General features: G+C 40.0%; 4 protein-coding genes and 2 non-coding genes across 6 annotated transcripts; 5 read left to right on the forward strand and 1 right to left on the reverse strand.

Moving 5' to 3' along the window:
- The first annotated feature begins 921 nt into the window (after window positions 1-921).
- On the forward strand, window positions 922-7,651 carry eif4a1a (eukaryotic translation initiation factor 4A1A). The gene is made up of 11 exons (XM_058625996.1): window positions 922-1,046; window positions 2,462-2,507; window positions 2,660-2,792; window positions 2,875-3,014; window positions 3,966-4,134; window positions 5,128-5,237; window positions 5,524-5,667; window positions 5,803-5,940; window positions 6,051-6,140; window positions 6,628-6,707; window positions 6,935-7,651. The coding sequence occupies exons 1-11, from the start codon at window positions 1,024-1,026 to the stop codon at window positions 7,077-7,079; spliced, it is 1,218 nt and encodes a 405-aa protein (XP_058481979.1). The 5' UTR covers window positions 922-1,023; the 3' UTR covers window positions 7,080-7,651.
- On the forward strand, window positions 3,217-3,357 carry LOC131457380 (small nucleolar RNA SNORD10). Its single transcript, XR_009240027.1, has one exon. It is a non-coding gene; the product is annotated as a small nucleolar RNA SNORD10 (small nucleolar RNA).
- On the forward strand, window positions 4,400-4,539 carry LOC131457378 (small nucleolar RNA SNORD10). The gene has a single exon (XR_009240025.1). It is a non-coding gene; the product is annotated as a small nucleolar RNA SNORD10 (small nucleolar RNA).
- A 17,856-nt stretch (window positions 7,652-25,507) lies between the features above and the next one.
- sox19b (SRY-box transcription factor 19b) lies at window positions 25,508-29,699 on the forward strand. The gene is made up of 2 exons (XM_058625999.1): window positions 25,508-26,495; window positions 29,438-29,699. Exons 1-2 carry the CDS (start codon window positions 25,846-25,848, stop codon window positions 29,697-29,699), a joined length of 912 nt encoding a protein of 303 aa, XP_058481982.1. The 5' UTR covers window positions 25,508-25,845.
- Window positions 29,700-55,491: 25,792 nt separating this feature from the next.
- Window positions 55,492-66,101, reverse strand: mpdu1b (mannose-P-dolichol utilization defect 1b). The gene is made up of 7 exons (XM_058626000.1): window positions 65,943-66,101; window positions 64,445-64,510; window positions 61,855-61,987; window positions 61,647-61,732; window positions 59,478-59,596; window positions 57,047-57,157; window positions 55,492-56,165 (listed from the first exon to the last, which is right to left on the reverse strand). Exons 1-7 carry the CDS (start codon window positions 66,067-66,069, stop codon window positions 56,034-56,036), a joined length of 774 nt encoding a protein of 257 aa, XP_058481983.1. The 5' UTR covers window positions 66,070-66,101; the 3' UTR covers window positions 55,492-56,033.
- Window positions 66,102-67,541: 1,440 nt separating this feature from the next.
- On the forward strand, window positions 67,542-71,587 carry mblac1 (metallo-beta-lactamase domain containing 1). Its single transcript, XM_058626001.1, has 2 exons — window positions 67,542-68,026; window positions 70,808-71,587. Exons 1-2 carry the CDS (start codon window positions 67,622-67,624, stop codon window positions 71,048-71,050), a joined length of 648 nt encoding a protein of 215 aa, XP_058481984.1. The 5' UTR covers window positions 67,542-67,621; the 3' UTR covers window positions 71,051-71,587.
- Window positions 71,588-72,089: the final 502 nt, after the last annotated feature.

Here is a 72,089-nt window from a genome sequence, read left to right on the forward strand (position 1 = left end):
TGGACACACGTGTTGTGTTTAAAGGAAGAGGTCGCAGGTCATGTTTTCATTATGATGGGTCGCATGTAATCGATCGCGGGGCCGCATGTGGCCCACAAGCCTCGAGTTTGACACCTCTGATACTGACTTTGGAAATATCCATTGGTAGAATTCCCCAGTAGGAATGACTGTGCTCTGGACAGGAGCACAGACACAATTCATAAGAACCTGCATGGAAAAGTTAGTAAAGGCATAATATGGTAACCCTTAATGTCTTATTTAACACCAAGGTTTTACCTGATGTGGAAGAGTCTTGTGATTAAATGTAGAATATTAAGTTCTTCTGGCAGTATTCATTCACAGACATAAAAGGAGTTTGTCAGTGAGTAGACACCAAGCACGAATAATTTAGTTAATAGAACTAATGTTTTGTTGTTATATGACAATAAACAAACCTTGAATCATTGTTTCTTCTTTAATGCTGATGCAAATGTATTTAACGATCCCAATGCCTGTCACTGAGTGGTGTGATAGTTGACTTCATTAGTGTATCAAATGTGACAGTACTTAACATTTTTGTTTTAATATGGTCTTTTATGAGATTTGTAGCTTGAGTCATGACTACATTATGACTCATTATTAAATCATTGCATATGTCACTTCCCATCTTCTGATTCGCTTATTGCGACATATTACAGGGATATGTTGTCTTTCTTTAAAACAGAGGCAGAAATAAGCCTTAAATAAGAAATAAGCTTTTGAACCACGGGGACAGAGGAGTTGAAAGTGCTAGACGTGAAAACTCTTAACCACGGCAATCCTACACGCTTCCTTTATGAAACGTAAACCCCACCCCCACCAATACTGCACTACGTATCACGCTACGACCCGCCTACCTTTAACGTGACGTTCCAGTGGACCAATGAAAAGTCTTTGTAGGCGGGCACATAGCTAAATGACGGCGGTGTGTTGCAATGAGAGAGTCTCTTTGTGTGTTGTCACCATATAAAAGACATTTCTGCCGCAGTTTCTGTCTTTGGAATAATGTCGGCTGAACGTGATCTTAGGTAAGGAAAAAATAACTAATATTCCAGTGAAAAGGCAGCACTTCACCGCGTTATTTACCTTGTTTACATTGGCAATCCGCTTCTTGATAACGGTTACTTCTGTTGATGAAGACTTTGAGTCTCCCAGCACATCCCGGCCTTAATGTGCCCGACTCACGCTCGGGCCTGCCATCAGCCTGCCTCGCGTTAAACACGCAGCAGTCATGTTTTAGTTGTTATTAGCCGTTGGTATATTAAACTGTTTTGGAAAAGTGTAACATACAAGCTTATTTAGAGTGGCATTTTTGGCCCTGAATGCGAAACAATGAAGTTAAGTATGAGGGCTGCCGGCGCCTTGGGCAGCACGTGAATGAGCTTGGACTAGGCCTCACCAGTGCCCTTTTCGGTCTTCTTCTCAACCGTTTGTCGTTTACCGTTTGAAAATGATGGCGAGTTTAAACCCTAAGTAATCGCGCTGTGACATAGCGACTGGCAGTTCATGGAGCTGCCCTTGTTGCGCCGTACAGCTTTGTTCCTCTTGCGCTGCGCTAGGCGCACATGGTCGCGGCGGTGGTGGTTAGCCTGCTCCCGTGACAATGCCGGCAGTGTAGGCCGCTCTGCGCTGCTGAAAGCGATTTCCCTGACGCTGCTGTTGGTTGTGTTCCGCCGCCAGAAAACAATGTGTGTTTTGTATGTTGTCCTTAATCGGTTTCGCTGAGTTGACAAGGCAAATAAATGGCCTCGTCAAGACGAACACGGCCTGCTGGTAGTGGTGTTAGCAGGCCGGCGCTAAAGCCACCCTCGTAGTCTTTGGTTCAAAGCCACCTTTTATAAGACGTCCCGTTATTAGCATTTAAAAGGGTACAACTGGACTGCGGTCGTGTTGGGTGTTGATTTCGTACATTTTGTCATTGTTTTCGGACGTTACACGCCGTGAAAGCCATCATTTTCGTGTGGTTTCCGACTTGCATAGCCTTGAGTGGAGAAACGACCATCTTGGATGGGACGACTGTAGTGGAAAGAAATGGCGGACTCCCGAAAAGGCGTTCACCATATTAAACGAGCGTCGGGAACATCATCACATGTCGGCATTTAAATGTCTTTGTTGTGTTGTTTAACACCGCCAAACATTACAGTAGAATAATAGTTTGGATTAAGAAAAATCGAAAAGTTGAGAAGAGGGCGGAGGATAGGATATAATAAAACTAATTTAAGAATATGGCAGGCGGGGAGTGTTCCTACTCTAGACTGTGGCAGTAGTACATGGGCACCATACGCCATTAAACCCGTTACAAGACTTTCAGAATTAGCCATTTAAAAGGCTGGTATTGCTATCGATATGAACGTTTATCGTTTGGACATCTGTCTACTTTTCGTGGTGTGATGAGTCAACTTGTAATAACTGACTGTTAACTTTCTTTGTTTGGTAATTTCAGAGATAATAATGGCCCAGAGGGCATGGAGCCAGATGGTATCATTGAGGTGAGTCTGTCGGTCTAAAGATGATACACCCACTCAGTTATATGATCTGGGAGCAGCAAGTGTTGATTGCTGCATGCGTCCTATTAAGACAGAATTGATATTTTGCAAAATGTTTACCTGAAACTCACCTGCTCTTTGCATCTCCTCTGCAGAGCAACTGGAATGAGATCGTGGACAGTTTTGATGACATGAACCTGTCGGAGTCTCTGCTCAGGGGAATTTATGCCTATGGTTTTGAGAAGCCTTCTGCCATCCAGCAGAGAGCCATTATCCCTTGTATCAAGGGTAAGTAAGCTGCTTCTCCACTGGATCTGTGAATGACTTTCTGCTGTGGCTAAACAACCCCCCCCCCCCCCTCTCTGCTCAGCTTACGATGTGATTGCCCAGGCACAGTCCGGCACTGGCAAGACTGCCACCTTTGCCATTTCCATCCTCCAGCAGATTGATGTGGAGACGAAAACCACTCAGGCTCTGGTCCTGGCTCCCACCAGGGAGCTGGCGCAGCAGGTAAGCGACCTGTATAGTTGCATTTGGGGATTGAATTATTTCATATCTGTGCAGTAATTGGCCATTAAGATGGTTTGTGCTTCTCCTGGTGCTGGGTTTGATTGAAAAAGGCTTGCTACATATGCTCATCCCTGGCATGTGCTTAGAGAGCCAACCAGACCAGTGTTAAACTCCTTACTAACAGAAGTGACAATCACCTGCTGTATGGTGATGAAAACCCATGCGTGTCATCTGACTATGTAAAATCCTGCTGTGTTGTTGCTCAGGTTGACGTTCTGCTGACCTGAGTCTTCTGCACAGCTGGAATTCATAGACATGATCACACTTGACTGTTTCTGAATCCAGCACATTGCACTTTTTGTAGTGGAGTTATCAGATCACTCAAGTCTTATTTGGCTTGAAGGAGTAGTTTCACACCACACGGACTAATGGCCTGTTTCCACCACCGTGACTCGGCACAGTCAGTTGCTTTTCCACTAACTTAAAAAAGGTACCCGATACCAGTACTTTGCTAATCTCCAACATTTACCAGGGAAATGTCTAAAATTTCAACATGTAACAGGAGTCTGTTGTGTTTAACGACAGCACTGCTGATTGCGGCTGGCGGGCTGCATCACAAACATGCTGCTTGCGGTGTATTTCATCCCAGTGACTGTCGGATGGAGTCTGCTCAAGTCATGGAAATACTGAACAAATATTTTAAAGTAACTGATTCTAATGATTCAGTTAAATTGAAACTGCGTTACTAGTCACTACACACACTCGTTTTGTGTGTGTCACTTGTAAAACGAAGTCACAGCGGAAAAGGGCCATAATGCAACTAACAAATGGTTCATGATGGTTAAAAATCATGAATTTACACCAACATAAAATTTTGCATTCAGGTACTGATGGGAGGAAAAAGCTACTTTAACCCTAACCCAAATAATATTTTCCCTTTTTTCGTTTAAGATCCAGAAGGTGATTCTGGCCCTTGGTGACTACATGGGAGCCAGTTGCCATGCCTGTATTGGAGGGACCAACGTCCGCACTGAAGTCGTGAAGCTCCAGAATGAAGCCCCTCACATAGTGGTGGGAACCCCCGGCCGTGTCTTTGACATGTTGAGTCGCAAAAACATCTGTAAGTCCTCATGTGAATTAATGGTTAACTGTGAAACTTCAGAACTAACTGTCACTGTAACTAAAAAATACAGCGAAGAGTGGCTTATGCGCTGGATTTGATACAATGTATAGTTTTTGTAGTCGAAGTGGACTGAGGGAAAAATGGATAAAGATTATTTCCTCACAATAAGACTGGGATGAAAGCAGTTTTTCAGTTCAAATTCTTCTTACTGCTGTGGCCCCAGCCAGTGTTAAACGCCTTACAGAGGGCACAATCACCTGCTGTATGATGATGAAACCCATGCGTGTCATATGAATCTGTAAACCCCTGCTGTGCTGTCACTCTGGTTGGCGTTCTGCTGACTACTGTGTACAGTGCAGCATGACTTCAGAGACATGATCATACCTCACTACTTCTGAATACAGCACCAATTTAGATATTATTACTACTACTAATAATTTGTACCTTATTAATACAAGTGGTGTTAAAATCACAGGAAAGTTGACTTAACTTCAGTTTATATTGCTCACTATATTGGCCAGCTGTGTAAAATACTGATTGTAGGGCTGCAATGATAGGTTGTACACTCTCCACCAGAGCAGTGGCTTGCTATGTGCTGCATCTCCTAGGTGCTGTTGCATGGTCATTGGGTTTTTATGTGGCTCTCTTGTGCACAGTCACTGACATGTGGTAGGAAACCTTACAAGAGCCCCCTCTGCTGGATCCACAGGGGTACTGCTTAAAATGGTCTTAGATTTCAGCCCACAATTGAAATATCTGGTTTCAGTGCAACAGCCCTAGTTCTGTGTTTATGTTGCCACTAATTTTTCAATATTAAACAGTATACTGGACAGGCCACAAATCATGATTTAACCTTGATATACATTACATTAGACTGACAAGTTTTTGTCATTTAAAGTAAGAAGGGTAGGTGTAATTGAACTTTAGCTTCAGCCCTACACACTTTTGGTTTACAGAATTTGAATTTTTGGAAACATGTTTCATTTTCAGCTGCTAAGACCATCAGAATGTTTGTCCTGGACGAGGCTGATGAGATGCTTAGTCGAGGGTTCAAGGACCAGATTTATGAGATTTTCCAGAAACTGCCCAGTACCACACAGGTAAGCCACTTGATGTCTTATTGATGAGCAAAATAGTTGTCGTAGTTTCCAAATATTTGCATGCTTTGCCTACACACGCATCATAATCCAGTTTAGCTGAATTTGCTGAATGCATATTAGGGATGGGTATTTCAAGAAAGTGCAAATAGTCAAATGTGTGGACTTTTTGTACTAAACAGTCACATTATTTGGTATTTGTGCTATTAGGTATATGTTAAATGTTGGTGTGAAGGAGCTGACTGAAATTTGGTTTTAATCAATACTCCTTAACTTTTTATGGCTTAAGGTTGTCCTCCTGTCGGCCACCATGCCAGTTGATGTTTTGGAGGTCACAAAGAAGTTCATGCGTGACCCCATTCGCATCCTGGTGAAGAAAGAGGAGTTGACCCTGGAGGGTATCCGCCAGTTCTATGTCAACGTGGAGAGGGAGGTATGAAGTGATGACATTATTGCAATATGGCACAATTTATGTTTAACTAGCCAAGATTAGTGTGCTAAAATAAATATACATTTAAGTGATTCTATAAGGGATCTGCTGTGGGCTAATATGGTTGTAATACTGTAGGACTGGAAGCTGGACACGCTGTGTGACCTGTATGAGACTCTGACCATCACACAAGCGGTCATCTTCATCAACACGAGGAGGAAAGTGGACTGGCTGACTGAGAAGATGTGTGCCAGAGACTTCACCGTGTCTGCTCTGGTAAGGGCCACCACATCAACGTGCTTAACCCATATGAAACATGTTCCTACTGAAGTGAATCCAAGTGACTTCATGTTTGTCCTTGTTCTTGTTCTCATCTCGTCTTTCAGCACGGTGATATGGACCAGAAGGAGAGAGACTTGATCATGAGAGAGTTCCGCTCTGGCTCTAGTCGAGTCCTCATCACCACTGACCTGCTGGTACGTCCGGTTACTGTTAAATTGTCAAAATAGATGGGCTAGGATCAACTAGTGATGAGGTTCATGTCTTAAGCTAAATCATACTGTGGTTTCCTTAGAGGACAGAAAATGTGTTGTAGTTCAGCGAGTGCTGGCCAAGGTTCCCTCTCCTCCCATCTGCAGTGTTGGTGAAGGACTGAATGTTCCATGGTAGAGAAGCTGGTCTGTCCTCCACTGTGACTCGGTTCACATCCTTGGCTCACAACTATATGGCAGTTCACACGTCCTATCCTGTTTTGAAATGAATTTGAGACATTTTATTATGGTTCAAAATGTCAACAAGTCCAATATGTACTACTACTAAATTTGCTAAATGTTTTAACTTAATACCCAACTTTTTTCAAAGCTCAAATTCTTAGCTTGTCTCCCTTGTAAAACTTGAAAATGACCTGTAGCAAAAACAATTGTAGTTTTCTTTTAGTAACACATTTGATATGTTCCTCCTCAGGCCAGAGGCATTGATGTGCAACAAGTGTCCCTTGTCATCAACTACGACCTGCCAACCAACAGGGAAAACTACATCCACAGGTAAAGAGTCCACTATAATCAAAACATCCTGACTGAGGGAGAGCATTAGGAAGATATCCTGCTTTTAAATGTTTTTCCGTAATTAAAACTAGACGGTTAAATCAAAGTATAAAATTACAAACATTAGATCCGTTGACCTCATCAGCTGCTGTTGGAGTTTCGGATATGCTTTGTGCACAAAACTAAAACGGATGTTTTATTTCTTTTTATTCTTCTGAAACTATCAGGATTGGGCGTGGTGGTCGTTTTGGCAGGAAGGGAGTAGCCATCAACATGATTACTGATGATGACAAGCGAATCCTAAGGGACATTGAATCGTTCTACAACACCACCATCGAGGAGATGCCCATGAATGTGGCCGATCTTATCTAGAAAAAAGTCGACAATGCCCTCTGTCCACCTCTCCCACCCTGCTTATTTTAGAAGTCTCAACCCCTTGTTTCTGATTCGATCTCGACCCGTAACGATTCTCCACATTCTTCAGGAGGGAAGACTGCAGCTTCCTACCATTTTGAAAATAGTTTTGGCTGACTTTGAAGGATGAAATATTGATCAGCTTCATCTGCGTTTCATTTTTCAAGTGTTGGACATATGGCACCCTAAATTCTTATCAAGCATTTATTTGAACATTTCCACATCAATGTCTTGGTTGAACAAGTTTGTAAGTGAGCACCCCAGGTGCACAACTTCAACTACTTTTCCTAAAGCTGAGTAAAAAAGGAGGGAGCTGAAGCTTTAGTGAAATGTGTGTGTGGTTTGCAGCTGCGGCTCACGATTGTTCAGACTGCGCTTCAAACACTTCTGCGTTTGACCGATCAGTATTTAAAAGAAACGTCAGTGTCCTTAAACAAGTTCATGGTCATTCATGTTAAAAACAGGTTCTGGGGGCGGGGTTTAGAGTACACAGGAGGGCATATTCAATAAAGACCTGTATAGTAAAAATCCTTCATGAATGAGTTGTTTACCGTTTTGATCCCTTTTCCCTGCTGTTTCTTTCTTATATTTTGTATTGCTATTGTACATAACTGCTTGACTTGTACAGTCACTCGTCCAGTAGCATTCAGTTGAAGACTGACCGGTGGCCACGAACATGACGGTGAGTTCTGTGGAGGTTCTGCCTTTGGACCCTGACAGCCTGGTTGGATTTTTTTTTCATCTCGATTCCTTTTCACATTGTTTAATTTTCTTTTCGAATCGGAAGTCTTGCCGTTTGGAAAAGGCGGAGGTCTGTTTTTTGTAACCAGCCTTGCCAAAATGTGGGGGAGATTGGATGTGTGACATGAAAGGACCAAACTTAAGTATACGGAGTTTTTTTTTGTTTTGTTTTTTTGGCCCCCTCTCCAGTTTCCCTCCTGCCCCTGAGCTCATTAAAAATGGGATTTGGTGTCTGCTTTAGATCATGTTTCAGGTTGTATGGTCAGTGCTATTTTTTAAAAATGAATTTATGGAGTTGTTAACCTTTTTGAGACAGAAACAGTGTATCAAGTTTTTTTTTACATTGGATTCTGTATAGTATTTATTTTAATGGTCTTAAAAAAAAAAAAGAAAATAAAGGTTTCTCCTTAACAGTGTAAAGTGGCCTGTGCATTGTTGAATAGCATGACAGCTGATAGGCTGGTGGACTGTCACATGAATGTACTGTGAGTCTGCTGGTGAAGCCACACTGCGGTCACTTCAACTAGAGCTTACGGGCAAATGATATTATTGTTGTCTGGTTTAAATAAATGATTACACAAGAACTATAATCTAGCCTAATTTTTGTAATGGCTTAAGCTTGGGAAGTTAACGCCAAACTTAATATCAATGTACAAAATAGCAACTGTATACTTGTTCTTGCAGCTACCAAAACCCTGTCAGGGTTCAGTTTTCACATCCTTGGGTTCTTATTCAGCCTTTTTTCTTATGAAATATACCGATTAAGTTGGGCAGTGTCAGAGCTTTAGAACCAGGCTACATTATAACAAGGCACCCTATAAGTTAAATGTGAATTTTGAAGATGGAAATTCACTAAGAAGATAAGTACCGTAAATGACAGGTTTAATCCTTGAGAATGAGCACAAGTAATACAGTTTGAAAAAAAGAACATTGTACATGCCTTGAAATGTAATAGTGTAACGTGTGTATTTCTGCATCATTAAATTGCACAGATATTGTCCACTGAGGGTTTTAAAGATTTGAAGACTCAACACGAGAGTCGCTGTTTAACGAATTCAGTTCAAGATGTAAATGAATAAAGTTGAAATGAAATACCAATTTCTTGAAAAAGGTTTTTAAAAAATTAAGAACTATTACATAGTCTTATTTTATTATGGTGTAGTTTTGTGCTCTTGCTGTCAAAAATATTCAGCATGTTAGTCGTTTGGGTTGTATTGTGTTTAAAAGTTGAGAAATATTGTGTCTGTAAAAGCAGGAGGTGATCATTGAAGGTTCTATTTCGATGTTCATGTTAATGGATGTTCTCACCCTTTTGGCCCAGCAGAGGGAGTTCTACAGCTCAGCCAGAATGAAACCCATGTTTTTAAGTTTGATTGGGATTTAAAGATGAGGTGGAATGGTTCTCCATCATATCACACATCCTTTCACTCGTCACCACAGCTGTACCTCTAACCATAACCATGTAACGCTTTACCTGTTCCTCAGAAATCAGGTTCTGCCTAAGGTTTTGCCTTATTAGGACAGGGTTTTAGTTTCCATGAGGACTACTGGTCCTGACAAGCTCAGTGTTTGTGCCAGAAAAAAGGTCCTGGGCCCTGTTGCACCAAACTAGGATAAGGGATTGAGCAGGGCAATGTTACTTATCCTCTGAATTTAGCCTCAAATCCATGGTGATTTATTCTTTACCGAACAACAGGATATGTTATGTATGATCCTGCTGCTAAATAAATGCTACTTTATATGATTTCATAAAGACCGACATTAAAACTTTTTATGTTAAGATTATTGCAGTGACGAGAGCAATAATATAAAATACTAACACCAGCACATCAAGCACCGTGTTTAACAAAGACATCACCATCACTTGATGCAGAACAAAGGTACCACAGCCCAGAGAACTGCTGCAGAGGGTTCAAGATGTCCTCCATCACTTCCACCTGGCGAGGGACACCGATGGTGTGCTGCTCTTCACACATCAGTGTTCCATGTTAAAGGTGTGGAGGATTCAGCACCTCCACATCGTGAGTGACCCTGTGGTGGATGATGGCACCTTGCAGCTTAACTACACCAAGGGCGAAGGAGCTGCTGTAGCTGTTTGGATCCCTGTGAGAGGCACCTCTCAGCAAGAGGGCTTCCACTTTCACAAAGCCCAGTTAGTGACAGGCAACCGGGTGTCCAGTGAGCTCGTCCAATGGACAGCACTCATGAAAGCTGCACCGTGAGGCTAAAAGCCTGTAGAAGCTGGTGGATGCAGACAATGCTGCATTGGTACAGACATGCACTGACCCCAGCATCCTCCTTCATCATACAGCATCTGGCAGCATATCTCCAGATACTGTATGTCAAACACCTGGCCACATTTCAAAATACCAGCTCCTCTCTCAACACAGGCACTGAGAAGGTTTTGGAGAAAGCATCTGTGGCATAGTTTGACCACAGTCAGTGTGTCCGTCACAACTCTCAACCCTCCCCCCAGGAGGAGTCACTGACCCGGGCCACAGTGGAGAGGATCGTGAAGGAGACTCTGGAAAAACAACAGCAGCAGCAAAAAGAACACCAGGAATCCTATCAATTTACAGTTCTTTTACAAGTGCAAACTTGTACTGGTACTGTCAGACTTACACATCTAAAAACTATTGTGTGCCATATACAGGCCCATCATACGTCAAACCTTAGCATAGTATCTCATTTGTATTATGAACTTTATCCTCATTTTTTCTTGATTACCGGTTTAACATTGTGTTAATTTATGTATGAAATATGCTACGGGAATAGATAAGTACGTTTATGATTGTTATTATTGTTATTATTAGATTCAGTTTAATCGTTGCCAATATCAGCATGTTAATGCAGTATTATCTAACATTTAATAACAGTAGTTGAAGGTCTATTATCAAAATAATATCATGAATGTTTTATTGTTTACACATCATTTTTAAAGCACTCTGATTACATTTCACTTTAAATGCTAAATGTAATCACTTTGACCTATAGGTGGGATTCAAACCTGCAACTTTGGAGCTTTGCTCCATATAATGAAATAATCCTCTACAGCTGTGACCGTATACCACTTGATCCATTATCCACTAGAGGGAGACGTTGTTGTGTCTTGTTGAGGCAGCTGCAGGATCACAGTGGGAAGAAAGTGTCTTGACAAAATATCAGTCAGGAATTCAAATACAAGTACACAGGTAAAACAATGCAATAAATGCAATAAATAATGAGCTTAGTTGTGAATTACAAACGTACTTCTGTGTGGATATATGAGGTACTGTCAGATAACATAAGTCCTATTAGTCCCCACAGTGGGGAAATATACAAAATAATCAGCATTGACTGCACTGTGAGTGGCCCCTAGTTTGAATTCTTCTTATCGGAATGAGTCTTTGAATTTTAAAAGCCATCAAATTTCAAGCACTGATTTTTTTTTTGCCTCTGATTGTAAAAAAATTCAACAGATGTAACAACAGACTTGCCTATGTCTTTTGATATGTTTGTGATTTTATCTTACACTTGTTCTAACACAGCCTTTACTGACAGGAGTTCAAATGTGTCATTTTGCTAAAATGATGTTTGAAATCAGATTGACTTCAGTGACACAAATTCACCACGAGAGGGCAGCAGTAGACCAGCAGCTCCTGTGTCCCTGTTAGCTAACCGTGCAGATTTTCTCTACTTTGGTGAGGGAGATTGAGTGGTTTACAAACTTAATTTTCCAGTTGGAAAATACATTTTACCTGTGAGATAAATGTGTGAACATATTCTAAAGATATAAATACACTTTAGCTGATGTCAAGTTTATTTGGTGAAATAGTTTGAATCTCCTTTTTTTGTGCCCTCCCTGGCAGCCATGTTTTCATTCAGACTGGTTCTCTGTGCCCGGGGGTGAGTATGTGTCAGTACCTCATGCACGCACACTTTAAATAACCTGGACTATCTTACTGTGTCAGTGTTTTGGTGTCCCTGGTGTTACTTTGTTGTATAGAAGATATGATCATTTCTGTCTAATCCTGTGGATTTGCTGTGGTTTAGATGTTGTCTGGGCATCAGGAGGAAAATCAACAATGTACATAAAGCAGTGGAAACCTCTCACATACCAATGACAAAGCTCCACACTCAGCTCACAGAGCGGGTTGTAGGGCTGGGAAACATGTAGCATGTGGGTTTGTACCTCCTATTTGGTTGAATTACACCAAAAGAGTCATTGTAAGAGTGAAAAGCAGACACATTCAACAGTTTGCTCATCCAGCCATCCATTTTCTACCACTGTGTTTGCTGTGCCAATCTCAGCTAACGTAGGGTGATAGGCGGGGTTCACCCTGGACAGTTCGTCCAGTCCATCACGGGGTCACATAGAGACAAGTAACCATTCACTCTCACACTCATCTCACCTACGGTCAATTTAGAGCATCCAATTGACCTCATCCCCCATATTGCATGTTTTTGGACTGTGAGAGGAAGCCGGAGAACCCTGAGAAAACCCACGCACTCACGGGGAGAACATGCAGATACAACACCAACCATGTGGCCACAGTTCGCTCATATTGTTGCAAAAAAAAATACAATAAAAAAAACACACACAATAAGGCCTTATCGACATGGAAACAGGACTTTCCCTGTCTTTAAAAAAAACAGCAAAAGTCTTCTTTTTGAATAAAGCTTTATTCAAACAAGCATACGTTACAATGTATACGATCACAGAGACAGAATGAAGACAGCCGGGGTGAAGAAGGAGGCGACGAAAAAACTGTGTGATGTCAGAACACTTTCCCGTTTAGAAGTTGGAAACACAAACGCATCTTGAGCTAGCCATTACCAGGCAGTCGACAACAACTCTCCACAGGGTTTTTCTGCTCACACAAACATAGCTGTGGTTGAAAATAGAACAATGTGTACAACAATTTATTGTCAAACAAATACAACAAAGTAGAAGTGCTCTTAAAGCTCTTAAAAGTAGCAGGCGGCAGCCATCTTGGAATCCCAAGACTACAAATAGAAGTCACCGCACGTGAATGCACGTTATTATGTTCCAAATTTGAATGGCAACCAAAAATGAAGAAGACAAAGAAGAAATTAACATGACAATAGCAGCTGGAGCTGATAAAAATCTGCATGCATATCATGCAGTCATTTCACCCTGCAGTGAATGCTGATTAAATGCCTGTAAAACCGCTGGTGAAAAACCTGTTTAAATGCAAATTTAAACAGGTTTTTCATCAAATGTGCAAATACAGTATGTATACAACCAAACCTGGACTATACGAGAATCTCTGTATTTGGCTGCGTTCTCTCGGATCATTCCTCACATTTGTGTTCCCTACACAGGAATGCACCCTGAAAAGATGGCTGCCACTTTAAAACAAACACTGCTACTGTGACCTTCACAGTGAATGAGTCGTACACACAGTACCTACATATATAAGCGCTGTTTGTTTGCATAAAATACCACATTGGTATTGTTTAACAATGACGAGCCCAAGATGCGTTTGTGTTCCCGACTTGTCAACTGGAACGCGGTGAACTCGGGGGTGAGTGATGTCACTCCCAGTTCCAGCTTCTGAGTTGTGATGATAATGTTCAAGGACGAATGTGGAAACTTTTCTCAGACCACTGGGGGTGTTTCATCGACAGCCACTGCTTTAAATGTTGCTGGGCCTACAGCATGATGTCATATGTTGTCCACTCACAAAGGCTGCTCTCTACCACAAAGCCCTGATTGGTTCCTTGTCTGCTCTGTTATCTGTCCTCCCTATAGCCACTCAATTTGGCTGAAAGGCCACCTGGTTCCAAACTTCCTCCATCTTTCAGCATGAGAAACACTCAGAGCTTCAGAACAGTTTGATATCATTTCCCTGAGATCTACAGACACGTCCTTGCTCTTCATGGCTCAGCGTTTATTAGGGCATTAAACTCAATTACACAACGGGTCAAAATTAAAAAAGTGTGTCCCAGTCGAGGGCCAGGACAAAGCAAGCTTATGGATTAAACAATGAAACATATCAGAGATCAAATTTGAAATGGAAGGTTGTGTCGTGTTGAGATACATTAGTGAACGCAATGGATGCTTTTTTCATAAAATGAACTGATTGATCCATGAAATAGCCTTACAACATAAATAAGGAGCCGAGCCCCCTCACAACCCCCCTCTGGCTCTGTGTTGTCAAAGTCCACGTCTCAGTTGTTTATTTCTTTTCCAGGTGCGGTAACTTCATGAGTGTGTCAATGGAGGAGCAGGAAAGAACACAGGTGTATGGTGGGCCAGATGTTTGACACATGTGGTTCCCACCTACAATAAAAGATGTGAATACTGCAGTTCTGGATTTTTCGACACATTTGCTGCAAATTCTCAGAATCCATTCCTACACACACACAAAAGCCACATCCCCGGCAGGTTAACCTCTCCTAACCTCCCCAGTGTCCCAATATGATTTCCATCAGCCTGAAAACGTGTTATGTCTCTGTGTGTGTTTTTTTTTTTTTTGTCTAGCTCTCAGCCTTGGTGGCCTGTCGTCCAAAGCCACTTTCTGTGGTGAGCATACCCCGTGTGCCCATCCCCCAACCGCCCAACACACAACCATACTCCCGATGGTCACTCCACCCCCCGTCGGGTGCTGGATAGTGGGGCTGAGCAATGGTGGGGTGCAAAGGGGGTGGGGATAATGCGAATGTGAGCCTCGTAAAGAGCCTGCCATGCTCTTTCTGTTGTGTGACGGATGGCTGGGAGGCTGAACAGGCCTGTTTTGCATGAGAAGAGAAGCCAGCAGAGGGAAGAATAGAGGCCTATTCAATGAGGCCTGTCACCCAAAACCACCCTCCTGCACTGAACCCTCACACCCCACCCCTTCATCATCCATCCCTTCATCCTTTTATCCCTCCTCCTCCTCCCTTGTACTCCCTCTCCATCTCAGTCTCCCTTTCTTCCCTCATTTTGTGGTTTTCATTTGTCTGTCTTCACTGCCTCTTTCTCACCCTATAATCTATTCCCCACCCCCACTCCGCTGCCCTCCTCGCTTATTCTTATTTCATCCCACTTAATTTCTGTTCATTCAGATTTTCCCTCCTTTCCATCAAGCTGTTTTTAACCTTGTCGAGTTCCATAACATGTGAAACCTCGCATTATTTCGTGGGCATGAATGAATGAATGAAATGCTATAACGGAATGTAAAGGTCAAAGTTCTTTAAGACGAATAGAAGTCATGTGACTTGATGCTCTGACATGCTGACTGAGTCTATATTTGAGTCAGCAGGAGTTATTACAGCATAATTAGCTTGAATGCACTTTCAATCATTTTTAGCTTCTGGGCGGAAGAAATAAAACCAACACACACAGATGTTCGGCCACAGAACTCGTTCATAAAGCTGTTGTAGCTGATATATTAACTTCTACTTATGTGTCTTTAGCGGTCATTGTTACCAACCAACCTTCACCACATTCATAGAGAAACAGACATGTCTCGGGGTTAGCCATTGTTAGTAATACCAGTTCACGACAACACTCTTCAAGGTATTAAAATAACATTTCCATGATACAATTCAGCCGTTTTCCATTACTTCATAGTATCTCCTCAACATGGGCGGGGTCGGCATAGCGCGGCTGCACGGAACTGCCGTGACACACAAAGTAGTGACGGGCAAAGCACGAAGTACTGCTTCATTAGAATCAGTTCATTCAATTAAAGGTTTGTTCACCAGCACCAGCTCAGTACTTCCTGCATGACTGGAGCACAGACTCCGTCCGACACAGTTGACTGAACTGAAATACGGCTGCGATTCAGCTCATGATCGCCAGCTTTTGGCAGTGCTGTCACTAAATACACCAGACTCCTCTATACAATATTAAGATTTGAGCGACATTAAGGCATGATTTTAAAGTCTTTTTAAACTGATCTCCCGATTGGCATCGTCAGGTACCAGGTGCTGTCGAGCTGAGCCGAGCCGAGTGCTGCTAGAAACGTATAATGGAAAAGTGCCATTTGAGTGTTGATTAGTAATAGTGACTGTGAAGCCTGGTCATTGTGCTGTCAGTTTTTCCAGGACTGCTCCCCTGCTCTCAGATGTCCTGACCTGTCCATGTGCAAATCTGTGTCAACAAACTGTAATGAGCTGCCGTGATGACTCAGTACATCAGCAGCACATCAGCAGCACAGCAGCAGCATCCACTGTGAAGAGTGCTGTTCTAAGCTCAGCTGTGAGTCACAGTCTGTGAGCGCCACAGAGACAATGATAATCACAGGCTACTGTGCTATTAGCCTCTTAAAAGTTTGCTCTCCTATTGAACAAACCATTTTGGACACGGACACCTGCTCTGACTGAGTAATGCTCCGTGCCACTAACATCGGAACGCAGAAGCTGGAACTGAGAGTGACCCGTAAGTTCACCGTGTTCCAGGTGGAACCAGGATGTGAGTTCAAATCCCACATCGGTGATATCGATATTGGATATTGATATCGTGCCATCCCTATGTATAACTGACAGAACTCGCATTCAGGCAATACACTGGTCATTAAGAAGTGATGGCGATGGGGGGGGTAGACCACAGTAGACGACACTAGAGCTGTACGATGATCTGCATTCAGGTGAGCATCTCTGCTCTGTATTAGAAGTAATCTGAGTGCATAATAACACACCTGAAAATGCTGCTGTGCTTCATTTCAGAAATATCACAAACAATAATGTAGAGAGTCCCATATAAACAACATCACGCAGTGTGTTTACTTTCACCTCCGTATCATCACCTGCCTCTGTCCGTCACTCACTCCCGATAGCACTGCCGTGTGAGTTAATGTACTTGATCATTGTAATGTGTTACTCTGCGGTCTACCACACAAATCCCTTCATAAGCGTCAACTAATTCAGAATTCAGCCGTCTGCATCATCTCCAGAACCCCATCCACACAACACATCACCTCTGTCCTAAAGCAACTTCAATGGCTCCCCATTCACTTCTGCATTGAGTTCAAAATTTACATTACATTACATTACATGTCATTTAGAAGACGCTTTTATCCAAAGCGACTTACAATAAGTGCATTTAAACATTTGGGTACAAATAAGAGCTAGAAGTAAGTAAGAGCTTCAAGTAAATCAAACTATGAAGTGCTAGTCATAAGTGCGATATATAGTTTTTTTTTTTTTTTTTTTTGTCGTCGTCGTTATCGTCTTAGTCGAGGTAGAGTCGGAAGAAATGTGTTTTTAGTCGGCAGCGGAAGATGTGGAGGCTTTCTGCTGTCCGGATGTCGATGGGGAGCTCGTTCCACCATTTGGGAGCGAGGACAGTGAACAGTCTCGAGTTCTGTAAATGCCTCTGCGATCCTCTCAGTGAGGGGGCAGCGAGCCGGTTTGCCGATGCAGAGCGAAGTGGGCGGGCTGGGGTGTAGGTTTTGATCATGTCCTGGATGTAGGCTGGACCGGATCCGTTTGTAGCATGGAACGCAAGCACTAGAGTCTTGAAGCGGAAATCCTTAGCATTAGCATTAAAAGCCCTCCATAACCTTGTGATGCTTTTCCACTACCCGGCTTGACATGGCATGTTTTTTTGTTTTTTTCATTAGTGATAGCACCTGTTAACTGGTGCTTTTTTTTAGTACCTGCTCTGATAAGGTTCCAAGCAAGCAAGGCACTGATTGGCAGAGTGTCGTCACTGGAAGAGTCATGAGCGGGACCTCTGACACAAGAATCATACTGAACAATGCCGAACTGTAGATCAGTTAAAAAGACATGCGCTAAAATCTCAATATTTAACAGATGAGTCTGGTGTATTTAGTGTCAGCTGTTGTGGTGTGCTGCATCACAACCCCTTCTGCTGTATTTCAGTCACTCATGCAGGAAGTACTGAACGTTTCAGGGAACATCTTTCTAATGATTCAGTACCCCGAAAAACCACTGCTTTACTTTAAGTCACTAGTCACTAGTTTGTGTGTGTCGCATACAAAACAAAGTCACGGCAGTTTCATGCAGCCGTGCTATGATGACTCCGCCCACGTTGAGGAGGTACTATAGTAATGGAAAACCATACCAAACCATGTATAGTCGGGCTGTGCCGAGGTGAGCCGTGCTGGAGCTGTATATTGGTATAAGTGCCTGAGCTCCTTCTAATATACACACCTTCACGTACACTCCTCAGCTTCCCTCCTCTCCACACCACACACCCACCATAGGATCTACATCCTTCAGCCGTTCTGCCCCCCGCCTCTGGAATGCACTCCTACAAGACATCCGTACCATAACATCCTGCCCACATTCAAATGACATCTCAAACCTCACCTGTTCAGAGTAGCCTGTTAATTGTATGTGTTTTATTGTCTGATCTTGTCTGCTATATCTTAGCTTAGCTGCGTGTGATTTTATTTGTATTAAAGTGAGCTTTAATAAAATGTATTATTATTATTATTATTATTATATTTGTCAACAAGATGAAACTGACATTGACAGGATGTGTTAATGAAGCTTTTTCTACACAGCTGATTGGACAAATGAAGTGCATCTATTCCAAATGTCTTTGTTTTAGTTTGTAGTCTAGTCAGCAGGGGGCTGGTCCAGCTTCAGGAGAGGGTGAGTTACATGAGCTTAATATTATATCCAAATATTACATCATGATATCACAATTACAATATTTGTGATGTCATTGTGTAGTTTACAGAATTATCTGTGTTGATATATCGTCCTCCATAAAAATGTATTTATAAAATTAATCAATGATGAAAAAAACCCATCTACTGTATTTCGTCACCATAGCTTATATAACTTGATATTAAAAAACACTCTTTTAATTTTTTGAATATTGTATCCTTTTTTCCTGCATGTTGTTAAAAATGTATGCCAGTGTTGTGGATGTTTGAGTCATAAGGAGGTTTCACAGGTTGGTGCAGGATACTCAGTATCAGTCTGATACTGGTCAAAATCACACAATCTGAGAAAAAAAAAAAAAGCAGCAGCATTTTAGCCAAATCACGTTGTGGGTGATTTGTTTCTTCTTTATGGGAGTATTTGTTACACACACAAGCACAGGAAGAGGCTGCAGCCCCCCCTAGTGGTGGCTGGAGACCCTGTATCTTTCACTTGTCAATAATCAATTAAACTTTATTAGTAAGAAATGAATTATATATAAATATAATTGTATATGAGTTGAGTTAGAATGTTTTAATGTAGATTCTAACAAATTATATTCAGGACATGTTGGCAGAGAAACTGGTTTACTGTAAAGTAACCTAGACAGAAGAGGGTCGGCGACACACAGCAAGCAGCAGAGAAGATAGATCTGGTACTGATACGAACAACAACACTGTGGTTGATGCACTGACTGCAGCATCTACAACAGGTAACGCTGAAGCGAGTATTAGTAGCAGCAACTTGGTTTAATGCATGCCCATGACGACATTCTGGATAGACTGGATTGATCAGCCCGTCAGGAGTTTCATAAACAACACACCTAAGCGCACTTTAAGCCAAGGTAAGGTGTGATTATAATTATTAAAGGTAACACTTTCTAATTGTTTATTTACTGAAGCAGGGCCACATAGAGACAAACAACCATTCACTCTACGGTCAATTTAAAGCGTCTAACTGACCTAATCCACATATTGCATGTTTTAGGACTGTGGGAGGAAGCCAGAGAAAACACACACACACACACACACACACACACACGCAGGGAGAACATGCAGATTCCATGCAGAAAGACCCTTGTTCTAACTGGGGCTTGAACCTGGGTCTTCTTGTTGCAAAGGCAAGAGTGCACCACCACTACACCAACCGTGTGGCCGTTGTTGGCTTATTATACTAATAATATTTGTTCAAAGTCTATTGTTGTGTGCTTCATGTGTGGCCTATCACCACCAGCCTTGTCGTGGTCAGTTGTTGGGACGATGCTGTTACATGTCAGCCAGCAGGCGAGGAGACGCTCAGTTCCAAACAGTGGAGTCAGTGGCAGCATGCACACAGGACAGAGCTCTGTCAGTAATGTTCTCGAGAGAGTTGACGGTTAACGTGTGGTAATGAGTGACTGCAGAACTATAAAGGCTGAGCTGATGAGTGGATTGGAATGAGGTGTGCTCCCGCCGCAGGTGAGCTGATTGCATGCTGGAGGGAGGCGTGGCATGACAGATGAGGCTGACGTCCAGGTTTCAGTTCATGTGTCATGTATCTGGAAGGCAGACACAATATCTATCAGTCGCTTTTAACATACGCTAACATAAATATGTTCATGGTTACGCAATTGGAGAATTCTCAGTGATGGCAGGAGACATAGTTTTAATACAGTATTAAAGTTAAAACTGTATTAAAACTATCTATCTATCTAATTATGTTTTAAAAATAGCTTGAAATGGCTAGCACAAATGTGTCATAGTTCAAAATGTCTAAACTAAAATTAAAAACTTAAAGCCGTGGGCCAGGCGAGGTCAAATAATATAGAGTTCAGAACAAAGCAAGTTAATGGATTAAATAAAGAAACAAATCAGACATTGTATTTAAAATTAAAGTTGTGTCATGTTAAAATTAGTGCTGTCAGTTAAATGCGTTATTAACAGCGTCAATTTTTTTTATCGCAAGATTAACGTTCTTTTTAGCCTAGCAAACTTTGTATTTTTTTCACGTGCTGTTGCAACAACTAGTAATGTTAGAAAAACTACAACACCACACCAGATCTAGACCGGTAAAAACAAAACAACAGACACGCAAGCCGGCCAGAGAGAAGTAGGCTAACATTACATTTTGAGTGGATGGCGAGCACTGTGCGCTTCTCCATCTCCAAGCGGGCTCTCTGTATCCAACGCAGCCTGGATCATTTCTCACCGCACTCCCCACATCCAAGTAATGATGTATGCAGTGTTACCAACCAAGCTGGCAGAGACCCTGAACCTAGGTACAGAGACCTCCGAAGACCGCTAGCTCCTTTAGCTCGGATTAGCTCGTTACGGCAACAACACATTAAACCACGGGACTTGAAGAGCGGCACTTTATTCACAGCACTGCACGGTGATACACAGCCTCTCTTATTATTGTGTGGCTCTCACAGTAAGAGGAATAACTCAAAATATGCAGGGTGACACAGATATTGAAGAATTATACACTAAATAGTCAAATCATTGGGAAGAAGCAAAAGTTAAAACATGCTGCCACAGCTTGCTGGCTTATCCCTGCGGTCAGTACGCACAACGCGTCAGTACGAGTGACAGCCAGACACTTAGCTTCACTCACTGTTGCACTGTGGGATGTGTTAAATCTGAGTGGCTATCAGGTCAAGCAAGTTGTCGTGGCAGACGTACTGAAATATAGAAAATGCCACTCGTCATCAATCTCCCTCATCGGCGACACCCACGAGTAATATTCCTCATCAATGGGGCGACTCACAGTCGGTGGTCTTACATTCCACCCCCGTGAAATCCACTTGCACATTCCAGATCAATATATAAAATAACCTCCTCAATGGGTGCCATGCTTGCTTCTAGTGGAAGTATTGTGTAAACGTCCATACCAACACAAGACATTTGTAGGGCAGTGGAGGAGATACCGTTTGGACTGGACGGATTTAAAACAGATGAAAATAGAGTATGAATGGGCTGATCCCCCCTCTGGTCCTGGCTCTGTGTTTTCACAGTCAAGTCATGTTTTCAAATATCTTTTGAGATGACTTGATAAGTGTGCCAATGGAGGGAGACTAGTATCCAACGCCACGCCACTGTCAGCCCAATGCCCTGGACTCTCCTCAGCAAGCTGTCGTGCGTAGACGGCACGAAGACTCGCTCGCGCGTAAAGTGATAATATAGGACCTCCACAAGAGGGCAACATTCCTCTGGCCAGATGAGAATCAGGTGAGAATGTTGTCACGCTCAGGAATGCCACACGTGCTCATGCTGCACTTTTCTGCCATGGCTGCAGGTGCACCAGATGTGGAGAGTCGAGACCCGGACTCTCCGGAGTCCAACACACTTCTCCTCCAAGGCCTATTTAGAGTGCTGAGATGTTACCATGTTAACAGTCGATCAGTTAAACGTGTTATTTCTTGAGTGGCCTATGTAAATGTATAAATGACTCATTCTTGACAAAAGACAAAAGAGCTGTGTGCGTGCGCACATTTGAATAATGTCAGTTGTGTAAACGGGTTCAGACTTTTAAAAAGCTGTCAATGGAAACGTACTTGTCGGGCCGAACTCTTAAGGCTCGATTGCAGCTCTGTTGCAGATCAAACTACATTTATAATCTTGAAATGGTTATCATCAACAATAATTTCCTAATTTCATCCAAAAGCACCACAAGTGGTTAAAACTACAACATGCACTTCTGTAAAAAGGTAAATAAATACTTCAGGTGCAGAAATGTGAGGTCATATGTGTCTGTGGTTTACAGAAACATACAATACTGGGTTACAAACAAATCTATGTCAGGAAAACTTGTGATAGATTTACTTCATTTCTCCCCACACTACTGCCAACACATGAGTGTAAAATAGTGTGTGAGGGAGGTAAAAAAAATACTCCTTTCCATGAGAAGCCAGAGAGGAAGAAAGACTAATGAAGAAAAGCTCTGAGTGTGAGTTGTTTTTTGAAAGAGTGAAGCTGGAGAAGCAGAGAGGAGCAGGAGGAGGGAACAGGGCAAGGTTTGGAAGGGATTCCTCACTGGGTCGTCATGGAGATGGAAACGAAAGACTGGAGTCTCACAATTCCCAATTAGTCACAAACACATGCTGCCAACACACACCTGCAGCATGCACACACACACACACACACACACACACACGCACGCACGCACGCACACACACTCACACACACACAAAGTTGTTTTTATATTTTACTTAACCATCATAACATAATAAGTGTCTAACCCTAACCTTAACCCTAACACACACACACTTATCTTATTTCAAACTAACCCTACACCTACATTTACCACAACTTTAAGGGTTAAAGGGATAGTTGTGTTTTTCTTTGTGCATTTTGCATGAGGTACTGACACATAGTCAACATTGACTGTGACCAGGAACCAATGTGACACATGGAGGTTCACTGAAGCCAGAACACGGTCCACAGTGGGGGATTTTGCCACTTGACCACAGGTGTACCTGCTAACGTGTACATTGAGGGTCTATGTCTTGTTTGTGGGTCTATTGCTGTTTCATTGAGTTAGGATTTTCCACAGATATATACTGTAGAGCCTGCTTCACAGGAAATCATCAATTCTTTCAGCTGGGAACACATTCTTGAGATCTCATACTTTTAACCTGAAGATGTCGTTCACTTAGATTATGTTGATGACTGGATAAACATATTTAAGTTTCTCATGAATAATTTATATATATACACACATTGTTGGTGTGTGTGCGTGTGTGTGTGTGTGTGTGTGTATTTGATAAATGAAGGGAAATCAGCCAACATTACTTTAAATGACCATGATGGAGAGTCCCCTTCACTTAATGAAGAGGTGTTTTCCTGGAAAAACAGACATCATGTTATGGATGCTGACCCTCTGAATATACCCTCTTTCTCTTGCCTCTGATAAATTGACTTTATCCAGTGAAGAGCTGGCTGATTTAAATCTGATTTTGGACATTTTTACTCTTGAGGCAATGGTTTCTTTGATCAGGGCCACTACTAAATGGTGTCGTGAAGTCACTTTGTAGATAAAATATTAATAAATAGTTAAGTTTGGGTTTTTGGTGCTTTTAAGCAACAGTTTCTACACTACATGACATAGAAAGACATATTTTACTGTGAATGGGTGAGTGTCAAAACTGTAGTGTATAGCAACTTTGAGAGGTCATCGAGACTAGAACGCACTATATAAATACAAAACATTTAGCAAAGTAAGAAGTAAAACATAAGCCCCTTTTACACAACATTTCCAGGAACTTATTTACCTGGAGGAACAGAATTGTGTAAAAGTTCTTGTCACAGTCGGTGTTGTTGACGTACAGTCACAGCATTTAACAGGGTGGCCAATTGCTTGATTGTGTTTGTTTCCCAAAACCTGTTTAATTTTAATGAACAAGAAAAAACGACATAAAGACATACAGTAGGTGCTGAGCTTGAGTGGGATGGTGTTTGTAAAACAGTTTTCACTGACATTGCTCTGAGCTCATTGCTCCTTATATGTTACTCTTTACTTTTCTATTACATCCTGTTTCAGTATTTTAGTCTGCAGTGTTTGGCTGTGTGTGAGTTCCATGATTTACTATTTTATTACAAAATACCAGCCACATGTGGACTGAGATGGTTGTTTTGTGAAGCACTTTGAGTTGCAATGCCTTGTATGAAAGATTCTACTGAAATACAGTTTGATTGATAGTATCTAATGTTAAATATTGAGGGCTCTTAAATCTCTTGGTCACACTAAGAAGAGAGTTAAAACTGTGTGTGTCACTATTGGGGGCCGGTGGCGTGCACTCACAAGTGTGTGTGTGTGTGTTAATATTCAAATACATTCTAATAATTTCTGGGTCATTATATTTTGGTTCAAACTTATTTTGGGAAAAAGTGACAGTCCTAATGTAGGCTGAGCCTCGAGGACCATGGTGCCACATTTATGGAGGTGATTCAGACGCACCTCAATCGCTAAAATGGTTTTTGTGCAGTTCATAATCTGACTAGTGGATTATTGAAATAGTCATTAGTTGCAGCCCAATTGTGTTTCTGAACATAAACAGACAGATCATAAAGTTTCCGTGTGGATCAGGCCTGATAGTGAGACTGCAGAGGATTCCTCCACATCCCTCTCTTTCCTCAGGGAACTACTGTGGCCTTCACCTGCCAGAGAGGTTAATCAAGTTGTTAGTCAGCTGATAGCAGATGGTTTGTTTTAACACTCCAGTATGAACATGTGTTACCAAAACACTGCTAACATAGCTATCATCCACCTTCTTCAAATGAGAGAGCACAGCAGCGATGTGTTTTTCTCTGAGGCACACACACACACACACACACACACACACACACGCACACACACACACACAGGCTGTCTGCATGAGTCAAGTCTAGGAGGGTTTTGAAGTGAGGGTGCTTCTTCCAAACGTCCAGTTGCTTAGTTACTCTGCTTCCACCTCCCCGTCATCAGTCGGACATTTGTTTATATTTAAACGTTACTGAGTATTATTAGTTTGTACAACTTAAGTTAAAAGTGCATTCGGGCTGTCGGAGAAACATAGTTGCACAAAATGGCAGACCTCAGTTAAGCATGGTGCTGCGTTCCATTTACGTCGGAACTCAGAAGTGGGAGTGACGTCACCCGTGAGTTCACCACTTTCCAGTTGAGCCAATAACAACGCTCTACATTGTATTTTGCTCAGAGTTGGAAATTCCAAGTTCTGACTACAAATGGAATGCAGCATACGTCCATAAAGGGGCTTGGTTAATGCAATTTAAACAATTTTTTTTTTTTTTTTTTTTAAAGTGAGGTTATTCCCATTCTGCCAAAAATGTTACACACTGGGCCTTTAAATGTTGGTTATAGTTAGAGCTGCTCATAATAATTGATTATAAAGACACAAATGAGTGTGTGTGTGTGTGTGTGTGAGGCCTTCCCCCTCTCTGCCTCCATCATCAACAAGTGTCTCGTGCATTGTCAGGGGCTTTTGAGTTGCAAATGCACTCGCACAGGCAGGCATTCTGCGCGCGCTCTGATTGGTCCACTGGCTCATGAGTGCACGAGAGCAGAGAAACTTTTGGAGGAGTTGAGTGTGAGAGCTGGCTGAGTGACAAACCTGCTCTACTGCTGCTGCTGCGTTCACTGACCTGTTTCTGCTCCGTGTTTCACTCTCACAGTGATGACTCACACAATCACTCCTCTCTTTTAGGGAAAGACGAGCTGCGTGTGTTTGTCTCCACAGTGTGTGGTAACTAATTAGCTGATTTGGATCACCCGGCGCTCCCGGTTCAACCTGTAGGGAAACGTGGCCGTGCGTCGCCAGGTGGACGGCGACAGAAGGCTGCAGTGTGCTTCAGCTGTTCAACTCTTCTCTAACTCCCTCTCTACTCCACTACTTGTGTCCAATATGTATAGCATGATGGAACACGAGCTGAAGCCCAGCGGCCAGCCTCCCTCTCACCAGACCAGCCAGGGCATGTCGCCGGTCACCGGCAACATGGGCAGCAATGGCAACTCTCACCCGGGCTCCAAGACGGCGTGCGCTCCTGGAAGTGACCCCATGGATAAAGTGAAGCGGCCCATGAACGCGTTCATGGTGTGGTCCAGAGGACAGCGACGCAAGATGGCTCAAGAAAACCCCAAGATGCACAACTCGGAGATCAGTAAGCGCCTGGGAGCGGAGTGGAAGCTGCTGACCGACGCCGAGAAGCGGCCCTTCATCGACGAGGCCAAGCGGCTGCGGGCGGTGCACATGAAGGAGTATCCCGACTACAAGTACAAGCCACGGCGCAAGACCAAGCCCCTGCTCAAGAAGGACACTCAGGTGGGCAAGTATCCGCTGTCAGCGGGGAACCTGCTGGCGGCAGCGGCGCAGGGTCAGGGGGCCAGTCCAAGGATGGAGAGCTACGGCTGGGGCCCCACGGGCGGATACGCCGGCATGCAGGGTGAGGCTCTGGGCTACACACAGCAGCTGCACCGGTATGACCTGTCCGCTCTGCAGTACCCGCCCTCAATGACTGCTGCTCAGAGCTACATGAACGGAGCCAACTCATACAGGTGAGCCCCGTGTCTCTGTCTCTGTGTGTCAACTACTGTAACGTGTTTATTTAGATTCTTTTTTTTTAAAGTTCATATTTAAAGTACTTTGTTTGCCGTTTTTAAAGTACATGTAAAAGTACTTTTCTTGGTCCTTGTGCGGCTGTGTTACTCTTGATTAGTTGTGTGTTTATTTATATATATATATATATATATATATATATATATGTATGTATGTGTGTGTGTGTGTGTGTGTGTATATGTAAAAACCACACAACTAATAATGTAACAAAGTTAGATAAGACTTTATTGATCTCATTTCAGGGAATTCACTTAACAGCAAAAGTTTAGTTTGTCAAGTGATAAATTTAAGCATATGCAATGAAATAAGAGACAGGAATATAACGTATAAAACCCCCCTATAAATTCATTCAAATACATAGTTCGCCACAGATGGAGATAAAAGTATAGGTAAATTAAAATGCGGATATTTAGACTAATAAAAATGTGATTTTTTTTTTTTGGCAATCATTATGAAATACACTGCATTATAACATTTTAAATATCAAAATAACAAAGGTTTTGTGTGTGTATATATATATATATATATATATATATATATATATATATATATATATATATATATATATATATATATATATATATATATATATATATATATATATATATGCAAATACACTGAGACACATGGATTGTCCATATAGAATTTTAAAACCTCATTTAACTGGAACAAAGTTTGAAATGTGAATAGAAAGATGTGAGTCGTTCAGAAACCTTAAGATCTGTGGACGGGGAGTTTCACAGCTGTGTTTAACGAGACCACAATTTAGGACAGTTTGCTCTTAACTTATTCCCTTAAAAGTATCCTGTGTTTTAATGTTGATAAACAGAGATAAAATAACAAAACTCAGGTGTTGTATAGAAAAGTAATAACATTGTCATTAAGTTTAGTAAAAGTGCACATGGTGTAAAACGGTGACACCTGTTCCTGAGACGGTGATCAGGTAGATGGGTGGTGATGCAGTTGATTCAAAGTGATCGAGTCACAGAGAGAAACTCCACATGATGGAACAACAGACTTCAGTCTGTTGCCTACTTGTTATGCATGTGACAGTGTGTTCTGGGCTGGGTCCTGCCTGGAATGTTGATCAGGATGACTTGATGGCAGCAGGCAGCTCTGCTCTGTGTGTGGTCTCTTTCCCCACAGGCCCCTGCTCCTGCAAACTATTGTCCCCAGGCCTCTCTCTCCCTCTCCCTCCCTCTCTTTCTCCCCATAACACACTTTGCAATGGTCACATTAGCTTTACTTTAAAAAGCACCAGAAGTTTTGATGCATGTTTTCAAAGTTGGATGTTTAATTTTCAAACCTGATGAGGCTGACTCACATTAACACTAGTCTTCTGTTGGCCTGATGAGCCACAGGGTTTGTAGGTGGCATAATAGTGATGGGAGGCTGTGACCAGCAGACCAAACATGCAGTAGCTACTGGTTCTGTCTCAACACGCAGCTGCTTATTATGAATAATTGGTCAAGCCCTCAATACTGACAGACTCTGACTCATGACTCGCTCGCACGTTTTAAAGACGCATGTCCAAAGTTTGGATGATTTTAAAAAATAGTTCATGTGCCAAAGTATTAAATGTTGATCTTTTGGCCATATTAATGAGTTCTACAGAGCCTGAAGTATATGTATTTATAAAAACTAGGAATGGGCGTTTCCTTTAAAAAATGCTACTAGAACATGGAATTATGTGTTGAATATTGTAAACTCCTGCACATGAGAGCTAGTGAAAGTAATGCAGGGTACACAATGAGTTGAGCTAAAGGCAGCAGCTAATGAGAGGCATTCAAAACCCTGGTCAATTGTATCATGTCAGTGGGATCTACAGCTCATTAAGCTCAGAGGAGCAGCTTCAAGATGCATTCAAGAGACCTCGTCAATTTCACTTGTTTCTTTTAATATTACAAATAATCACTTTTAAATATAGGAATGAATCTAATAATTCTGTTCACTAATTAAAACAGTGATTCAGTTTGTGTTGGCATACTGGTAATAGAATGATTCAGTACATTTTTAAATTTTGGTGATGTAGTTCAAAGCACCTTTTTTTAATTTCTTATTTCTTTCAAAGTTTTTTTCTTTTAAGAATCCAACGTTAGAAGTTGTAAATGTAGGTATTGATTTCATTGAAGCACAGAGCAGCTGGACACATCCATATTGTGCATTTTACATTCATTCTCAAACATTTTCTTGTTACCGTACATTCATGATTTAAAATAACCTCCATATTGCTGGCATTTGTCAGTGATCTAATTAGGCCTTATTATTGATTACTCCCTCATTACTAAATAACTATATTGATAGTCGATTCGTTTCAGTAATTGAAGATTATTGAACAAAATACTGAACATTATTCTACAGAAAATGTTTCCAGCTTCTTTATTGTGAATATGATTTAGGTTTCTTGCCTCTTGTGTAACAGTCGGCCTGTAAGAACAAATCCATTCATCACTTTGAATGTTTTCTCAAATATGGCAAGTTTTCAAATTTGTACAGCTTCTTAAATGTGAGTATTTCCCGGTTACTTTGCTCCACATAAAAAAGAAATCATTATAACTTAATAATTTTGGTTTGGACAAAATGAGACATTTGAGAACATGATAAAAGTTTTGGGAAACATTGAACATTCTTTGACATCCCATGGTCCAAACAGCTATTTGATTCATCAGAAAATAGACAGAGCCAAATTCATTAGAATGAGATGGTATTCAGAATATCTGCTTTTTACGTGTACATTTTAAAGCAGAGGACATTTGATAGTGTTTGAAAAATCATGTTTCTCAATTAAAACATGTCCCACCCATACTTTCTTTTACAGATCTATTGATTGTTGATATATGTGATGTACACATAAATAAAACAACCTGTCTCCTCTGCACAGCCCCATGGCCTACAGCAGCAACCCTCAGCAGCCCAGTCCCGTCACCATGTCCATGGTGAAGGCGGAGCCAGTGTCCCACTCTCCTCCGACGGGGACGCCGAACCACCACCGTGGGCCTTTACAGGGCGACCTCAGGGACATGATCAGCATGTACATCCCTGGACCTGGAGGAGACGCCAGCGACCCCACCGCAGCACAGAGAGGTTACACCAGTGTCCAGCAGCACTACCTCACCGGAACTGTCCCACTCACACACATCTAAGACTGGCGTGGGAAAGTTGTGGGGCGGGGGGGCGGCGTAATGGGGCGGGTGATGAATGATGCGGGAGAACTAGAAATGCTCTTGACACACAGGCCTGGGAGTGTGGACACATGGTTAACACTTCCATATGTGCCTGCAGTTACAGACATAGACGTGATGACTAAATGAGAAGCTCTTCTTCTACCTCTTTGGTGCCACATCGGTTCAAATGAAACACACACACACACACACACGCACGCGCGCACACGCCCAGCACTGAGCTGAGACTCCTCCACCCGCCAAGCAAAAAATCTCTTCCTGCAGTGAAGATGGCGCAGCACCTGTTTTTGTTTCTGTTCTGTACATATTATGAACTGTTTGTCTTCTTTTAATATTTTTTTAGAACTTCTTCATAATGAGTCAAGATTAGACTGGGTAACAGCTGGATGCTGGTGGAAATGGTGGGAAGGAAATGATGCACAACTTGAATAACACTGATGTTTTGTTTTTTTGATGAACTCTTTGTGCCTTGGCTTTGGTTTAGTGCTATTGTATTTTTTATATATGAACTGATTAAATCCTATTTGGACGACATGGGAATCACATTCTGGACAATCAGCACTGCATCCAACACAAACACACGTTTAGTCTGCGCCGTTGTTTACAAATGAAGCAGCAGCAGCAGCAGAGTGCGAGATGCTGCGTGACACTAATGTTGCCGTCTTTCTGAGTGTTATTTGTTTGACTTAGTTTTATTTTAGATTTGATCTTTTAGTGTAAATGTTCGGATGCACTGCTCTGGTGTCGTCCTGTCACTTTGCTCTAGGCAGGAGTTGTATTGTTTTTAGGCTTCTTGAATTAAATATATCAAATGCTGCATTTCAGTTGTTTTCTTTCAAAGGCAGAGTCATAGTTGCAGGTTGTGACTTCGATGTACACTGGTATGACAAAATACCTGCACATTTTTTATTGTTTTTTTCAATACAAGTTTTAAACTCAATCTCCATCTTGTGTCTAAACATTTTAAAGTGACTTCACATGTGAGTCATTTGTCCATAAAGTAATAAAGTTTTTAATCCTGGTTGTTTGAACCTGACAGCACTCTGGTTTTCCTGTCCTGCCTGCTTCTTGTGCTGCTATGAACCTAAAGCATCGTTTTATTTTCAACCATGGAAAACTCTGTATTGAATGTGGTAGATAATTGAGACAGTATTAATGACTAAAACCTGCACTGGAGACAGATGACAGGGTGATTTTTCTTTTGCTTTTTAAAGGGAGAGCAGTTCTATTAAAGTTAATGCATCAATGTTTACATTGGTACCCAAGTATGTTGAAAACTAAACTTTTATATACTGACTTTAGAATGAATTCTCTTATGTATGTAAATGCTGCCATGTACTAGAGTTACTGTATGTAACCTTCATGTAAATAATGTATACATTTTTAGGCTCTTATACTAAGAGTCTCGATTCCTTTTTGATTAAAAAAGTTGTTATGGCATTCATGACAATATTAATAAAAAGTACAAAGCCTTTTTTCACTCATGATGTGTTGGTTATGTTTTTGTGTGCAATTAGATTCATGTGATTTTATATAAATCACAATAAACACAATTTTATTTCATACTTTTCTACAGTGTTGGCGTGTAGTTATTACACCATTCAGATTTGTTGAGAGGCTCAGATAATTTAAACTAAGTTGCTTTATATATTCAGTCTATACTGCGGTACAATAAATGAACATTAAAACATTTAGAGGTTGAATCCGTTATTAAGCATTTTGTTAGTACAACCTAACATTGTAGAGCGTAGTGTGCTGTGTTCCATTAGGAGTCGGAGTTTGGGATTTCCAAAGGAGAAACACATTTCAGTCTCACCAACAGCTAAGATGGCTGCAACTGTAGCATCACTGCAATAGCACTTGTGTCGTATCAGTCGCACACACAGTACTGTTTCATTTTTAATCGTAGAGATGTTGCTACGCTGTTATGTGCAAAAATATGACGTGGAGCACTGTTATCGACTGGCATTGCCAACAATGGCTGACACTGGCTGGCCTGAGGTATGTTTTGCATCACTTCCACTTCTCCTGATGTCCTGATGTGAATATAACGCAGCATTAGCATTTGTTTGGCTACTGTGAGGGCGTGACAATAAAGTATATAAGTGTCACCTAATAACATCCACACCAGCTTCAGTCCACAATATCCTAAGAATACATTTGCTGCTAGTTTGTGTTGCTTTGTGAACTCTGCTCACTCTCTGAACCAAAGTCTACAGAGAGAAGAAAATCAACACATTTAAATCACAACTCAAAGAAGTCGTTTTTCCTCTGCTGCCTCTGTCAGTAAATTCAAATGTGTTATTTTGTGTTTAAAATAAGACATTTTGGATTTGTTGTATCTAAGCATTCAGCAGTAGTCTCCCTGTGGGTGAAAAACACCGAGATAAAACAAATGTTATAAAACATTACACATGTTTTTTTTTTTAAGAAATCAGAGATTTCAGCAGGTTTAAATAGTATTTGATGGGCCTTTTGTTTGGTGACAGTCATATTTGCAGTGAGCGTGTTAGCAGACACAGCACCAGTCCTTTTAAACACGTGTTGATATTTTACACTATAGATTTGAGAATTTTAGATGTATTATCCTCTCAGTTCAGTTACAGTCTGCACTGCATTACTATGAGATTGCCTGAGACTAAAACCTTTGTGGGTTTTAAAGCGTTTTACTAAACATGGTGTTGTTTCAGGAAACGATCACTTGTGGATTTTGGAAGTAGAAAAAGCCACCTGATGATCCAGCCAGGGTTTTGTATAATGAAAAGCTTCCTGTTTGGGCTTCTCCTCTGACCTGATCATTTCTCGTCTGACCTGATCATTTTCTCCCAGTAATTGTAAAGTGACATTTCAGCAGATGCGTTTAGTTGTTTCTAATCTCAGCTGTTGTTTGTGACATGACCTCATCCGTGCAAATCATTAGTGAAGGTAAGAATGGCTTGAAGTTGAGGTGAACAATGGCGGGAGAACACAGCCAGAAAGGGAACACGTGATGAGAGCTGGTGAATGGGGGGCGATAGTCTATAGTGGGCAGAATGATTTAAAGCTCGATTATTTACTTTCTTATCTTCACTCTCTTTTAAAATTCACTTTCCCTCTTCCTCTCCTCCTGCTCCCTTTCACTCCCCCTCATCTCTCCACAGTGAAAGCGGGTGGATAGCCCGCTCGTAATTGGCCGTTTCGGAGGCGCATTGTCCGAGGGCTTTTCAGGCCGCAGGTGCATATAGTAAAGCCGCAGTCTCCGCTCCTCCCCCGGCCCTCTTTGTTCCCTCTCCCCGCTTCGCCCACTCCCCCGCCGGGCAGAAAATTAGGGTTGCTTTAGGGGGCTTCGTCCTCAGGCTTAACCCTTTCACCGACCGCCGCCTTTCTCATGGAAATGGAGAGAGAAGCCCGCACTGACTAATCGGTCAGTGAGGGGAGGGGGGAGGGGGTGCGGGGGGTGTGGAGGAAGAGCTGGGGGGGAGGAGAAGATGCGGGATCAACAGGAGGATGAGGGGGGAGGAGGAGAGAGGACAGATGCAGGGGGAGGAGGATGATGAGAGTTTTTAAACAGCACATATCAGAATGTGACATTACCAAGTATTCTTTATTTAACTTACATAGATTTAGATTGGTTATAAAATAGAGACTTTTATTCTTTATTGTTTAATTCACTTTACATCATATATACCAGCTGTTGTGTTGACTGTTTAAGAAGTCTGAGATTTAATTAATTTATAAGTTTAGAATTCTAGATCAAAGTCAGATTCCTAAGATTAAAGTCAGAATTCTAGATCAAAGTCAGAATAACTAAGATTAAAGTCAGAATTCGGATATTAAAGTATTTTAGTTTTTCAACATTTAAATCAAAATATCAAGATTAAAGTAAAATTCTGAGATTAAAGTCAGAATTCAGAATTCTAGCCTTTATTTATTTATTTTAAAAGAGTCAAAACTATGGAATGAACAAACTCAAATTGTCAATCTCTTTAAAATATAAAATAACCATGGACTGCAATTTAGAATAGTATCTTTCCTCTTTTCTTTTTCTATTCATACAGTAAACCCTAATATTTTGGGATATTTATTGGTTTATATAGGACAAAAAAAATACAGTAAGCTCTGCTCTTGGGTTAGAGGATACTGTATGTATGTGTGAATAATGTTTAATGTTCAATCACAAAGTTCATATTATATTATATCACACCTTTCTCTTTGCATGGATCTAATATTATTAACATATTATCAATATTAAAACAGCACAAAGTGATATGATCTATAGATGTATAAATCAAATAAGTGCCCACCTTAAGGATTCCTGGAAGCCTCTCTGAAACTACTTGAGCCCTTCAAGGATCTCTAAAAGCTCTTTAAGAACCTCTGTAACTCTACCACTGACTCACAGAAGCCTGTAGTTCCACTTATATATTTACTTATAAGTGAACCAAACTTCTTTGTAAAGATGTAAGTAAGAGCCTGGTTGGACATCTGTGAGTATGAAGAACCTTTTTTTTTGTTATAATGACAACTTGTATTCTTATTTCAATGGACATTGTATTTAAATAGCAACAGACTGAAATTGGCAAAATACCAAAGGAACTTTTGTTGTTCCAAGTAGCGGAAGTTAGTGCATATATGTGGGTTGTTTTGGCTGCAGTCTGCGGGTGGGTATGGATGAGGTCGGCAGAGGGAGGGATTGGTGGAGAAGGGGGTGGAGGGAGTGTCAATGGAAGGATTTTCTGGTCCAATACATCCCATCACTTAGCAACAAGCAGTGAGGCTTCAACAAGTGGTTGCCATGGTTGTGCAGAGAGTGACTTAAAAGTCTCCACAAAGAGCTGTGGTCAGCCTCTGCGTGTGAGAATCAGGTGGTGGTTACCAATGGGCTCTTTTTTTTATGTGAACTGGCACTGGTGACACAATCTAGACATAACCTCCATGTGCTGCTGCGTTTGAATTCCAACTCCTCGGCAGCAAAGTTCATTTATGGTCTGTCACCAGTAGGTCAGGTTTCATTCACGTGCTGCTATTGTCTGTCTTTGACGAAGACTCCAACTATTAAGAGGGAACTAGGATTATATCATCACAAAATGACAGGCCTCAAGGAAACCATCAGCACTACAAGAGGAATGGAACACAGCATGAATATGAATCTGTACCTACTTCATTCCTCCACTGTTGACACTCTTTCATACAGGTTTATGTCCACAAGTTAAGTTTCGATTCATTTTCGAACAAATGTTATTGTTAATGTAAAAATATTGGCATGTACTGTAAGAAACCTGTGAATATTAAAAAAAAGATCTGTCCACTTCTCTATTAAAGCAGAAATCTGTCTGAGTAGCTACTTTTTGCTTGTACACCAAACAGTAATTGACTCATTACTGCCCCCACCCACAGGAAGTGAACAGCAGCTGAGATGGCAGTGAATCCCTCCATGCTTGAAAACGTAGTTACACAATGTTTTTGTTTTAGAGAAATGGAGCATCAAAATGCTGCTAATTGTTTTTTTTTTGTAAACTCTGAAGATACATTTCAGTCTGGATGGGCAGAAATGGTTTATTCACTTGCTCATTGCACTGAACTATCAGCTCTGTTAAAGCTGCAGTGTGAAACGTTTGTTGATGACGTCATTATTCTGCCTTTGTCTTGGGCCTGTTGCACGAAACTAGGATAAGGGATTAAGCCGGGCTATGTTACTTATCCTGGCTGAACTTGGCCTCAAGTCAGTTGCACGAAAGCAGCGGTGCATAAATTACCATGGTGATTTGTTATATGTTAATCCTGCTGCTCAATGCGTTCAGCCAGTGTTTTGCATGTCATTCATGATCTTATTTTACCTCCGCTTTATTAACATGCATTCAAATGATTCCATGTGGTTCAAAGTTATTTTAAATGTGATAGTCATTATTACACTTATATGGATTTTTATGAATGCTGATCATATTCATTATTGTCAAAGGTTTGATCAAAATGTTTTTATAATAATATTATTGCAGATGTTGAGATGATTAGAACCGAGGTCGCACAGGTGGTTTCAATCAGTGATGAGGACAATAATATAAAATAAAGGACATTATGTCATCTGTCTTTCTGTCACAATGCTGTTTTAGACTTTCTGGCGGCCAATCACGGCTCTCGGTCAGATTTTGTATGGCCCACAGCTTTGTTTTTTTAATGTATAATTTATGGCCAGGGACAGAAAATCAGCTACACGTGTCATCCCATATTAGCTCAGCTGGTAAGGAGTAGTGCTTTGAAAGCAGAGTTCCTGGTTTGTAACCCATCTGTGACAGATATGTGACATGCATTCATTATTGTGATATCTGACTCCAGATGTGAAAGAAAGGCAGAATTTTTTTACATTTTACATACATTTGGTTACATTGCCGTGAGAAAATGATAATTGTGACAAAGAAAATAAACAATAAAACTTTGCATTTGTGTGTAAAAAAGGGTTCTGAAGAGACCCTTGGCCCCTGTTCTTCACATTATCACATCTGGCCCTTGTTAAAAAATGTTTGGACACCCCTGATCTAAATAAAGGCACGATTTGCCACACTATCAGAACTGTATGTGAAAAATCAGTGGCTCATGTATTTGTGACAGAACCCCAGTCTACTGGCCATAAACTGCTATAACAGGAAAACTCATGCTGTGTTAGGGTTTGCTGTCGTGTGATTGGTGACTGAGCAGAGAGCCACATCAAACATCCTCCAGGAAAAATGAAGGAGAAAATATTTAAATTGCAAAAATAATGATTTCAGCAGTGAAATCATTATAGTGAAATAAGCTAAGAAAGTTTTTTTTTCCTTTTCATAGTTTTATTTTTTACATGAAATCCCGATATATCCAACCTCAGTTTACAGAACAGTATCAAAAACTGTTATTTTGCTCCAATAAGCTCTGTAATGGCATGTTTCCACCGGCTCTTCTCACCTCGCCTCGCCATGGCGCGGTTAAGTTGTGTTTCCACTAGCATTTTTTTAAGCGAGGTTCCAAGCGCGCTGAGTAGGTACTATGCGTGACGCTGTCAGACTGCCAGCCACTGATTTGGTCAGAGTGCCGTCCCAGGAAGAGACGTCCAACACAGAAATCACAGTGCTGAACTGTAGATCAGTTAAAAGGACCTAACGATCCTAAAAACGTGGGTTAATAAACAATTACCAGGGAAAAAAATCTCAACATTATAACAGAGGAGTCTGGTGTATTTAGCGACAGCATTGGTAATCGCATCACAAACCCTGCCACTGTATTTCAGTCCTGTGACTGTGTTCCGGTTATGGAGGAAGTGCTGAACATACAAACAACTGCTTCACAAGTCACTCATCACCTGTTTATGTGTGTGTGTGTGTGTGTGTGTGTGTGTGTCGCGTGTAAACAAAGTTACAACAGTTTCACACAGCCATGCAGTGATGACTCATCTGGGAGTCAGGAAAACATACTGTCACATTAAACGTGATGTTGCAGCTTTTACATTAAGACCAAAGCACACCATTAAGCCTGCTACACTTTTTCCAATCACTGCAGTTGATAACCCACTTGGACATTTAATCATTGATTGTGTTGGGCCTTTACCCAAGTCAAAAGCTGGATCTGAGTATCTGTTGACTGTGATGTGCCAGGTCACACGTTATCCGGCCGCTTATCCACTGCGTACTATCACAGCAAAGTCTGTAGTCAAGGCTTTGACTCAGTTTATTGACGTATTTGGAATACCAAAAATCATTCAGTGACCAAGGGTCAAACTTTCGTCACATTTGTTTTCACAACTACCCAAGCAATTAAACATCAAGTGTAACAAATCATCTGCTTATCATGCACAAAGCCAAGGGGCTTTAGAACGGTTTCACCAAACTCTCAAGTCCGTGATGCGAGCAGAACAGAAATGGACAGGGACTGAGAGGAAGGTTTACCATGGTTGCTTTTAGCTGCCAGAGAGGTGAGTCAAGAGAGTCCTGGGTTTAGTCCCAATGACCTAGTTTTTGGTCACAAGGTACGGGAACTGTTGGCTGTGCTTAAGGAAGAGTGGATTATAGATGAAACATCCCTGAACTTGATAGATTATGTAAATGGTTTCAAACACAGGCTTTATATGGCTGGCAAAAATGGCTAAACAAAATCTGGCAAAATCTCAGGCACACATGAGACACGTCAGTTTAGTGAGGGTGACCAAGTATTAGCTTTGCTGCCAATAGTAGGTTCACCATTTCGAGCTAAGTTTGTTGGACCATACAAAGTAGTGAGTCAGCTTTCTTATTGTTACCCCCAACTGCAGGAAAAGAAATCAACTTTGCCATAAACTTGTTGAAACCATATTATGTTCATGACTCTTCTCAAGCTCAGACTCGGACCCCTCTTCCTCAGAAGTGTGTTTGGCCTTGACTGCTGGTCCAATGGTCCAGTCAGCAGTTAGCACCTGATGATTCATTGCTGCGAACTCTGAATCGCTTCAACATGTAGATGTTTTGTTGTCTCACTTGACTGTTCAAAAGTGTATAGAGTTGACTGAACTGATAAACAGTTATCCATCCTTATTTGGGGACAAGCCTTCAAAAACATATTTGATTGAACATGACATTGATGTGGGTGACAAAACCAATTCGTTAAAGAGCCACTGTGACATATTTGGGTAAGGTTGTGGGTCAGGTGAAGCCTGTTCATGTGAAGGTTTCAGCTATTACTGAGTTTCCTGTTCCCACCACTAAAAAGGAATTGATGAGGTTTTTGGGTCTGGTCGGCTATTATCGCTGTTTTTGCCGTGATTACTCAACTGTGGTGGCTCCTCTGACTGATTGTTGAAGGCAAAACCTAAATTTATTTGGTCTACCTCATATAAGCAAGCTTTCTGTGATACTAAAGTTTTATTGTGCTCTACTCCAGTCCTGTTGGCTCCCCAGTTGGATCAGCCGTTCAAGCTTCATGTGGATGCAAGTCTATTGAAGCAGACTACTTCAACTGACAAAAGAGGTTCTGAACGTCCAGTTCGTTTCTATTCTAAGAAGTTCAACTCCTATCAGTTGAATTATTCAGTGATAGAAAAAGAAGCGCTGGCATTGATCTTGGCTTTGCAGCACTTCCATGTCTACCTAGACTCTGGAATGCCAATCACAGTATTAACCGACCAGGATGAACTTATGGGCAAAGGTTAAGGCTCGCTTTGTCAGATGTCCTGTATATCTTAATTCTGTAATAATAAGGACATCAATTTCTCAAACTGCGTTTAGTCCATTTCCTTTAATAAAGCAACACTCACAAATTAGAATGGGTACAAAATTGACAATTGACAGTCAACTAGCACACACTGAACATTGTGTTTCTTTACACCACAGCTCGTGTTAATAAAGCTGATTAACTAGATTAAAACGAGTGGACAAGTCCAGTGTTTGTCAAACTTTCTATAAGGGGACTCACTCTTTAAAGATGGCTAATTATTATTGCCATACAAATCATAACAAGAGCAAATGTGTACATCATTTATCAACAAATGGACAGTCTGTAACACTGAGCATCATTTTGAATTGGCAAACAAATCATTTCCAAAAGAAGTCTGGTAAATTAATTATAACTTCATTTTATGCATATATCTATATCACACGTAAATCTCAATTAAAAGGTTGCAAAAACTGTGCAAATTTGTTTGGGGACCCAAAAAAATCTCCTGCGACCCATGTGTGGTTCCTGACCCAGCCTTTAGGAATCACTAGACTAGTTCATAGTCTGAGTAAAGACTGTTGCACCTTGTGTACTACAAATGTATGCAGAATCACCAGTTTAGGCCTAGTTAGCCCAACTACAGGCATGGTTTCCTCTGTGAAGATCTCTCTGTCAGCCTCCAGGCCCAAGGCAGCTACACAAATCAGATGCTGTTATCACCAAAACAGGCTATTATAATAATTATAATAAGAAGCCTGATTAGTCCCACTGTAAAACAGGCCTTTGCAAGACAAGGCAAAATGAGTATCAGTTAGTGCAGGATCATGGCAGAAACTCCATTGCTAGTAGCAGCTGTTTCTGTCCTTCAAGAAGTTGTTAATGATATGAAAAACATTCACATGTTTATATTTATTTAAGTAGACAAAACCAGCTCCTACTAATGTACACAAAATGGTCAGGAATCATATAGGTGTTCCGTCTTAATGCCCTGCCAATCACAGAGCCCTTAGATGATTGACAGGCCTCAACAATTCATTAATGTCTCCCTAAACATGAAGCAGATTTAACACACTTCTGCCCCCTACCTGATGGAGGAGCACAGAGACTCTGTGGGCTTCTTGGCCTTCTAATGTCCTCCTAAAGTCAGAGTTTACATACAAAAGAAATGAGTTTAAATACAGATGCAATATGGATGTAGATTACACAGTAGCCATAGTCAGCACTGACTGAGCTGTGTGCACCCCTAGCATGTCCTCTGCACTGAGAAGCAGCATGAGACACAGTTTCACAACAACTGTCAGTTTTCACCTGGAAAAAGTATGTCTACAGGTCAGGCCAGACAAAAATAAAAACATAGTTGTAAGATATTGTAGACTTAAGCAGGTGTAGATTTATTTAGACAAGCATTTTGTTAAGTGACAGGTTTTTTTTGGCAGCCTTGTTTTCAGTGAGAGCCAGCAGTTTTGTCTCAAACTAGTTCTTGGTGCAGTTAGTGCTGACTCAACACGGGACAAAAAACATCAAAAGCCATGTGAGTCAGATTGTGTTTCTTAGGTCCGATAACATAAGAACTATCACAGATGGCCTCAGATATTAAGGCTTCCCAATGTTCCTCTCTGTGAGAATACTCTTGGTCTTCATAAATCAGATCAGAACACACACACGCACACACACACCCTCCTCCACAGGTAGCTGGATGTGAGCGTCAGTGTTGTTGCTGGCATGGCAGTGACTACGTGGGTGGCTGCTGTTATGGCAGTTTGCCACTTCAATTGTGATGAACGTCACCCCAAACACAAGATACACTGCATTTTTGAGTTAGCGTCATGCTGGTGGCACGCAATATCTGGGTGGGACTGAGACACACACGCATACGCACACACACACACGCACACACATGTTTACACATGGCCTAATCCTAACCCTGACCCTAACCTTAAAACATATCTTCACCTTAAAATGTAGTAATTTACATAATATGGACTTTGTTTCCCCACAAGGAAGACAAGTCCCCATAATGTGACTGTGTAAACACATGCACACACACGCACACATGTGTGCATGTTTTCTATAATGCCATGTTTTCTGTATTGTCATTGTTTTCTATAATGTCTATGTGTTTTCTGTAATGTCGTTGTGTTTTCTATAATGTTGTTGTGTTTTCTGTAATGTCGTTGTGTTTTCTGTAATGTTGTTGTGTTTTCTGTAATGTCGTGTTTTCAGTAATGTTGTTGTGTTTTCTGTAATGTTGTTTTGTTTTCTGTAATGTCGTGTTTTCTGTAATGTTGTTGTGTTTTCTGTAATGTCGTTGTATTTTCTATAATGTCGTGTTTTCTGTAATGTCGTGTTTTCTGTAATGTCGTTGTGTTTTCTGTAATGTCGTTGTGTTTTCTGTAATGTCGTTGTGTTTTCTGTAATGTTGTTGTGTTTTCTATAATGTTGTTGTGTTTTCTGTAATGTCGTGTTTTCTGTAATGTTTTCTGTAATGTCGTTGTGTTTTCTGTAATGTTGTTGTGTTTTCTGTAATGCCGTTGTGTTTTCTGTAATGTCGTGTTTTCTGTAATGTCGTGTTTTCTGTAATGTCGTTGTGTTTTCTGTAATGTGGTGTTTTCTGTAATGTCGTTGTGTTTTCTGTAATGTTGTTGTGTTTTCTATAATGTCATGTTTTCTGTAATGTCGTGTTTTCTGTAATGTCGTGTTTTCTGTAATGTTGTTGTGTTTCTGTAATGTCGTGTTTTCTGTAATGTCTTGTTTTCTGTAATGTCTTGTTTTCTGTAATGTCGTTGTGTGTTCTGTAATGTCGTTGTGTTTTCTGTAATGTTGTTGTGTTTTCTGTAATGTCGTGTTTTCTGTAATGTTGTTGTGTTTTCTGTAATGTCGTGTTTTCTGTAATGTTGTTGTGTTTTCTGTAATGTCGTTGTGTTTTCTGTAATGTCGTGTTTTCTGTAATGTCGTGTTTTCTGTAATGTCTTGTTTTCTGTAATGTCGTGTTTTCTGTAATGTCGTTGTGTGTTCTGTAATGTCGTTGTGTTTTCTGTAATGTTGTTGTGTTTTCTGTAATGTTGTTGTGTTTTTTGTAATGTCGTGTTTTCTGTAATGTGTTTTCTGTAATGTCGTTGTTTTCTTTAATGTTGTTGTGCTTTCTGTAATGTCGTGTTTTCTGTAATGTTGTTGTGTTTTCTGTAATGTCGTGTTTTCTTTAATGTCTATGTGCTTTCTGTAATGTTTTGTCTTCTGTAATGTCGTGTTTTCTGTAATGTCGTGCTTTCTGTAATGTTGTTGTGTTTTCTGTAATGTCGTGTTTTCTGTAATGTCGCTGTCTTCTGTAATGTCGTGTTTTCTGTAATGTTGTTGTGTTTTCTGTAATGTCGTGTTTTCTGTATTGTCATTGTTTTCTATAATGTCTATGTGTTTTCTGTAATGTCGTGTTTTCTGTAATGTCGTTGCCTTCTGTAATGTCGTGTTTTCCGTAATGTCGTGTTTTCTGTAATGTTGTTGTGTTTTCTGTAATGTCGTGTTTTCTGTAATGTCGTGTTTTCTATAATGTCTATGTGTTTTCTGTAATGTCGTGTTTTCTGTAATGTCGTGTTTTCTTTAATGTCTATGTGTTTTCTGTAATGTCGTGTTTTCTATAATGTCTATGTGTTTTCTGTAATGTCGTGTTTTCTGTAATGTCGTGTTTTCTTTAATGTCTATGTGTTTTCTGTCATGTCGTGTTTTCTGTAATGTCGTGTTTTCTGTATTGTCATTGTTTTCTATAATGTCTATGTGTTTTCTGTAATGTCGTTGTTTTCTATAATGTCTATGTGCTTTCTGTAATGTCGTGTTTTCTGTAATGTCGTGTTTTCTATAATGTCTATGTGTTTTCTGTAATGTCGTGTTTTCTGTATTGTCATTGTTTTCTATAATGTCTATGTGTTTTCTGTAATGTCGTGCTTTCTGTAATGTTGTTGTGTTTTCTGTAATGTCGTGTTTTCTGTATTGTCATTGTTTTCTATCATGTCTATGTGTTTTCTGTAATGTCGTGTTTTCTGTAATGCCGTTGTTTTTTGTAATGTCATTGTTTCCTGTAATGTCGTTGTTTTCTGTAATGTCGATGTGCTTTCTGTAATGTTGTGTTTTCTGTAATGTCGATGTGCTTTCTGTAATGTTGTGTTTTCTGTAATGTCGATGTGCTTTCTGTAATGCTATGTTTTCTGTATTGTCATTGTTTTCTATAATGTCTATGTGTTTTCTGTAATGTCGTTGTTTTCTAAAATGTCTATGTGCTTTCTGTAATGTTGTCTCTTCTGTAATGTCGTGTTTTCTGTAATGTCGTGTTTTCTGTAATGTTGTGTTTTCTGTAATGTCGTTGCCTTCTGTAATGTCGTGTTTCCTGTAATGTCGTGTTTTCTGTAATGTTGTTGTGTTTTCTGTAATGTTGTGTTTTCTGTAATGTCGATGTGCTTTCTGTAATGCTATGTTTTCTGTATTGTCATTGTTTTCTATCATGTCTATGTGTTTTCTGTAATGTCGGGTTTTCTGTAATGTCGTTGTTTTTTGTAATGTCATTGTTTTCTGTAATGTCGTGTTTTCTGTAATGTCGTTGTTTTTTGTAATGTCATTGTTTCCTGTAATGTCGTTGTTTTCTGTAATGTTGTGTTTTCTGTAATGTCGATGTGCTTTCTGTAATGTTGTGTTTTCTGTAATGTCGATGTGCTTTCTGTAATGTTGTGTTTTCTGTAATGTCATTGTTTTCTGTAATGTCGTGCTTTCTGTAATGTCGTTGTTTTCTATAATGTCTATGTGCTTTCTGTAATGTTGTGTCTTCTGTAATGTCGTGTTTTCTGTATGTCGTGCTTTCTGTAATGTCGTGTTTTCTGTAATGTTGTGTTTTCTGTAATGTCGTTGCCTTCTGTAATGTCGCGTTTCCTGTAATGTCGTGTTTTCTGTAATGTTGTTGTGTTTTCTGTAATGTTGTTGTGTTTTCTGTAATGTCGTGTTTTCTGTAATGTCGTGTTTTCTATAATGCCTATGTGTTTTCTGTAATGTCGTGTTTTCTGTATTGCCTATGTGTTTTCTGTAATGTCGTGTTTTCTGTATTGTCATTGTTTTCTATAATGTCTATATGTTTTCTGTGATGTCGTGTTTTCTGTAATGTCGTTGTTTTCTATAATGTCTATATGTTTTCTGTAATGTCGTGTTTTCTGTAATGTCGTTGTTTTCTATAATGTCTATGTGCTTTCTGTAATGTCGTGTCTTCTGTAATGTCTATGTGCTTTCTGTAATGTCGTGTCTTCTGTAATGTCGTGTTTTCTGTAATGTCGTGCTTTCTGTAATGTTGTTGTGTTTTCTGTAATGTTGTTGTGTTTTCTGTAATGTCGTGTTTTCTGTAATGTCGTGTTTTCTGTAATGTCGTTGTCTTCTGTAATGTCTTGTTTTTTGTAATGTTGTGTTTTCTGTAATGTCGTGTTTTCTGTAATGTCGTGTTTTCTGTAATGTCGTTGTGTTTTCTGTAATGTTGTTGTGTTTTATGTAATGTCGTTGTGTTTTCTGTAATGTCGTTGTGTTTTCTGTAATGTCGTGTTTTCTGTAATGTTGTTGTGTTTTCTATAATGTCGTGTCTTCTGTAATGTCGTGTTTTCTGTAATGTCGTTGTTTTCTATAATGTCGATGTGTTTTCTGTAATGTCATGTTTTCTGTAATGTCATGTTTTCTGTAAAGTTGTTGTTTTCTATAATGTCTATGTGCTTTCTGTAATGTCGTGTTTTCTGTAATGTCATGTTTTCTGTAATGTTGTTGTGTTCTGTAATGTTGTTGGGTTTTCTGTAATGTCGTTGTGTTTTCTGTAATGTCGTGTTTTCTGTGATGTAGGTGTGTTTTCTTTAATGTTGTTGTGTTTTCTGGAATGATGTTGTGTTTTCTATAATGTCGTTGTGTTTTCTGTAATGTCGTGTTTTCTGTAATGTTGTTGTGTTTTCTGTAATGTCGTATTTTGTGTAATGTCGTGTTTTCTGTAATGTCGATGTGTTTTCTGTAACGTCATGTTGTCTATAATGTTGTGTTTTCTGTAATGTCGTTGTGTTTTTGTAAAATAAAAAAAATAAAATAGTTTTGACCTTCAGTGCCACCATACTGAGCCCTGTGGATTTCCATAATTAACTTTTGTTTGTAATGAGCATTATCATTAACATATAGAAACTGGAATCTATCAGATAAGTATGATTTAAACCAGCAGAGGGCAGTACCTGTGATCCCAAGAGTCTGCTCCAGTCTCTGCAATAAATTATTATGATCAATGGTGTCATATCTAGTTAATAAGGATAGATTAATTTGAATTAATATAGAGGTGTTAATTAAAGGAAAACATATTAGTGGGGATGGGAACTGACAGCTTAATAGTTTGGATGCTGATACTAATGATATTAAGTCGGGGAGATCTATAGGGGAGAAACTGTCTAACTGAACACCTGGTGCTTCTAAAGCTCTTGTGCTAAAAACTGAATCAGTAGCACTAGGAGGGAGGAGGTGATTCATTTTTATCTAACATTTTATTCACAAATGATGTTGAATGTTGAATAAACTACTTTTCTGCTGAGTCATTGTGACACATTTGCTTATTGTTGCACACCTGCTCAGCTCACTTGAAAATGTGTAAAGTTGTTTCGGGTGCAGCAGTATCAGAGTAGTTTACGAAGTCTCACTGACTGACTGATTTTGTAATAATTATTTATATCAGCGTGGAAGTTCAAATCATAAAACAAACAAATAAATAAATATAGACTAGTACATGGATGTAGGCTAAAAGGCACTGTAGATGCTATCTCTCCACATCCCCAACCCCCCACACCCTGTGTACTCACTGTGGGGTTTCAGTGATGCTCTGAGGAGATGAGAAATGCAACTTGTTGATGACTCTGATATGAAGAGCCCACACATAAAACAGATGACGGGTGCGATAGAGATTTAAAGGCACACTCTGTGCTGTCGCACAAAGCCACAACTACAGTAATCACTCTTACAGCCTCAAAAGTCTGTACATGCCTTTACCTTTCTTTCATGTAGGTTTGGGGATATGATAAATTGGACACTCAAATTGAGAGGGGATGGTTGTTTGTCTCTATATGTGGCTCTGTGATGGACTGCCGACCTGTCCAGGGTGTACCCCGCGTGTTGCCCTATGTTAGCTGGGATTGGCACCAGCGGTAGACGGAAGAAGATGGATGTGTGATCCCAAAACTTGAATATTTTAACAACCTGTGGATGAAACTCAATAATCGACTATTTTCCCAGTGATTTCAGTCACTGTCCAGTGTAAAGACTGCCCTCACCCAAGGTCATTTTGGACTGGATAAAGTCACTCATTGTCCTACACTTTAATTGTCCTCCTTCATCTGAGGGTTGTGTGGGGGCTGAGTCAATCTCAGCTGACATAGGGCGACAGACAGGGACCATCAAAGGGCAAAAACCATTCACTGTCACATTCACACCTACTGTCACTTTACAGTATACAATTTACCTCTGCATGTTTTTGAACCGTGGGGGGAAGCCAGAGTACCTGGAGAGAATCTGTGGAACTGGAATTTGAACCAGTGACCACCTTTCTGTGTGGCAACAGTGCAAGCCACTATCTGACCATGTGTCCAACTTGATATAATGTTGAGGATAAATGGTTCACAATGTTTGCCTTGAGATAATGTTTTCTTTCGTTTTACTAATAGAAATGATTGGAATTGAAATGAATGTCTTTAGTTCTCTGTTTCAGCGATGGTGACTCAGTGGTACAGACGTCATCTTTCAATTGGAACTTTGTGAGTTCGATTCCAAGATCCACTATGCAAGAAACTCCACATTGCTCCTGATGGCTGTGCTGGCAGCATGTGCATGGGTATGAAAGCTGTAGATGTATGACAGAAAACAAAAGTGCTGCACATAAGATGTGCTCTATAAATGTGATTGACTGAATGGGTATGAATGTAAAGAAGCTTTTTGTGGGCATGAAGACTAGAAACCTGCTATATAAATACAGACCATTTACCATTTTGGGCACATCTGTTTACATTCTACACGTGACGTCTTCATTTGGAGTTATGCTATATGTTAATAACCCTCATTTTCTATCTATATCAGGTACAACTCAAAGGTAAAGGCTTTGCAGAAAATGTTCTCTCCACTCCCTAAACATGACTGAGCAAGAAGCTCAGAGTGGTTCCATGTCTGAGGTGAGGCAAAAACAAGTCCAAATATCCTCTTGAACCATGGGCAGGTCTGGACTTCAGCTACTGGAGGAGCTGGTTGTAGAAGCAGGTTTGCCTACTTTCTTACACACTTTTTCCACCAGCACTGTAAAAGTTTATTACGTATGTTTGAAACACACACACACACACACACACACAAAAGATTGTGATTGTTTGTATGTTATTCACTGTGTTTATCTGTAAATGTGATCATAGTTTCTGACTAAATAAAGTAGTTCATCAAAGGGTCAGACCTTTTCTTTGCCAGTGCATTTGGAACGTAAATAATACACTCACCAGGCACTTCTTTAAGTATTTTGTGTAACTAATGAATGTGGCATTATCCTGCTGGAGTTCATCTGCTTCAAGTATGTTGCCTTTCTTCCTGAAATTAATTTAAAGCACCTTTCTTCCTCATTCTGATGCTTGGCTGATTAGATAGTTGTGTTAAGCAGGAGTTTGTATTATAACAGTGGGTGGCCAACAACTGGGTCAGGACCCACAGATGGGTTGTGGCAGAATTTCCACAAGATGTTTTTAATGACGATTTATGCGTATGTTTTACATTGTTTACAATTCAAAATGATATTAGGTGTCACAGATATGGCTGTAAATTAGTCGCTACATTACAACTTCACTTGCTCTGGTCATGATAGTTTACCATAGTATTTTTTATGTATTGAACTTCTAACTGAAGGGTCAGCAGTTTGATCCCTGGGTCCTAGTTTTGACTGCAGATTGTAACAATCAGACACAATCAGTGTCAGGGAAGTACGGTTTGTGAGTTAGACTTAAAACGTAAAACAGGTTTGGACTGGTTTGTCCATTCTGGAGGAAACAGTCTATTGTAGAATCAAGGTGGCGCAAGATGGCAGCCTTTGTAAAGAAAGGCCCTCGTCTAAAGTAAAGTACATAAAGTGATTTTACACTTATACAAACATACTAGACTAGTATGTTTGTATAAAGGGGTTTATTAAAGAAAATCAAAGTCTTATAACAGAAATCCGGGCTGCAATCACCAGTAGATAACATCCTGGGGAGGGTTGTGGGTCATGAGGGGGAGAAAAACAGAGGAAGGGATCTGGCAGTAGCTGGTGTCAGCACTGGGAAAAAAGGAAAACCATGGATGAGAAGAAGAAGAAGTGGATCAATGATCTGGCGATGAGTGGATGAAGAGCCGGGGTTTAAGTATGTGATCTGATGTCTTGATGAGACACAGGTGTGCTCATCTCCTGCTGTGAAAGAAAACCCACACACGTTTCTCAATAGCCACACTTGTCCGTACTTCTCCGTACGTGTGTACTCCCGTACTTGGCGAGTATGTACTTCCCAAGTATGCAAGTACATACTTGCGGCCATACACAACTCACATTAACACAAGGTAGAGAGATCCTGGCGGGGCTGTGGCACCACTTATAGAGTCATCACATCAAGTTTGCATCCAGACTCCCAGCTTGTCTTACTGTATTTTGAGACACACTTTGACATCAGTAAACTCTTCATTACTCGTTACTACCAAATAAAATCAGGAGAAGAGTTTGTAATATTTATATAGTCTTGATGACCATTCCAAGAGTCAAAGAAAAGAAAGCGGGAGCGCGATAGAATAATATGCCAACAAGAATGAATATTAGTCCATCAGCTGAGAGACAACGAGGGATGTCAGAATAATGCGGACCTTGTTGTTGGACTAATAATAGACATCGTTTGCTTGCGTTTGAGCTTACTGTGTGTCAGGTGGTTTTATTGAAGCTTATGTTCACAATTCATAGTCATTCACGTAGGCTTTTTTTTCCCAGAAGGAAGTTATTGCTAACATGCTAGCTAGTTTACGATAACTAGCATGCTAGTTGTAACAATTTATTTATATTTATTTTATAGGGACAGACACAAAAAACACAAATGTCCAATGCATGCACCACCGTGTTTTTAGAAGATGCTAATCTGATGGGAACTAGAAAGAGAAACCATATATCTCCAGTGGTAGCTTCTCTACACTGGCTACACACTCACTCTCTCACTCAGGGTATGAATATGACTTTATTATATGTCAATAACCTTGTTCTCTCTCTCCCTTGTTTGTGTCTTTCCTTCCTTTCCTCTCTCTCTCTCTCTCTCTCTCTCTGTCCTCATCTTGCAGGTTGCAGGATCCAGATCCAGTTTTCGAGGCTATTACTATCACACATATCATCACTATTATTATTGTGCTATAATTAAGTCGATATCAGTATATTTTTTATCAACTGCTTATATAAATGACATTGTAGTTCTATAAACATGTCATCACTGAACTGTCAGAACTGTGCTGTATAAACTTACAACTTGATACAGTTGCATCTCTTCCCCCTTTCTGTCCCCCACCTCTCCTCTTTCCCCCATTTTTCCTTTCACCCCCACCGGTCGAGGCAGATGGCTGCACATCTCTGAGTCTGGTTCTGTCAGAGGTTTTCCTTTTCTCATTGTGTGAACTGTTGAGTTTCTCTGCTCATTGAATTGAATTCATTTGCAACACTTGCCCATTGAAGTGCTTTTATGACAGAAAATGACAAATAAAATGGTGATAATATATGAAAATATAATAAAGTATAAAACATGCAATTAAAAACTGCAAAAGCGTGTAGAACGTATCAAAGGTAGAAGATTATATGATTGTTGTGTGATTACAATCTCAGGTGGAATGTACTGTAGGATTACCATTACCTCGATTGTTATTATTCTCTTTCAATGCACGTAAATGGGAATTTCAAAACACAGGATTACAACTGCATCAAGCCAGTTGATGATTTCTGGCATAAAATCTATTTTTATGGGGTGTGTTTGGTGCAATGAATGGACTGTCATCCCTCTTACAATATGATGTGATTACAGGTTCAGCAGTGTTGGTTTACAGGTGTGATTTAGGTATACACTGTATCTTTTTGCTTTACTAATTTCTGTGTCCATTACAAAACAAACCAGAAAGGTGAATTTACTGAAGCCCAATTTACTAAAAACCTTTCTTTGGTTAGTTAGTTTGATTTTTGACAATACATTTTTGTGTTTGTTTAGTATACACATTACAGGACGAGATCAGATTTGGAAAACTTCCAGAACCACATGCTGATGTACGCAGGAACATCAGGAGTGTAGCAGTGTATAGCACACAGACTCTGCTCACTTTGTTATTGAACTCTCAGAGTGGTTGCCTGATATAACACATGTTACTCCCGTTCTTGTTACAGATGAAACAACAACAAGCAGTCAACATTCTGGAGTGTCTGTGAGCTGAAGGAGGTAGAGGATTACTTCTTCATTCCAGACCTGCAGAGGACCTCTGTTGCATGGATGCTTGGAAGGGTTCTTCTGAGGAAACTTCTTGTTTTTCAAACTGTCAGAATTTTCTATCCATCCATTATCTACCGCTTTTGGACTGTGGGAGGAAGCTGGAGAACCCGGAGAGAACCACGCACACACGAGGAGAACATGCAAACTCCATGCAGAAAGGCCCTTGTTCCAACTGGGGCTCAAATCTGGGTCTTCTTGCTGCAAAGGTCTCAAAGTTGCGGCCCAGAGGCCACATGTGGCCCTCCAAACAATATCAAGTTGTAACAAGTTAATTTTGCATCATAAATATGTTTTTTTTTATTGTGAATATTGTTGCATATTAAAAGAAGCACTTTTATTTTGAAATGATCCAATCCAACTTTATTTGTAAAGCACTTAAAACAAACACAGTGGACCATAATGATGTACAGAATAATGAATAAGTATAAAGACAGAAAAGCTCACACAAGGCAATAGAGTAGATATAAAAAAAGATATCAATAAGGCATATTGATATATAATTTTGAACTCATATCGTCCACCGCGACTGTTGCTTTTCCCAAAAAAAGTTGGCCATATTTACTTGACTGGCCCCGACTGACCAGACGAGACACTCAGTGACCCACAAGTCATTTGAGTTTGAGACCCCTGCTCTACACCAACCCTGTGGCCCTGTCAGAATTTTGATGAATTTTGATGAAAATTAGAAAGTAAAAAAGAAATGGTGATATAAAATCATTAACTACCAAGAGGAGCTTGTTAGGACTTGTGGTAATAGGTGTTCCCAAAAGTAAACGATGTGATCCTACTCTCTGTGTGCATGTTTATGAATCATTTTGAAGGTGTGTAAATACAATTTGGTCTCACAAATGTCTTTATTAGGAGAAAGGATTAAACTATTTACAGCAAACCAAAAAGTATTAGTAACCTAAAATATCTTTGTTTTTTTATATACAGTACAGACTCCAATGCTAATTAACTGAAATATCTTGTCTATTTTACATGTTTTAATTGTGATGTGTAAGTGCTCTCTGGAATAGAAAAGGGGAAAGTTGAAGATAAGGATCAGATATATTCAGTCTGTCCAGTTCTGTGATGCATTTATTGAGCTCCGTGGATTTTAATTGCACAGACTGAATCCATCACCAGTGAATAATGTGTCATAGTAGTTTACATCCTAATTAAGTGAGTGTACTAAGGTACTCTGGCAAAAACAGTGAATGATTCATGTATGTTTTTTATAGTGGCGTGTTCAGACAGAGCAGCAGAGGAACAGCGGACACGTCTTTGAGCAGAGGCAGGAAGAAGGACCTCCCAAGATGACAAGCGGCAGGTGATGTGGCCCTAACAAATACACCAATCTACACCATCTCTGCCATCAGATATGAGCCACCGGCCCACGGCTTTTCTGCCCTCCACCTCTCTCATTAAACTGCACTTCACTTACTTTTATGATGAAATGCTACTGTTGATCCCAGCGCTCATCTCCCCCTGTTCCTGACCTGAACTCATCCACGCATGCACGCACGCACAAGTACTGACAACCCTTCATACCAGGTGGAGGTGCTGCTGCTTCACGCTCCTGCTACTTTTCCAACTTTTTAGTAGCAGTGACAGAGAAATGAACTGTCACATGTCACACTGGGGCTCGAACCTGGCTCTTCTTGCCACAAAGGCAAGAGTGCTAACCACTACACCAATTGTATTTCCTGTCAAAAGAAAATGTGCTGCATTCTGATCTGTGCACCTCTCATAGTTTCCACTGCACGTTTAAACCTAATAATATGACAAAAACAGCGGACTGAGACATCTCAGTTCTCTCACTGTGAGGAACGCTATGTGTTACTGTGCATTAATCAGTGCACTGAACGTGTGATTCAGTGGCTTAAACTGTCAGAAAATCTGCCTCAGCACATCCAAGAACAATGACAAACATCAGTTCCAAAGACCTACAATTTCAGAAAATGTCTATAAAACACATTTAGCAAGGACATTTGTATAATCTCCATTTTAACAGAGGGGTGTATTTAGCGACAGCACTGAGAGCCAGAAGTACTGAACTGAATCACAACCCATTCAGCTCTGAGTCTTCGCTCCGATTACGCAGCAAGAAGACCTGGTTTTGCGACCCAGTGGGTCTTCTCCAGATTCCTCCCACAATCCAAAAACATGCAGATCTGGGGATTAGGTGAGAGTGTGGGAGTGGATGGTTGTGTGGCCCTGTGATGGACTGTCGACATGTCCAGGGCATACCCCGCCTTTCACCCAAGTCAGCTGGGGTTGGCACCAGGGCCCCCCGCGACCTTCATGTGGAGGATAAAACAGTAGAAAATGAGTGAGTGCTCTTTTCAGCTGCCCATTTTCTGCTCTCCATTTTGTCTCTTCTCTCCCTGATTCACCTGCAGCACAGGCCCAGCACCACAAGGGGGCATGATGGGGCTTTGCAACCTCAGTTGTATTTCTGCCAGAGCCCCAGCTTTTGAATTGTGCTGGTTCAAAATAGAAGTCAGTACAACTTCATTACTAGTAAAGGTGTCAAACCAGACACAAGTTGCATTGAAGCATCAGGTAATTATGAGATTTAATCAATATTTGAGAGGTGTGAAACTATATTTGTAGTCGACTAAAACTTTACTGATGATATGTGAATGACTAAATATGACAAAGACTAATAAGCACATTCAGTGTTTCCCCTAGGATGGAGTTGTAGCAGTGGAGGTGAGTGTTCGCCTGCAGTGCACAGTAATGAGCAGGGGAAATGTCTGTCTCGCTTACATATGAGGTGTCTCAAGCTTTAGGAAAACACACTTCTATTGAACACAATAACATATAATCTTTAAAACAATTATTGACAATAATTTAACAAAAATATATTAACAACCAACCATGTACAGTAAAATCACATAAAAACACACACAAACCCCGAAACACACGCGGAAGCAAAAACACACACAAACCCCGAAACACACGTGGAAGCAAAAACACACACAAACCCCGAAACATGCAGGAGAGAAAACACCAGCGTTGCAAGAATGCAAGTAAATAACTATAATTTGACATCTAAATCAAGAATAATATGTTTAACTATTTTTTATGTTTCTTTTGTAAAATTGTAAATTTGTAAATTCATGGATAACAATAATAATTATATTTTAGCATTAAAGATATCATTTTGGTTACAGGGCACACTGGTGAATTAACCATTGATAATTACCAATGCTGTTCATTTAGGGCAGCTGTGGCTCTGGGTGGTGGTCTAATACATTTGTTAAGCCCTGTAAACATAGCAAAGGGTTTTACTTTTAGTACATTTTGCCGGGTTTCCACTACATGGTCCCGGCTCGGCTCTGCATGGTTTGGTTGGATTTTTCCATTACAATATAGTACCTCCTCAATGTGGGCGGGGTCATGACAGTGGCTGCATGAAACTGCTGTGACTTTGTTTTATACGTGACACAAACAAACGAGTGACTTGTAAAGCAGTTGTTTTCGATGTAGTGAATCCTTAGAATCAGTTCATTAAAAAGACTCCATCTGTGCTCCGGTCATGGTCCTCTGCTCTTCTCCCTGTACACAAACAGCTGCACCTCCAGTCACCAGTCCGTCAAGCTCCTGAAGTTCGCGGACGACACCAGTCTCATCGGACTCATCTCTGATGGTGACGAGTCCGCCTACAGGTGGGAGGTTGACCAGCTGGTCACTTGGTGCAACTGAAACAACCTAGAGCTCAACGCTCTCAAGACAGTGGAGATGGTCGTGGACTTCAGGAAGAACTCAGCCTCACCTGCACCCATCAACCTCTGTGACTCCACAATTGTCACTGTGGATTCCTTTCGCTTCCTGGGAACTATCATCTCCCAGGACCTCAAGTGGGAGCTGAACATCAGCTCTCTCATCAAAAAAGCCCAGCAGAGGACGTACTTCCTGCGGCAGCTGAAGAAATTCAACCTGCCAAAGACAATGATGGTGCACTTCTACTCCTCCATCATTGAGTCCATCCTCACCTCCTCCATCACCATCTGGTACGCTTCTGCCACGGCCAAGGACAAGGGCAGACTGCAGCGTGTCATTCGGTCTGCAGAGAAGGTGATTGGCTGCAATCTTCCATCTCTCCAGGACCTGTTCGCCTCCAGAACTCTGAGGTGTGCAGGAAAGATTATGGCTGATCCCTCCCACCCCGGACAGAAACTTTTTGAGTCACTCCCCTCTGGCAGGAGGCTGCGGTCCATCAGGACCAGAACCTCACGCCACAAGAACAGTTTTTTCCCGTCTGCTACTAGCCTTATCAACAAGGCCCGGAACCCCCCCCGTCACTCTGACTCCTCACACTCCTCCTCTGCCTCTACATGTCACATTATCATTACATCCTTTTTATGCGTTACATTAACGTCATTACTGTGAACTTTGCACCTGGTGAATATTTCACTGTTACTCACCTACTGCCCAGCTGTACTGCTATTTACTGTACTCTTTTTCATCTTTTAAAAAAAAAACAAAAAACAAAAAAACATTTATATACTGTGTATATATACGTATACTTGTTTCACTTAACTTTTTAAAAAAAAATGTTGTATGCTTGTTACGCACCAATGACACCAGAACAAATTCCTTGTATGTGCAAATCATACTTGGCAATAAAGCTCTTCTGATTCTGATGGAGGAAGTGCTGTCGCTAAATACACCAGACTTCTCTGTTAAATGATGAGATTTTAGATTTCCTTGCTAAATGTTGGAGATTAACCCACGTTGTCAGGATTGTGAAGCCTTTTCAATGATCTACAGTTCAGGATTGTTTTCTTGTGTCTCTTCCTGTGACTGCACTCACACCAATCAGTGCACGGCAGTCTGTAGTATGACATCACGCATAGTATCGACTCAGCTTAGTTGGAACCTCTCCTGAGGAGGTACTAAAAATGTACCAGGTACCAGATACTATCACTAACGGAAAAGCAAAAAAAACATTTTTTTTCTGTTGATGTGACTGAGATTTGATTTGATTGAAATCAGATTTCATAAATTCAGCTTCAGATGTAGCTGCTAAACTCAACAGAGCCTTCAAGTGAGCGATAATGCTACTACCCATATGTAGTCGGAACTTTACATTTTTTCAATTCAATTCAATTTTATTTGTATAGCGCCAAATCATAACATACAGTATCTCAAGGCTCTGTACATAGACAACATCATGGAGAGAGAGAGAGAAAGGAGAAGAGGGAGAGGGAAATTTGAATAACATGCATTTTGTCGCTAGATGGATGGCTTAAATGATATGCATTGATTTCCTTTATATTTAAACAACTGCATAGGATAAATGGAATTTGATGTAAATAAATGTGGAATTATTCTTTTGACTGCTAACAAGGACCGTCAATCATAAATAAACACTTTCCACACATGTGAAATGCATCAGAGGGAATGTAGTGCACAGCAACTCTGCTCGGGGTTCAACACCAACTCCAAAACCAGCAGTCAATCAGAAAAAAAGTGTCTGGTACATTTACATCCTTGGCTCAAAGTTCATTTATTGTCCAGCAGAATCAATAAACAACACTTCCCAGTGGCCCCTCTGCTTCCGTCACTGTGGAATGTTGGATTTTGGGGGGGAAGTGTTGCTCTACAGTTGAAGGGTAGTTTGTTCCATTGCCTACTCGCTCTTCTTTTTCTTCTCTGTGAGTTTAGGGCAACTGTTCCAGTAGTAAAGAACCTGCAAAGCGATGACGCCATTACAGCAAGAGGAGATGACGTATGTGAGGGCCATCAGTGAATCTCCAGTTTCCTGAGAAAACACACAAATATGAATAAATAAAACATTTAGTCCTGATTTAGTGCCTTCTTTTCACCCTCTTCTCCTTCACTAGCCCCCTTCCCTTACCCCTCCTTTCTCTCCTCTCTCCTATCACAACCAGTCAAGGCAGCTTGACACAAGGGCATACAGACTCGCAGATGCAGGAATCAAACCCACCAATATCCAGTTGAAAGATGAGTCGCTCAACAACTGAACATTCTGTTGTTATTGCTATTCTGTATGACCGTGAGGTATTTATGAAAGAGCTCCTGAAGTTGCTGCCAGAATGCCTGCCAGTTGTGTGTGTGTATATTGTAGTAATGCCACTGTGCCACAAGATGGTAATGTCTACATTTGAAGAACTGGTAGTTTAATAATGTAATTTAATGCACATGACTGAAACTCTATGTTTGTAAAATGGGCCCCAGAGTGACCCAGAGTGTTTTCATGTAGACAACCAATGGTAACTGTAGATGATGTAATACTCCCTCTTCCATTCACCTTCACTATCCACTAACTTTCATTTGAGTCAACCTGGCATTCTTTGTTCTATTTCTGTGATCACATACACTGTGATTTACTCAAATAATTCAAATAAGTTTATACAAAGCATGCAAGGTTTATGCACAGTCTCCCCGCTGTCTTCTCCATTTGTAGTAAATGTCTATGGCAGCGTCACAGCACCACATACAGGCCTGGCATAAGTACTAAAGCCTGTAGAGTCATTTGGGGGGTTTCGTGTGGATGAAGACATTTCTTGAAACAATGCCATGTTTAGGGAAAATGTTTTCAAAGCAACAAAGAAAAAGATGGTATAGCGAAGGTTTGGTTTCCATGTGGATAAAGCCTAACACACATGCACACACACTTACTTGTAGTGAAGTGAAGATGCGGGCAAGGGATCCAGCAAACAGCAGGAAGACTGAGACAGCAGACAGCTGACCAGTGTGTCCATTACTGAAGTTAGTGACGGCCTGGATCAGCTGACATAAATACACACACACTGTGAGTCTTTCCCATATATGTGTGTACATGTACATTAATAACATTTCTCAATGATTTTATACTTCAAAATACATTATGGGGAATCAATAGTGATGAAGAAAAGTCTTGTGAACTGTACAAAGAACCTTCTCTGCATACAAAGTTACAGATAATAAATTCATATATTCAAGTAAAGGCAATTGATGCTCATTGAGTTAATTGTGCCTATTCAAGGTTTTGGAGTGTTTTATGTTGACCGTTAAGAGGTGCCACCTGTCCCAGATCCTAACAGCTATTTCCCTTTACAGCACACATTACATTACTCCACCAGCAGCTCCTGTGTCCCAGAGAGCATAAAAAGCTAAAACTCTCTCTGAACGTTGATATTGGAGAGTGATTTGCTTCCAAACTTCAGTTTATGAGGTGAGCCTTTCATTAAGTGGTAACAATCCTGCTGGGTTGTTTGATGGGTGGCTCAGATCGGTCCCATTATGGAATCACTTTCATCATTTCCCCTCTGGCCGGACACAGGTGTTAACATTTTTGCCATTATCTTTAATAATGCTGGACTCCTTCCTTATGCAATATGCCAATCAATGTGCCAGGGAAAATATTGATATTATAGTTGATAAAGTAAGGTATGAATTTGCAGATCATGTTTAGGCTAGAAATGTATGAACTGTACTGAACACGTACTACGTTAAAGGTGGGCGGCTGTAGAAGTGCTGTAGAAGCACTAGGTCAAAGGCTAACAACTGTAGATCCACTTTTACGACGAGTGTCTGTTCCTGTGTTAATAGTTAATAGTCTGAATTCTGAAACAAGCAATATAAGGAATAAGTGTTATTTTCCACCACAAATACATAGACTTTGTGCACTGTGTTCTCTATTCAGTGAATAAAGCCTGCACTTTCAACTTTTCATGGACATTTTGTTTTCTTCAGACAGACAGATATCGTGATGTATCACTATATGGTTGTCTTGTTAATATTGATTATCACAGAATTGTTGTATCGTGATATTATTGGTATCGTGGACAATGTGTCACATATTGCATCATGAGGTGCCATGTGAGTCCCACCCCTGGTACTGAATGTCATATTTTCTTTACTTGAGGTTAGATTAGCTTTGCTGGTCCTTGAGTCACATAATTGTTTGCTTAGATTCAGTAAATCCAACAGATAAGAAACAACAATGATGATGATAGTGAGAAAAGTAAGAGCAAGGACCACTGTTATGTAACAGACAACAAGGTGAAAGTTCACAGCTGATAGTCAAGTTGCAGTCCATTAAAAGCAAATGTTGGTATTGGTAACATTCAAAGGTCCCACACTCGCAGTAATAACAGACCCAGGACAGTCAGCTAACTGAGGCAGGTGGTTTGAGTTTTAATGACCTCATTCAGACCTGGTTTTACCATCTGTTCTCAGTGATTTGATCTAGGGATGAGCCGATATGATACTCAGTACTGGTACTGGTCAAATACTGGTCAGATTTCACTGGATCGGATATCAAAAATGTTAAAATACAAAATCGGATACAATACAAAAATCCTACATAATGCATACTTCACTATGCACTGACTGTAAAAATTGAAAAAAGAATCAGCAACAGCAGTTTAGCTGAGTCATGCTGTGGGCTGTTTATTTCTCCTTTATTTCTCGCCATCCCTAATGTGATAACATGTGAATAGCCTTAAGTGGAGGTCTGAAGGCTATAATTCAAAACAAAAGACAAAAGCAAGGCAATAGTGTTAATCAAAGCTTGTAGATGTGGTCTTTACTCCATCCTTAGGACAGACTCCACAGAGTACACAGATGTTAATACCAAAATGAATGAGAATCTACACACTGAGCTCATCACAGGCCCCCTTTACACCTGGTATTAGAAAGCATTTGTTTATGAACAGATAGTGATTGAAAAGCACGTCACCACATGTATTTGCACCTGATATTAACATGTGTCTACAGTGTACACATCAAGATCCCCTTACATCACATTTTCTATTTAATGTGGTGTAAGTACATTAAATTACAGTCACTTCTATTTAATGTGGTCACAATGCGACACCGACCACCTCGTAAAGCGGTTTGGCAGATCAGATGACAATCTGTCCTTGGGTGTATTCACACCTGTACTTACATGTGATCAAGCGCTATCCGATTGCAATCTGATCACAGACAACACATTTTAAACATGCAGCACTTCAGTGGCAGACTATTTGGATTTAAAAAACAGCGTCATTCAGATTTCTCTCTGAAATAATGGACAGCATGAAAAACACAATCATGATATAACATGTTTTTTTTTTTTGCTTACTTTGCTAATGATGATGGCTGGCATGTTAAAGGCCTGCATGAAGATAACCACCGACATGGGAGTGACTGGAGACAACAGGAGCACCAACAGGCCGAAATACACAACAGCAAACAGGAGACCTGCAACAGGAGAAAGCATTCAAAGGTTTGAATATGTAGAGGAGTGTAGCCACTTAAAGTAAAACGAGTCAAGTAAAAACAACAAAGAATGGAAAAGGTCATCTGTTATTTTTGCAGCAGCCTGACAGTTTGTTATATCTGTTTTATAGCACAATTGGCGACACTTTACAATAATGGTACGTTAATTAACATTACTTAATGCTGTTTAAAGCATTTACCATTAACCAACACGGTTAATTAATGTTTTATCTAAAAATGTATTAATGTTATTCAGGTTAATGAAGTTATTAGTCTATATATTATTCAAGGGACAATAAAGCTACACTTGACATTAAAAGCTTGTTGTTAAAAGGTGTCTGTAAAGGTGAAAATCTGTTTCCCTTAAATGACTTTATTTACCATGTAGCATAGCACTAAATAATCAATACTTAATTATAATTTAGCATTACTTAAGCTTAATTACACCTTTATTAATGCTCTTTGTGACCCTTACATTCCCAAGCCTTAGGTCCCACATACAGTACATGAAAAAATCCATCAAAACGTTGGAGATTTTTGTCAGGATTCTTGTGGTGAAAGCTGACAGACGTATACTTTAGGCTCAGCGTGGTCGTGTCAGACAATATATTCACTACACTACACCACAGTAGTATAGAATACAATACAATACTTATAGACCTATTGCCCTTGCTAGTATTCCTTCTAAAGTGCTGAAAATAGTTATGTTAACAAGGTTAGAAATATTTCTTCTCACTAGAGATAATCAGTTTGCCTTTAAAAGAACGTGGGAGGTAATAGTATACATAAAGGTTTAAAAAGAGAATTAAAATGACTAATTTTCATAGTAACATTCTGTCATTTATACCTTAAACATTAAATATCAATCTCTGAACTAAAGTGGTGAAAAAGCATGCTTGATACAGTAAATGGTATGTCAGGAATAATGTAATTAAAGTTATAGTTAATAACTTTAACTATGTCAATGAATGTTTATCCAATGTGTGTACATTTAGCTCATTGTTTATTATTTTGTGCATTCATTGTAATTATGGCAGGACATTGTTTAATGTACGTTACTAAAAGAAAAAAAAAAAACAGTGAGAGAGCCTGTGTACTCGGGATGCAACGGTACAGTTTTCCCACGCTTCGGTATGCATCACAGTTTTTGGGCCACGGTAACGTGGCGTGCGTGTGTGTGTGTGTGTGTGTGTGTGTGTGTCGGTTGGAGCGTCTGTGTGTAACAATCAGCACAGAGAGCTTCTCTTAAACGAAGACGGTGCCTGTTCAAACTTTCTTTTTATGGAGTCTCGTTCACTCGCCATTGTTTCGATTGCTTCTGGGGAAATTCAGCGACGTTCGGATTGGCTCTGAAGGCGGCATGAGCAGAGCATTGCACTGAGACTGAACAGTGCTGCGCTGCTGTCATGTTTCTCCTCCTGAGTGGATCTAATCGCACAGCATGCACGGCTGTACAAAGTTTAGATAAAGTTTTGTGACAGGCCAAAAAATATCAAAATCCCGCTGTTTGCCGTTGTGAACCAAACAGGACATATCGAACGGTGGGGTAAAATACCGAATATTGTTGCATCCCTACTGTGTACTGACTCTTGCTACTCTTTTAATCCCTTATGAAGCTTTTTCATTCCATGGTTACATGGTTTGTGTATCAGACACGTCATTTTCAATGGTTTCATAGTACCACCTCAATGTGTGTCATCGTACACACAAACTAGTGACGAGCAAAGCAGTAAAATCAGTTAATTATATGGCCACAAAGATCTATCTTTCTGCTTTTCATCTTCTACCGTTTTATGCTCCACATGAGGGTTGAGGGGGGTGCTATGCCAATGCCAGCAGACATAGGGCAAAAGGAGGGTAACACCCTGGACAGATCGCCAGTCCATAGTTTTTGAATTTTCAAGATATCACAAACGGTCTAGGAGTTACGGTGATGCCAAATCCTGCTGGTGACAACGGGATTGGCAATAGAAGGGTTAATGTACATTACAAATGCTTCTGACACCCATCATTCTACACATTACAGTCTTACCTTTACTGGTTCTTCCTCCATAGTGCAAAATGAGGAAGCCAATGGTGACAGTCTGGAGCATGAGGAACAGAGCTTCACCCCAGGCACTGAGGGAACATACAGCAAAACGTTCTCAGTTATAAAGTGACAGCTGGATAGCAAAGGAAATAATAGTGATCACTGTACACAAACGTGACAGTTTAATCTGAAAAAAAGAAAATGTACTGACCTGAAGGGGAACTTGTTGCAGATACTGTAGGCCATGGTTCCTGTGATAGCCAGCAGCTCCAGCAGCACTGACTGGAAGCTCAGTCCTTCAGCGCTCTTTGCTCCCATCAGCTTTAAGATCTGAGGCAGTTTCACTGAACAACAAAGATGAGGGGATTATAAATAGTGCAAGGATGGAAAAAAACACTTATTTCAGATCTGTTTGCCAATAATGTTCATGACTTATTATTAGAAGGTGACACAAAGGAAAATATCCCACACATTAAAAAATGTTTCTTATGAAATAACATGGCATCATATTAGGGCTGAAAGTATTTTTTTTAATTACGATTACTAATGAGTTACTAAATTAATCACCAACTATTTTGGTTATCAATTAATCAGTTTAATTGTTTTTTAGTATTTAAAACAAGCTCATTAGTTTTTCAGCTTCTAAAATGTAAATATTTTCTGGTTTCTTTGCTCCATATAACAAAGAAATCATTAAAACATAATTTCCAGGTTGAGGAAACACCAATCAGCATTTTTTCAATTATGAAGATTATGAAAATAATCATTTGTTGCAGCCCTACATCATATAGTTAAGATTTGATCTTCACTTGAGAGAGAAGAAAGCTTTCAGCAGGACATGGTCACAGGTCACTGGCAGCATAAATGTGGCTGAGAAGAGTCAAAGTAAAATGACTGATTTACTTGGGGTGAGTATCAAGAACCAGTGCTAAATTGGCAACGGTTCCATTTAAATTAGTCCTAAAAATGTGGATTAGTGTCTGGACAAATAGTGGCTTTTGATGAAAGGGATGGGCATGAGTACGTTGATTGTTTGGTTATTCACTTTATTATAAAAGAAATGTTATCAGTTACTGTGACCATTGCTATGTTCCATTTGCATTGGAAACTGGAAGTTTTTTAGTCTCTTTCTTTTAGTAAAACTTTATTACAGCAACACAAGAATGGGTTTGGTGGAGCCTGGATAATTGTAAACCAAACACAAATGCAAAAAAAGAATAAATAAACAAAATAAACTCCATTACAAAAATAAAATATAATCATTATATAATTAGATATAATTTTGAGGCTTTTTATCTAATTAATTTCAAATAATTTTTCATTTTATTTAATTATTATTTTTTGTGGATTAAAGCGAAGCATTAAGAAGCTTAACCAAGTTTAGTTGACCTGGTCAAACTTGAGTTTGTTCTAATATTTCATGTCAAAAATGATCTGCTGTTTATTTGCATCTATAAAGTTGTTGTTAAACTATTGTTATAGAGATAATGTTTTATTTCTGTACAAATTATATCTGTTGTTCAATATATATTCATAAATCGAAAATCATATTTGGGGTTTGTAACAGTTAAGGAGAATTATTTTCCATCAGTGTGAGATACATCACACACCAGCGTCAACTACACTTACTCCAGTATGACATGAAATATCTACAAAAATAATATTAATTGGAGGGTCCATCAAAACTAATAAATAATCACAATAAACTGGTACAACACACACAAAAAAATCACTAAATACTACTACTATTAGTTCTACAACTGGGAATGAACTATGATTCAGGACTTTGAACTGTTGAGGGCGGCATTTAGCCTCTCGGGGTACAGACTGCCGCAATTTAATAAAAGAAGAGGAACCTGTGAGTTGTGTGGGCTTCACCCTCTCATTTCACACAGCGCATGACGTCTGATCCAGTCTCACTCTCTCCAATACAACAGGCTATAAAGTGAAAGGTTTTTGACCGCATTAGCACAACCAAGCAAAGTTGCTGCTACTCAGTGCTAACACAAAGGATCATCACTGCAGGCTTTTGGCTGCAATGTGGATGTACATTTTAATTCATTATGGTTAAATGTGAAGCTACTAACTCAAGACAATCTTAGCATCACTTTAAAGAACTTCTAGTTTGTGTGATTAGTAGGGATGTCCCGATTCAACTTCTGATACGATACCAATATTGCAGCCTTGAGTTTTGGTGTTACCGATATCAATCCGATACGATATCAGCACGAATCATACATACTTTAACGACTTATTTTGTAGTGTGGAATGTTAGAATAGGCTTGATCAAGTGATATTACTTAAACAGAGAACAATAGTTACAAAACTCCGGTGCATGAGAACTAGTGAAAGCAATGCAGGGTTCACTGCATGTTGAGCTAAGAGAAGAAGCACTCAAAGACCCTTGTACATTTAATTATTTTTGTTGGATCTACAGCGTGTTGAGCTTCAATCAATGAGTAGCTTTAAGATGCATTTAAGGACCCTCTTAAATGTCATCACTTTTGCAAACCCACAAAGTCAAAACACTAAATGCTGGCAGCTGCTACCTTTTTGTGATAATAATCAAATCCTCATGCCCATCCCCTCGCATGCCTGAAGATGTGGCTATTGACAGTAACTATCAATGTGGACAGAGGGGGGAGTGTGTCACTCTCAGCTAGATCCACCACATACTCCACCCTCTCATCCACACACGGTCTACTCTGGCAAACCAAGTTTCAAGCTCACGTTGCACTTACATACAGTTGATTCATTTTAAATAAACTAGGGAAAAGAGAAGCACAGTTAAGGTGTTTTACCCATCATTGATCCCAGGATGATGCCAATCCCAAGGCCTTTGCTCAGAACAATCTTCAGACATGGCACTGAAATATAAACAAAGAGCAGACTGTCACACATTACATCAAACTATGCATGCACCCCTGCATGTAACAGAGAGGAGTGCATAGATAGTTTCATAGTATTAAACTTCCTGTTCAACTAACATGCAACTAAAGCGTGTATGTAAGTCTATGTCTGCTTTAATTTAATGTGAACAGACATACTGTATTTTCCCTCACTCTGCACTAATGAAAGCTGACTTGACCACAATCATTTCCTCAATGTTTTTTAGCTGTCATTGAACGTTTACTATGAAATCATGTTATTTAATCATGCTGCAGTAATATTTCTACCTTGCTTACTTATACTGGACACAAAAGTAGAAGCAAGTAAACAGCAAAATGTAGAAAAGGCACTGTTTGAATTCTTCCGATGAATGTGAACAAATGCAAATTAAGATACAAAAGACAATCCAAATTAATAATTTTATCTACAATGTTTTTCACGACAATTTAATTTGAATGTTTGAATACTTTGACTTGCATGAATATGGTCCATGCCAACACCATCCTTATGGACACTGACACAACTGGCACACTGGAGAAAAAAAACTAAATGCCCAGACATTAATGTATTGTTGGAAGATTTTCTTTTAATGATAGAGTTGGACTGCTGTGTGATGTGCTCTCTCCAGCACATTCCAAAGATTCTCAGTGGGGTTCAGGTCTGGACTCTGGACTAGTGAAAAACAATGACTTGTGCTCCCTGAACCATTATTTCATAAGTTGTATTTAGGTAGTTAGTTTTTGGGGCACATAACATTGCTTTGACTGATTGTGTGGGACCAGGGAGTGTATACTGTGTAAATAACGAGACATAGAAACAGGTTTGCTCTGGCTGCAACTGCTCTTAAGTCTAAGTCATTTATTTGCACTTTAACCTCACTTATTTTATTTATTGGACGATAATAAATATTGTGTTTTCATCATTGTGAGTACCGTCATGTACTTGTCTGTGTCAATGTTTCATGTGGTTTTAAGCTGACTCTCGGTCTGTGTGTAATATGGATGCCTTCCTCCATTTTAGTAGAAATCTAGCTGCTTGTATGAATAAAATCCCAAGAACCTGAAATATTCACAATAAAGAGTCAGTCTACTTGTAGTTTAGTAAATAGTGACCCGGCATCTTTGCAAAATCGTGGTCTTAAAAAACAAGACTTGACTTTAAATTGACATTCAGGCTGACACTAACCACAGCAGGGAAGCGCTGCATTGTTCAAAGAGTTTGCTCTGTAGAAAACACCTCGTTGTATTTTGTGAATTAACGCTAAACCAAAGTGACGTCCATGAAAAGCAGACGAACCCGGAAAAGCCAAAAGAGTTCCCAAACAGCAGCAGTTTTTAAATGTTCTCTGTCAGTGTGAGTTCTGTCACTGACTGTTACACAGTCTGTTACACACTACTGTGAGTTTCTTACCGTCCAGGAAGTTGAAATTGAGGAAGAACTCGTCGTAGCATGATTCTGGCATAATATATGTCAAGAGTAATCCTTTTAGAGGATCCATAAAGGAAGAACCTGAGAGTAAGACATGTTCATCCGCCATATTGAAGATTATAATAGTGACGTTGCTTGTCGCTCAGCATCTTCTTTCTTTGCCCTATGTTTTTTGGAGGGTGGCAATCTGCGATTCAATGATCATTACCGCCATCTACCGGTTTGGAGTGTGGATTTAGCAAATCTAAATATCTACTGTTTACACTACTAGACACAACATTCTCACAGCCAATGATCAAAATACAATATATAAAATATTTACTTTAACTTTTTAACACCTTTTAAAATTGACTTATTGAATTATTTAGAATTAGAATTATTAAAATTACGAGATAGTATCTCATGATAATGACTCAGTATAGCATCTCCAGTCCAATCCAACTTTTATTTGTAAAGCACTTTAAAACAACCAAGTGCTGCATAGAATAATAAATAAAAGACATAAATTCTCACAGGAGGCAATAAAATGCCCAAATTAAAAAGGGTTAAAATAAACATAATAAGCAATTACAAATAAAAGGTAGGGTACGGAAATAAGACTGGAGAATGCAAATACTAAAGTATCTTAAAATACACAAAGAGACAAAAAAAATTATAAAGGATTAAAGGATTAAAGATTAATAAAAAACAACAAGGCACATCATTAAATAATCCAGAGTAAAAATAAAGTAAAATAAAACAAAATAGTAAATAGGGTTAAACAAGCATAGATTTAAAATAGATTTAATTAAAAGCCAGAATAAGAATAAGAGTCCCAACTACGAATAAGAGGTATAATAGAGGTATAAAAAGAGGAATACGAGGTATAATAGTGAATATGAAACCAATACATTTCTTATTTCATTGCTGTAGTATACGACCAGTAGAAGGTTATTGTATTGCAATTGTATTTTTTAATCAATATATATATATAATATTTAATTTATAATATTTAGTGTATTTCACACATTTATTCAATATAATAAATATGATTATCAATGTGACCAACAAAAGTCATCACAGATACAGTATCACAATATGACGATATCAAAAATATAAGATGATATCTTGTCTCATGTCACCATATCGATAAAATATTAATATATTGCAAACCCTATTGTGTGTGCGCGCGCCCGCGTGTGTATGCCCAGGGGCCCGTTTCCGGTTCAACAAACTCTGAGTTAAAACCTTAACTCTAGATTGACCAACTCTGAACTCTTTGTTTACCCGTTGCCATAGTGAATCATAGTATCAGTAATTCAGTAAAAATCAGTAAAAAGTATCAGGGAATGAAAAAAGCCATCATCAGCCATCAGTTACTGATACTATGATTCACTATGGCAACGGGTAAACAAAGAGCTCAGAGTTGGTCAATCTAGAGTTAAGGTTTTAACTCAGAGTTTGTTGAACCTGCTTTCTGAAACGGGAAAGCAGGAAATTAATGTAAGTCAATGCAATGTCCCCTCGCGTGTGTCCAGTGGGAGGCGGTACTGCGCCTTTACGTTGCCAACCGCAAATAATCTTCCAGAGGAAGAAGAAAAGTCAGCCTTCGGTTAGGTTCGGTAAGCGTGTAGCCTGTAGTAGACTAGAACACAGAGAACCAAAACAAAGAAAAGACAGACATGTCCGGGACAGATACAGTGTTAGTCCCGCTGTCAGAGTCTCAGAGGGACATACCCGGTCAGCCTTACTTCGTGTCCGTTCTCAAGGTCGGTTACTGTCTACCTCAGACCGACGGGACGTTTCGAGCCGACGGGACCATCACCCTCATTACGGGACCAAAGACAGTTTTGGTGGACACCGGAGGACCCTGGGACCGGGAATTCCTCCTCATGTCCCTGAAGCAGAGGGCTATAGAGCCGGGAGACATTGACCTGGTAGTTGGGACTCACGGGCATTCAGACCACATCGGAAACCTGGGTCTTTTCCCAAAAGCACTGATCATTGTGGGTTATGACGTCAGTGAAGGGGACACGTACCGTCATAACGAGTTGGCACGCGGACAAGCTTACACAGTGGATGAGCACGTGAGTCCTCAAAACACAACTTGATGAGTGATCACGTCAATTCTGGAATGATTGAAATGAAAGTTCATCCATTCATGTCTATTAGACACTACACTATAACATTTGGTTCTATTATAAAGAACAACGATGACAAACTCTGTTGTTATGTGATTCTGTGTTTAGCAACATTCTTTATTTACAAATCTAGAATAAGAAAATTATATTTGAAATCTCTAAAATGTATGGAACAAAATTGTATAACTTTTCGAGGCATCTCACCAGTTGGGGGAATGGATAATGTTAAATCTCAATCTGTACACATTGCTATTTGTTTTTTTTTTAAATATTATATTATTAGTTATATTTGTATGTATGTGGGTTTCAAATGCTATATTTTAGTGCTGTTTCCATGTTTGTATGTAACTGAAGTTTGTACATAACTCGATCAAAAATTACAACAATTATATTATTATTATAACAATTGGGGCTCACAATAATGCTGTGATAATTATAAAAATCTGCTTTAAAAGTGATAGTTGTGTTGTTGTATGAGGAACTGACACACTATTTCTTTATATAAAAGCTCACCTTTTGTAATCTATGCCTGAAAATGGGGATGCACAATATTGGACTTTTGCCGGATATGATCAGATATGCCCATATATCTGGAATGCTTGGGCCTGTACACCACTACAATTAATTCTAAAATGAAGAAATAAAGATGTAATTAAAGTGTGGACTCTCAGCTTTAATTTGAGGGATTTAACAAAATAATTGGATTATTCGTTGAGGAATTATAAGCATTTTTATACATTGTCAGGGGCTCAGAAATAATCGAAGAAACTCAAATTATGAGAAATAAAAGGCTTGTTTTAATACTTAGTTAAAAATCCTTTGCAGTCAATGACCCATGGACATCACCAAATGTTGAGTTTCCTCCCTGAATATCCTTTGTCATGACTTTACTGCAGCCACCTTCAGTTGCTGCGTGTTTGCAGGTCTTCCTGCCTTCAGATAAGGTGACCGACTTTGTCACTAAAGTCATTACATTCAAAAGCTTTCGTGGTGCTTTTGCAGTCTGTTTTGGGTCATTATCCATCTGTTATGTGAAATGTTTTACAGCATTTGGCTGAATCTGATCAGAGAGGATTATAATCCTGTCCACAGACAATAAATCAATAAACCCAAGTGAGCCTGGTCCACTGGCAGCCATACATGCCCATGCCTGCTCCATGTTTGACTGATGACGTGGTATGCTTTGGATCATTAGCTGCTCTTTTCCTTCTCCACACCTTTCTCTTCCCATCAAGTACATCTTTGTTTCATCTGTCCAGAGAATCTTTTTCCAGAACTCTGCTGGCTTTTTTCTGAGCAAATTCTAATCTAGCCTTCCTGTTCTTGAGTGTTATCAGTGGATTACACTTGCTGTAAACCCTCTGTATTTACATTCTTGAAGCCGTCTCTTGATTGAAGACTTTGACAATAATATGCATACCTTCTCAAGTGTGTTCTTGACTTGGCTGGATGTTAAGAATGTAAGAATGTAGTAAGAATGTACTAAATAGTTGATTTGGCTACTCCTAATGTTTTTGCTATTTCTCGGAAAGGTTTATTTTGTTTTCTCATCTGAATTATGGCCTTCTTCACTTGCACCGCCAACTCTTTGGACCTCATATTAAAGATCGCAGTGAAGAGCCACCAAATGCACTTGCAATCAGCTGGAAACCTTTATCTGCTTTGTCTGACAGGGAATAGCAATATAACTTCCTCACTTGAACACATGAAACTTATTTCTGAGCCCCTGAAAATGGACAATAATGTATAAAATGCTTGTAATTCCTCAATGGCTAATCCAATCCCTCAGATTATAGCTGACATAGTCTACACTTAAATCACAGTTTGATTGCTCATTTCAAATTCATTGTGGTGATGTACAGAAGCAAAATAACAATGTTCGTCTTTGTCCAAATATATATGTGTATGAGTCTCATCATTTTTAGGTCAGAATTCTAGAGAGAAAAATTTTTTTTTCCCATAGTTTGCAACCAAACCTCTTAAGCCCCTTTATCAACATAAAACAACAAACATGGAAACTAGGTCTGCAACTAACAATATTTTCATTTTCTGTTAATCATGTTTGGTCTTTGAAAACTTTGAAAGTAGGTTATATTCAAATGTCCACAAAGAAAAATGATTCAGTTGAGGTGTCATGTTTACTGATTGGTCAGAGTGCCATCACAGGAAGAGACGTGAGACACAAAAATCAATGCCGAACAGTGCCGAACTGTAGATCAGTTAAAACTACTTAACAATCCTAAAAACGTGGGTTAATCTACCAACAACTACCAAGGAAATGTCTAAAATCTCAATATTTAACAGAGGAGTCTGGTGTATGTAGGGACAGCACTGCTGATCGCGACCCACATCACAAACACTGCCGCAGTATTTCAGTCCAGTGACTGTGTCAGATGGAGTCCGGTGTGCTCCGGTCATGGAGGAAGTACTGAACAATTAACTTTTAATTGTTTTATAAGTAAATTTTTAATTCTCCCATTCTTTGATTCTGAATTCTAATGATTCTGTTGAAAACAACTGCTTTAAAAGTCACTAGTCGTTTGTGTGTCGCGTGTAAAACGAAGTCGCCACAGTTTTACGCAGCCATGCAGTGATGACTCCGCGCACGTTAAATAGGTACTTTTTATGTAGTGGAGATGCAACCCAAACTGTGCTGTGGTGAGGCGAGCCGGCCCATAATGGAAAAGGGCCATTACAGTTTTTGTCTCTCTCTCCTCTCTGCTGCAGATATCTGTTGTTCCCTGTCCAGGCCACACAGGTCAAGATGTCAGTGTCCAGGTAAAGGGAACCTCAATGGGAACAGTGCTTGTTGCAGGGGACTTATTTGAAAGCTGCTCAGATGGGGACACCTGGAGAGATCTGAGTATGAACACGGCAGTACAGGAGGTCAGTCGCCAAGAGGCGTTACGAACTGCTGATATCATCATACCGGGACATGGACTACCATTTAGAGTCCTCAGGAACACTTGATTCACCCCTGGAGAATCTTGCTGAAATCATGCAAATGCATGACATCAAGATAACGCCCTATGACCGGCAACAACACTGTTCACTTCTATATACATATACGAGACAACACATAAATCAGGCAATATGTCAGAAAACTTGTCTCTTCGCCAGCATGTAAGTGAAGATGGTGGATAGATGTTGTTCCAAAACAGTTGGAGGCAGGCTGACAGGAGAACATTTTACCACATGGATGCAGAGAGATGGTGGAGGCACTGCTATGAATGGTGTCCACAGCGAGCAGAAGAAGACCAAGCTATGGAGATCCTGGTGCTTTTTAGGTATCTGCTCTGTCAAGGTTCCAAGCAAGCTGAGCCAGTACTAAAATGTGGTACCATGACCTAATAGAAACTACGTGCCTGATACCCAAACTGAGTAGTGTCATGTCAAGCCAAGTAGTGCTAGAACTGCATAATAGAAAAGCTAGTAAACAATGCTATCAGTATAATTTTACTTCTGTGTTGAACCTTTACTCACAATTAAATATTCATTAACTGTAAAGTTGTTGTCTGTGCATATTTCTTTTGACCAGAACTAAAATCAATGTTTCAAGAACTTATGACTCCAGTAATGATATTGATTCATATTTAATAGATTAACTGTTGTATATAGTATAGAGGGATTGCTGATTCCTCAAATGTCTATTTTAAATGAAAGTGGTGCCCCATTAATAATTAAACAATAGCAATCATTCAATCAAATGTAGCCTTAAACCCCTACATTGTGGTGGTAGCCATCTTGGAATCCTTAACTCATGGGGTATTGTAAGTAAGGATTTAGAGTAGTTTCGAGTTTCCAAGTTAAACATCAACAGGCCTAACATTTCAGTATTTGCCCTCAATGTTAATTTGTTCATTTTAATTCGTAAATTGTTATTCATGTCGAGACAATTCTAATCTTCAGCCATCTGTAAGTTTAATTACTCACATATGGACTCAAATTCGTTCAGCTTCTCTTTCTCATTCTCATTTAAGTGAGGACGAGAGGGAGAGCTTTGATCCAA

Source organism: Solea solea, chromosome 3 (assembly GCF_958295425.1).
Source record: "Solea solea chromosome 3, fSolSol10.1, whole genome shotgun sequence".
In the NCBI taxonomy this organism is placed as follows: domain Eukaryota; kingdom Metazoa; phylum Chordata; class Actinopteri; order Pleuronectiformes; family Soleidae; genus Solea; species Solea solea.

What these genes read in the sequence shown, in the direction of transcription:
- mblac1 (XM_058626001.1), top strand. Translation starts at nt 67,622, where the DNA reads ATGTCCGGGACAGATACAGTGTTAGTCCCGCTGTCAGAGTCTCAGAGG. An exon ending in CTTACACAGTGGATGAGCAC is followed by an intron (nt 68,027 to 70,807) that starts GTGAGTCCTCAA and finishes TCTCTGCTGCAG; the next exon opens with ATATCTGTTGTTCCCTGTCC.
- sox19b (XM_058625999.1), top strand. Translation starts at nt 25,846, where the DNA reads ATGTATAGCATGATGGAACACGAGCTGAAGCCCAGCGGCCAGCCTCCC. An exon ending in AACGGAGCCAACTCATACAG is followed by an intron (nt 26,496 to 29,437) that starts GTGAGCCCCGTG and finishes TCCTCTGCACAG; the next exon opens with CCCCATGGCCTACAGCAGCA.
- eif4a1a (XM_058625996.1), top strand. Translation starts at nt 1,024, where the DNA reads ATGTCGGCTGAACGTGATCTTAG. An exon ending in AGCCAGATGGTATCATTGAG is followed by an intron (nt 2,508 to 2,659) that starts GTGAGTCTGTCG and finishes TCTCCTCTGCAG; the next exon opens with AGCAACTGGAATGAGATCGT. An exon ending in GTTGAGTCGCAAAAACATCT is followed by an intron (nt 4,135 to 5,127) that starts GTAAGTCCTCAT and finishes TTTCATTTTCAG; the next exon opens with CTGCTAAGACCATCAGAATG.
- mpdu1b (XM_058626000.1), bottom strand. Translation starts at nt 66,069, where the DNA reads ATGGCGGATGAACATGTCTTACTCTCAGGTTCTTCCTTTATGGATCCT. An exon ending in CATCCTGGGATCAATGATGG is followed by an intron (nt 61,988 to 64,444) that starts GTAAAACACCTT and finishes TTTGTTGTTCAG; the next exon opens with TGAAACTGCCTCAGATCTTA. An exon ending in TGGAGGAAGAACCAGTAAAG is followed by an intron (nt 59,597 to 61,646) that starts GTAAGACTGTAA and finishes CTCCTGTTGCAG; the next exon opens with GTCTCCTGTTTGCTGTTGTG.